Source organism: Geospiza fortis, unplaced genomic scaffold, assembly GCF_000277835.1.
Source record: "Geospiza fortis unplaced genomic scaffold, GeoFor_1.0 scaffold7, whole genome shotgun sequence".
Lineage (NCBI taxonomy): Eukaryota > Metazoa > Chordata > Aves > Passeriformes > Thraupidae > Geospiza > Geospiza fortis.
In genome coordinates this window covers 5,561,371-5,630,902 of record NW_005054344.1, presented here as the reverse complement: position 1 = coordinate 5,630,902, position 69,532 = coordinate 5,561,371, and the positions used below count along the sequence as shown (strand labels likewise).

General features: G+C 41.5%; 1 protein-coding gene across 1 annotated transcript; it reads right to left on the bottom strand.

The window, feature by feature from the left end:
- Positions 1–10,104: 10,104 nt before the first annotated feature.
- Positions 10,105–34,971, bottom strand: SDC2 (syndecan 2). Its single transcript, XM_005422929.2, has 5 exons — positions 34,885–34,971; positions 22,358–22,469; positions 14,536–14,669; positions 13,632–13,767; positions 10,105–12,349 (listed from the first exon to the last, which is right to left on the bottom strand). Exons 1-5 carry the CDS (start codon positions 34,969–34,971, stop codon positions 12,186–12,188), a joined length of 633 nt encoding a protein of 210 aa, XP_005422986.1. The 3' UTR covers positions 10,105–12,185.
- Positions 34,972–69,532: the final 34,561 nt, after the last annotated feature.

Below are 69,532 nucleotides of genomic sequence, written 5' to 3'. Positions count from 1 at the left end.
CAGCGGGACCCGGCCCGGCCTGGCCGCTACCGCCCGGCCCCGGGGGCCTGAAAAACATCATCCGTCACCAGCGGGCTTTGCAGGGGACTGAGACCTGCCGTGCGAGGGGCTGTGAGGGCGGTGAGGCGTTGGACGAAGCTGCCTCCCAAAGAAGTTGTGGATGCCCCATCCCTGGGAATATTCAGTGCCAGGTGGGATGGGGCTCTGGGCAACGTGATCTACTGGAAGGTGTCCTTACCCATGGCAAGAGATTGGAACGAGAGAGTTTTTAAGGTCTATTCCAACCCAAACTGTTGTGATGCTGTGATGATTCTATGATTGCGCTTTTATAGGGAATGCGTGATAGAGGTGCAAGGGCAAATGGAAAATGAATGAAGCATGAGGAGCCTTTCCTGCTGGCTGCACAGTGGCAGTATCCTTCTGAGTATTTGAGAGCATGGCAATTCTTGCTTGTGTAGTTCATTGATGTTTTCCAACTCTCTGAGAGCCTTTCCTGCTGCCTTCATGCTCCTGGGAACTGAGGCACGGCCACTGCTCCTCAAATGGTGGCCGCCTGCAGAAGTAACATTGCACTCATTTAAATAAAGGTGTGTTTATAAAACACTTAGGTAAATGAGTGCAATTTCTTCTGTAGATAAGATCTTAAAATACAAACATGGGTCTTAATCTGCAAGCACTTGAATTAAAGCTCTCATTTTATTCTGTTTAAGTCAATGGCACTACCCAGGTGCTTAGAGGTAAGGGTTTTTACGATCAAAGCCCTTGGTGCATTTCCAAAAAGCTGCTGTAGTAGGAAGACATTGAAGAATTTCCCTATAATATTCACCACTGTATTCCAATATTAATGAACTTTCTGCCTCAGTGAAATGACTGTTACACTAATGAGCTTCATGGGTGTGTACCTTGAGGAGGGGTTTGAAACACATTATTATAAGATAATGGCTGTTCCTGCCAACCTGACTCCACCTCTGTATTTGAGGAGACTCATTTGTATTTTTTCACTTGTATTTTTCAGTACAGCATCTGAACAGTATGTTTTTGCAGCTGGAACTTTGTCCTTTGCAATACAGATCAGGGAGCATGCTGGTGGGATGAAACAACAGATTTCTCAAACTGCCACAGTCCTTAAGAGTCCTGTTCCATTGAGGGTAACAAAACAGCTGCTTCCACAAAAATGTTACACAAGGAAAAGGCTGTCAGATATTTTCCTGTCTGGCTCCATCTTTGCTGCACATTTTGGATATTCTTTACATATAGTACCCTATAAGCTGTAAGCATCCATCTAGTACTGTACCTCTGGAATGAGATCATACAGTGATTAATGTGATAAATATGTCACTGAAAGTCATGCAAGAAAATACTCTATCCTCAAAGTTTGGCTGTTACACCCACAACACCTTGAACTTAACTGCCAATGTATAGCCTTCCTTTTCACTTTCAGCAAGAGAACATAGGGCATGTCTTCATGAACAAGCTCATGTAAAACTGTATTTGCAGTATATAAAGTATATAAATCGATTCATGAGAGTGATTTCTTTTCATTTGCTCCCCTAGCAATTAAATCACTTCACCCAACTAGTTTCCCATTATTTTTTCTTAATTAGCTTCCTTTGTTAATCCTTCTATACCAAGAAGTTGAGAGTCAGGCCATCTTTTTTCTCTCCTTCATCAAATAGTCAGAAGGATAGAGATATCTTGGCTGTCATTAATCCCAGGTCAGAGGGCAGAGAACTCACTGCTTTAGTCTTCTGCTGTCCTTGCCAGAGGAGTGACAAAAGCAAGTTAAGAGGCATAACAGCAAAACCTAGAGCTCCACCCCTCTTCAGCCAGCAACATGCACAAATCTGTTTACAGGTTTGAAACACATCAATACCCATTTAGCCTCAGGAAAGGTATTTCCCTTACACCCACCTCTTACGTGATTTTCTCTATTTTGCATTATTCACTAAATACATAGATTTGTTTACAACCTCAGGACTTTCAGATTGCTTGGTTTTCCCTACTTAGGGCTGTAATTGTAAATCTGGGAGTCTGGAGCTGAGGAGTCTTGTGATCAGTTTCACAAACTTTATAGGCTGCTATGCTGGGCAAAATCCCAGCCCCACCATCCAGAAATCATCTTTGTCATGCATCTTGCATACTCTTGAACTCATAAAGACTGTCAGGTGCTTGAAGGGTTCTGTGTGGATGCATCTTTACAAGACTGCTGTGATTATACTGGTAGAAACAGTGTCAGAGTCAAGGACTTCCTATTAAAGATAGGGATTGGATATATATGAATGTCAATAATAATCAGAATCTTCTGATTGTAACTTGGTGCTTCAAGGAATAAGCTGGTACCTAGCTCCTGGAAAGGGGAATTCAACCTAAAATGAGGACATATGACACTATTTACCTGTTGGATTTTCTCACCTTCTGTTATACAGCATATGAAGCAACTGGTGGAGTGTGCTGTTAGGCACAAAACAGTCACTGCCTGAGCAGCTCCTGAATCTCTTCTGATGGAAATTGCTTGGTACAAGGTTTCTCCCTGCAGAGAAGGGGGAGCGACATGATGCTATTTTGCTGTGCTTTAGTTTTCCACTCCACTTAGACTGCATGGCTTTTGGAGCAAGAACTGCTTTGGTTGTCCTCCAAACTTTATTGAAGTCTCTAAAATGTGACTGTATTAAAATAATAAGAAGAAATCACAAGCATATTCACATACTAATTATTATGCAAAGTAGGGAGAGGGAGGGAAAAAAGTATGAGATTCCTTTGAAAAGCTGCCAGCACAGGACCAAATACAAAAGGTGTTTGAAGTGGGAGCACACTGTACCAGACTGAAGAATTACCAATATACCAGTTACCTTTGTTTAGGGGTATGCTTTCAATTATCATTTTATGACATTTATTTACTTTAGCATAGCATTTTTTATTTTTTGACTCAGTCTCCCAGAAGTCTCCCGTAAGTCCACGATGGATTTTAGTATCACTACAAGATGTTTTCTTCATTTAAAGTTTTTCTCTGTTGCTTTGCACTGTAGGCAGGTAAAAATGAATTGCTAATTAATGCAAACTTCAGCTTTTATTTCCTCTTTTTTTTCAGTTAAAGGAGTTGAAAATAATTACTCGTAAGTTTCAAAGAATAATTTTTCTTCAGTTCTTTGTAGAAGGAAGTACTTAAGCTTGATCCTGACTTATATGTCTCCATTTATGCAGCCTAGTAGCAAATAAATACATCCTAGTAATGCACAGCGCAGGGGAAAAAGCAGGAACATTGTGAAACAAAAATAGTAAGCACCTCAAACATGTATTTTTGTACACAGGTCTGTTTGCTTTTCTGCTGCTGTGTCACAGACTTGCTTATTTCAGGTATCAAGATCAGATCATCAGGTGAGAACATCTGCCAGCAGTGGGTTGGTAGGGGGCCCTTGGGTCCTCACATCATAGCTGCAGCCTGGCCAGTGCAATCCAGGTTCCCAGTCAGAAGTCAGCCTTAGTTGCCTCAAGTTTCTCTGCATTGCTGATATAAGCCAACAAAAGTTGATACAAGCCAGCAAAATGAGCCTTCTCCTGGCAAAGTAAGTCTCCTCTCTGAATAACACCAGCCAAAATAGCCAGCAGCAAAATGCCACTGTATTCGTGCTCCTGGCAACTTCAAGTCCTTCTGCTGTTACAGCCTCTTGCAGCAAGGGCACACAGCATCTCCAAAAAGCCATGGTGAACACACATGCTCCAGGGACATAAAGATGTCTGCAACTCATGACCCCACAAAAGTTCTGGCAGCAAAACTTGCTACTAAAGACACAGTCTGGCAGGGTGATTTTTCATGCAGCCTACTACATGTTTTCTTACAGGGGCAATGGGTTTGCCATATCACAGACAGGATTTGGATAAAAATTGGTGGAACGTGTTCCCACTCAAATCTCCTCATAAACTGTGTGACTTGTGCTGCCATGGAGGGAAAATAGAGCACGAGCACCTGATATAAAACCAGACATGCAAGGAGCCCTGTTCATTCCTGTGGATTTTCAGTTTTCAGGTAGCAATGGGTCCAGGAATATACAAGGTATTTGAATGTCTGACATCAATTATCACATATTTCCATTAAAAATACATTACATACTGCCCTAAAGAGCTTTCCTTACAATGCAGCAATTAAATTATAGTTTCTCTCAAGAACTCTCTTCCCTAGAGCTAGGTACCTTCATTCTTCTCAGTATTTTAGTGAGGATAAAACCCAGGTCCAAATTACTCAAAATCCACCTTTGACTTATTCCACCCATATTTGTCCCAGACAAGTTTAAATCCATGGATAGTTTTAAAAATGCAGATAAAATACATGCTTTATTTCTGGACTTGGCCTGAACTGAACTGTATTGAACAGACTCCCATGCCCATCGCTGGAGGTGTTTAAGGCCAGGACGGGGCTATGAGAAACCTGGTCTAGTGTAAGGGGTCCCTGCCCAGGGCAGGGGGGTTGGAACTAGATAATCTTAAAGGTCCCTTCTAACCCAAACCATCCCATGATTCTATGAACACATTACATTAGTGTTCATATTAGTGTTCACACAGGATGTGTTCACATTAGTGTTCATACAGGATGTGAACATAAAACCTCCATCTAACAGGCAGATGGGAGGCTGAGTAGAAGTGTGATTTCTCTCAGTAAGCTTCAGCCAGCCATTTTATTGGGAAGGGAAATATTCTTGGAGTGGCAGATACTAGACAGAGGGACAGAAACTCAGTGCTAAAATAGCTTGTTATCATCTAAACAGGCCCAAAAGTGAGGGTGCTTTATTTTGTGATAGGTTTTGAGCAGAGACACAACTTAATGTGTGGATTCATGCCTTGAGACCTAACTTCACCAATATCTCACTCTAGGTTTAACTTCAAGACTCTGAACAGGCTGTTAAAGTCACACATTAATCATTTAAACTTAAAAAAAATGTGACTCTGCAAGAGAGTTAATGTGTTACTTCCGAGAATAACTAAAATTTTGGAGTCCTGATCCTCTGTGGTATATATTTAGAAGGTGGTGTGATTTCTATTCAAATTTGCAAAGTCTGTCTGATCATGGTTTGAAAGTTTTGATAAATGCTGAAAAGTGCAAATTTTATAAACTGAGAGATTGTCTAAAATAACATCTTGCTTCTTTAAGAACAGGTACAGCATTTCTTAGAAGAGCCAGAGGTGAACAAATCTATAGAATTTCAGAATCTGCATTAAAAGTCCCATTAGGAAAGGCTGAAGTAAAATTCTGCTTGGCTTTTAGTGGCTGAAAGTGTGTGATAAAAAGCACAGACTGGATGGGAAAAAGTTATGATTTCTATTGCTAGAGCTTTTACAAAAATCAAACCATGAACTGGGAGAAGTCACATGGCTGGGCACCTGTAACCGATTTTTGAGATGATAAAAGAAAACTTTAGACACTTTGACAGCTCTTCTGTGGGTATAATTTTTTTTCAGTTTGTTTTTTTTTTTTGTATAAAACCACTTAGAAGCTGAAAAAGAGGAAAGCTTCTACTTCTCCTACTTATGATAAAAAGAGAAGACTGAGAGTTGCTGGTTCTAAAGTATTAACAGACATTGTGATTGGAATTACTCAATTCAGTAACTAGCAGAAATGCTTCTGTGTAATAAATAAATTACAATAATTGCACAATTTTCTTTATAGTCAAAATAGTTTTGCTTATCTTTGTTCTGATTGGCCTAATGTATTTTATTTTATAAGAAGTGCTAATTTCATGCATTCATAATGAATTCTTAATTTACATTGAAAAGCAAGTTGAAACAAAAGCTATAAACTAAATTAGCTGATAAATAAATGTTTACTATTTTAACATAACAGAATGGAAAAACTAAAATGTAAAAAAATGGAAGTTAAGCTTTGTAATGGTGTAAGTATGAAAATAGTCTGTACTACTGCAGAGTAAAATTTAATCTAAAGCTTAAATAAACTGTGAGTTAACAAGCCATCTTGTTTACCAGCCAATAAAAATAAATTTTCTTTAGGAAAATGTCTGAGCAAATGCAAAACAGGGTGAAAGCTGATTATTTAAAGACAAGTTTCTAGTTGCTGCTTTGATTGTAGTCAATAATTTCAGCTTACAGTGATTCTCAGGGAAGGTTTTCCTGCAGGATGGAGCTCAGATCATGAAGACTCACTAGAACTGCTCCTGAAGTCTTGGCTCACCAGCACAGAAGTGGCAGAGCTGCCAGCCTGGCAGTGAGGCAATACAGCAAGGCAGGGTCCTTCATTCAGGCTTTTTGGTCTGAGCAGGAGTGAGCCATTCCCTCTGCCATCTGAGACTTTTCCCAAGTCAGCAGTAACTCATCTGGCACTGTGGGCTGCTCCAGAAGAAAGCACATGCTCTGCTTCTGTTCCTTTCATAAGAGACTCTTGTGTTTGCTCTGTGGTACTGAAAATTATAGGGATGAATGATGAAAACTGCACTTTGGGCTGTTTTACATTCTTTCAGTACCATTTAGTGTGATGGTTTTTGACTTCTCCCTGCTGCTATACTTAGAAAGGGGAGTAGGAAGGAGATGAGTGTTAGTATTATGGGTTGTGACAAAAACATCAAAAAGAAAGTCTGTTCTCATTTCTCTTTGGTATCCTTTGGGGACCTGCAGTGTTTAGAAAAAGCTCCTATTCCACCACAGGAACTTAGGAAAATGGGTACCAAACTTTGTTTACTCTCCAGGACTACATATGGCCATACAAGGTGGGTGGGTAACTAGGACACACAGCTTTTTCCTCCACTGAGCTTAGTTTCCCACCACTAGATAAACTTCAAGTAGGTTGCCTGGTGGAGTTATTGTTCCTTATACGTCAGTGCTTGGATTAAACATAGAAAAATATTAGAAGCTTCCTCTGCATTCATCAAATAAAAATCCATGGGAAAAAAACCTGCATAATGCCCCAGAAGAAATCTAAATTAATTAAAGTCACCCCCTACAGAGAACTTGGGCTCTGTTTATTTTCAACAAACTATTACAGGTTTTGCAATATTTTTCTGGAAGTTTTTCACAAACATTTCTACTTCCTCTCATTCCAGGCCAGGGCTGAACTGCCAGGATGGAGGAATTCTTTGGACCTGACCTTTAGTCATGAGAGACAGAGGCACTCAGCCTCAGGAAAACTACAGCATTTTACAGATCTATTACATCAACAGATTTAAAGCTGCAATGTGAGTTAAAGAGTTGTGCAAGCTATGCCACCAAAAGATGTATCACAAGAGCCCAATGTAGTGAAAGTATGACATCTTCCAAGCATGGGAAAGAAATGGAAAGTTGCTTCAATAGGCAACAGCATGCCTCGACTGCAAAGCCCCTGTTGCACATCTCATCCCTTTCTTCCCACCTCCCAGGGACAAGACAACCCAGAGCCTTCCTTCCATGTGCAGCACAGCACCCCAACCACAGCCTCCTGTCAGCCTCCCAGCACCTCTTGCAGGCAGCAGGATATGAGCAGGGTCAACCCTGCAGGTCCTTCACCTGCTTTGCTGTAGCCAGAATTCCAGGGTAGAGGCACCAGCAGAAGCTGTGATTGGCAACATCCCTGCTGTGCTGGGAAGCTGTGTGCATCCAGGAGTGTCTCTCGGGCTGTGACACCAGCACCTGCTCACTCTCCTGCCTACAGATTCTCTCTGTGAAGGACAATTTCAGTGCAATGGTAACAACTCAAGAAAACAAAATGCCTTATAACTTTCAGTGGAAAACAAGGGCTGTCAGGACAGTTTCTCTTCCTGCCTTCTTTTCCACTCACCCCCAATTAATGTCTGTTAAGGAGCCCTGCCCCCTCCCCCTCATTCCCACTATAAAGTAAACTCAGATACTGCAAGTACACAGAGGGATTTTCAGATTTCCACCCACGTAAGCAGCTACTTGGCACATCTGATGCACATGTGAAATTGGTTCACAGGGGCCAGAGCAGGCACCCACACCTCCATTTCCAGCTCTACTGAGTTTAAATTTTATCATTTACTTGATTTCAAAGCAAAAAATACACAACTTATTTACTTCACAGAGGAAGAAACCTCAGCAAAGCATCTTTTTTCACTTTACTTCACAGAGGAAGAAACCTCAGCAAAGCATCTTTTTTCGCCTGGCAGGGTTGGGTTACTGATCCCCCACTCCCACCCACACAGCTGAACCCAGTGCCTGGTCAGCCTGAGAGCTGTGAGGAAATCAAATGCACATGTCAGCATCCCCCTCTCCTGCTCCAGCCATGAACCATCCCAGAACCAGAAGACATGCCAAGGAGTGGTGTACTAGCTGTGTCTTTTCTCAGATGAACTGTACAGCAAAGTCGTGTTCACTCAGCCTGATGGAAGTTTTGGAAAGGCAATACTCTAAAGGTTCCCAGCACAGAGCTTTCACACCAAAGTTCAGAGCTCTGGGATACACAGACAAGAGCTTAAGTGTAACAAAATTAATATTAATGCTCATTAAAAGTGGACAACAAGTATTTCCTTAAAGGAAATTATGCCAATCTGATTTAGCAAGTGCTAATTAACAAATAAAACTGACTGAAAGTATAAAAAAATTTGCTACATTATTTCCACCTATAAGAATAATGGTTTCCACAGAGCTTTCTTCTTTGGATTCCTCCTCCCTTGCTTACTTAAGCAAAATACATAAATACCCAGCATAATACATAATCTGCCTCAGTCCAATAGCTTTTATTTAATATTTACCTGGGTACTTGTTTCCTTACAAAAGTTTCCTGTATTCCATATGTTGCTGAAGAATAGTATCTGTCATTTAAGACTGCACTTCACCATCATTTCCATACATTGCTTTAAGTAAAAAAAAAAAAAAAAAGGAACAGCTAGTCAAAGTTACAAATATGCTTCTCTCTTGTTAGGAGATGCAAGAGAACAATTTTTATTTTAATTTATCCTATTTCAGTGAAGTGCAATGCTCAAAGTGAAGAAAAAACTAGCTGTGCAGCTTGTAAACAAGAGCTACAATTCACTCATAAAGCTGGCAAGCAGAGGGACCATGTACCAACTTCTGAAGTTATTTTGCCATGAATAGAGCAGAGGCAAGAGCCTTCTTTCACGTAAGCTTTACACTAGTTCCATTTGGCTTCTTTTACTAAGAATCTAAGAGGAAGCAACAGTTTATAACCCAAGGTAAATCAAAGCAAAATGGCATTTTGATAAACACTAGAGCTTATCAATCACAAGGAGACACTGTATCAGATTGCTGAAGAATTCCAGAGCTGCTAGAGTGGCTCGAGCAGAGCCAAGGGTCTCTAGGAAAAGCCATTGCTAGCTGAGGGCAGGTGGCGCAGCACCACAGCCTGGCACCCAGACTGCCAGCTGCCCAGCAACATCCACCAGCAGCCAGAGTATTGCTAGAAACACATCCAGGAAGCAGAGAACAAAAGGGAAAGGAAACCAAAGACCAACTCGTGCTAGGAAGCCTCAGCATAAGAGACACACATTGGGTTGCCAATTTCTTCTGAACGGCATTGCTGGGAGTCCAGTGTCTGCATCAGACTGATGAAAACTGAAGTTATGTTTGTAACTAAGATGATAACTGTTAGAATTTTTCCCTAATAGTATGGTTTGGCACTGAAACCAGAAAAGCAAAGAGATCATGAGATGATAAATCCTATTAACACACCTACTGCACGTTCAGAAGTTTCAGGTTTTTGTTAGGGAGGGTGGGAAGACTGCAACATTTCACTTCCACATACACAGCTGAAGCATTAAACCTCTTCTGCATATAACAGAGTGGATAATGAATGTGCAGGAAAAAAAAGGCAAATGGTGAAATAAAGCTGAAAATTTACCTTTGCTTCTGTTTGTAAACAGATGCAGGAGGAACCAGACAAGCATAATATTTGGTAGTCTGCATAATTACAACAGATGTCTATGTTGGATAAAGTGGCCTGTACAGTATATATAGAGGCAGTCTAACATACATAAATAAAATTAAAACACTACTTATTATCAATTTGCTTATGAACAAGGAGAAGACAGCTTATCTGGTGTTTAATATTTATAGCTACACTTACAGCAATATTCATTGCACCCTTAAAAGAAATTCAGATCTACTACCTTAAGCAAAGTGGGCTTCAAAAAACTGGATGTCAGACTATACAAATAAAGTATTAGTTTAGGCATAGTAGACTTTATTTTGGCACTTTAACAAATGTTTTATTTTACAGCAGTGGCATAGCATTTGCCAGAAATTTTCTTTTCTTGGCACAGTTATTTCAAGCAGTTATTTTACTAATTGAAGTTCACTAAATATTGCACAAGATATACCTGTTAAATTCTTACCCTGTTTTTACTTGCTGAACTTGTATGGCTTTGAAAAACTTGCCAGTTAAGTATAAGTAAAAAGCAATATATTAAATATTTTAGCACAGGATAGCATTCATTGGTTCCTAAATGACCACTGAACTTGGGACAGCAACAAATAAAAGCTGCACAACTCTTATCTGAAGAGCTACCAGATCTTATTTACAATACATTGCCATTTCTGAAAAGCACTTCAGCTTGACATCCTGAACACCTGTATTTTGGGAATCTCAAAAATAAAAAACCAGGAGGCCAGCAGAGCAGAAGACGAAGCCATTTGTCTGTTACAAAGCATAATATAAGGAGGCAGACTATCATCCTCTCCCTGTGTCCCTCTATCCAGCACCTATCTAAGGTCTAAGCAACAGACACTTCTCTCTTCTACTCAGAATATTTCTTTCTTCTCTTATGAAGACATTCCACTTGTCTCAACTCTTCTGCTGGAGTCTGAGCAGAACAAACCAAAATTCTTCAAAGGGACAGGGAAAAAACAAACGTGAGCAACAAATCAAAAACAAATACACACAGTAAATGAACTGGGGTATTCCTTTGAAATTTACAGTAGGGAAACCAACATTTGCAGGAAGAACAGGCCTGTGTCAACACTGCCATTAAACATAATGCAAAAGTCAAATGTCTCACAGCTAATACACCAGATGCAAGACTTAAACATTCCCACTTCTCTCTGCCACCTTAGCAGTAAATCTGGTGTGAGGATCACCCTCATCAACAGCCTTTCTTTTTTGGTCTGGATTTTTAAGATCTACTAGATGTACTCTGTGACATTAAAACATAAGCAAACAGACATAAAATGAAAAACATACAAAAGTATATCACAATAGAATTTTCAGTATTAGGCCACATGATTTATTCAGTAGTGTTTATGTTCCCAAATTACAATTATGTCTATCCATGTAAGACTACAAAAGTTACCATTAGAATTGTCTGTGCTTATAAAATACCAACATTTTCTTTTACTGTTATATACTCATTAACACCAGTCTGCAACGAGTCACATATAATCATAGGCACTTCAAAGGCTTTAAAGACGTTTACAACTTAAATGCATTTTTAAAGAACAAAAATTTAAACCTCTACTTGTACCTTCAAATTGCAAATAATTAACAAATACAGTGGCCATAGAAATCTGCAGCAACTTCTCAAAATACTGTTAGAGTCTTTGGGTTTGCTTAGGTTCATCAGTAGCTTACTACAAATCTTCCTTACAGGAGATTTGTTTAGTAAGAATATGACTATACAGTTTGTAGTAATAATCCAATTTTACACATTAATTGCTGTTACAAATCTCACTGAAGCTACAGGTAAGCTGAGAAACAATGCAAAGTGTAAAATTGATATTCTGACACTTAAATTTATACAAAGTGGAGGTTGAAGTTTACATAGCTGAAAAATTACATTTACACTAGAAGTTACTGTTATCTGAATTATCTGAAGACAAATTGCACCATGACAACTACAAAAAGGCATTTTTTGGAAACAGATAAATTAATGAAATAAAAACTAACTTGTAAGATAAATCTGAGACATGCTGACCAAAATTAAACAACTTTCATTGAACCATAGGATAAAACAATAATTTTCATTATTTTATATTTATGCATAAAGTTTTAAAAATCATTCAGTGAACATCAATGGTTTTATAAAATAATGCTTTGCCACTGTTATTCACAGAACACTGCAAATGTTAAGTTTTAATTTTACATTTTTAAACGAATATGTGAAAAGTTTTAAATACAATGGGGTTTTATCATAAAGGTGCCATAACGGCTCTTTAATGAAAAAAAAACTTCATTATTCTATGCAAAAGCTTTATTTAAAAAAGTTCAGTGATCTCATAAATAGAGACACTAAATAGGAATTTTATGCATAAAACTCCTTAGTTGGTGCCTTTTGATAGGCAGCACAGGATGGTTTACGTTCACCAAGGTCGTAACTGCCTTCATCCTTCTTTCTCATGCGATACACCAGCAGCAGGATAAGGAAGATTGCAAAAAGAAAACCAATAACTCCGCCAGCAATAACAGCTGTAATCAAAGAAACAGAGATTCACAATATGCCAGTAAAACAAGCTTAGCACCATACTTCATCTCACACAGTAAGTTTGCTATTATTTTCAAATTGCAGGAAAGGGCTCCCATTATGCAACTGTCTTCATTATTAGTATCCTGAAATATACTGTCAGAAAGCTTGTTTGCATTCATGAAGGCAATCATTTAAAATTACATTCCGCTTACAAGTCAGAGATCCAACAACCCAGTTTTAAGAAAGCTATTAAAGTTTTTTAAAACCTCAACTAAGATCACCACTAGTACTGCCAGAGCATAAAGTTGTCTTTCAAACTCATTTTTCAACAGTTACATTTTTGACATTAAAAGATTTTGTTACCCTAGCTAAGAAATGGGCTTTTACTTTTCTCTGTCAGTTTTCACTCTGAGTATATGCTGAAATAAACTTCCTATTGATCAATAATAGGAGAGAACACTTCATGCATTTGTGGGTGTGTGAGAAGTATCAACTCACAACCAGACTTCAAGAGAAAACCCACGTGCTTCCACTGATGTGGATTTAAGGTTATTTCACATTTTGATTCTCATAGGAAGATGTGGTCCAAAACTATGTGATTTTCATGGCTCCCAACTCCCTTTCCAAATACATGGGGGGAAAGTACACCTGTAAACACTGTCCTTAGGCCAAAAAAAAATCTCACAGGTAATGAAAACATTAGTGACCTGCTTGTGCCTCCCTGGGTTATGCACAGACTCTAAATAGAGTCTATATTAGACTATATAGACTCCATTATAGAGTCTATAAATAGAGTCTATAGAAATAGACTCTATTTATCTGAAGGGATTTCTGTACCCTAATGGATTGTGCCTATCCATCCCCTTCCATCCACCTATGCCTGCCATGAGCCCCTCCCAAGCAGTGTTCATCTGCACCACATCGACCAGACAGCAATGTGCTCTTGGGAGGTGAGAAATACATTTCTTCATTACAAGCATGAATCAAATTCCAGCTCCTTTTCTGACCTGTGAAAGCTCCAGATACTCAGCTGGCAGTGTTCAACTTGTGGGCATCATATCAATTAGCGACAGACTTCACTATTAAGTATTTCCCCAAGATGCCCAATTTATTCTCATCAAATCAACCACTGGCTACCCACTAGGAATGTGCTTAGTACTAATGTGTTTAATGGTATGAATCTGCCAAGAAAACTCAAATGTTGAGCTTGCATTATTTGATACAGATCCTCTCTGTTTTCCATTTTATTTCTGGTGAGATAGACCTTGGCAAACACTGCCTCACCTGCCAGAACTTCTGTTCTCTGGAAGAGGTTTTCTGAGTGCTTCTGAGTGAGCACGTCCGTGTCATCCCCTGGCTCATCGCTCTTTTTCTTGCCATCCACCTCAGGCCTTTCCTCTTTATCAATTTCTTCAGGTGACTGTGGCACAAAAAAGAAAACTGAGCATTGCTTACAGAGAGGGCAGACCACAAGTTGGTACAGTCACTGCCTGCTGCGGGCAGTCATGTAGCTGTGGCTTCATGCACATACTGCACAATACCAACACATAGGAAGCTTATAGAGCACAGAAAGCTGGTCTAGACATTGTAATTGGATCTATTTGTCGTCATCATGTCAGAATGAAAAACACTGCCCGTAAGTTTAAAACCTCCAAAAGTACATTTAGCAAACAGCTCTTAATATTGCCTGTGTTTATCAGAATAACAGCCTCTGAAAGAAATAACAACTATGAAATTAACAAATCAGATATGTTATATGCAGAACACCTTTGAGAGTAACTTAGACAGTATCATCTATGGTGGTAGAAGGAAATACTAAAATACTTAATGGAACCTGCAGAGTGTTCAAACTACAGCCAAACCATACAGCATTCTCTTTTGAGAAGGAAAGTTTCACAAAGAATTTTTGAATAACTCTTTGAGAAATATAAAAAAAATTACAGCTCTGACTCAAAAAGTATCATGATACATTATTTTGCATCTCTTTTCTTTCATGTGAAATCCAGATGTTGCCATACAGACTTTTTAGTAGGAATGAAAACAAACAGCTCTGTAGTCATTTAGCAGGCTGTGGTAGTAAGTGAAGTTTAGGGGTGCTTTTTAATCCATATAAATAGAAGACTTAACATCAAACCATCAAAAATGTACAGTGGAATAATTTTAAATGGTCTTGCTCTCCACCACGCACCTTTGTTTGTGCAGGCACCTTGGTCTGCATTTTCACTGTGGTGGTCTCAGCCCTGGATGCATCACTAGTTGTCGGTAACTTTGGAACTGTTCTGGATGTTGTTATCACTGCGCTATCCTCATCTTCCTCAGCACCTGGGGACAAAATGTAACACTTCATTGACCTGTGAAATTCTTTCAGACCAATTACATTTTTTGTTATGACAACACCAAGGTAGAGATGGCTGCACAGCCCACCATAGGCAAGGGCCTAGATGACAATGCCTACTAAGATAAAGATGTGTGTGCAAACAGTCCACCCAAACTGCCAGGGGGATACTTGCCCCAAGTGATCCCCTGGAAAAGGGAGTGCGTCAGCTGCTATAAGTAGCAACCAGGAAATTACCATGACACTCTTCAAACAGAAGAACCCTTCCTGAAAAGAGGTATGAAAAACCTTTAACACTTGCAATAGGGGCAGAAAGTCTGGAGTGAAAGCAGCAGCCATCAGGCCTGTGCGACATGGACAGACCCCAGTGCCAGGGGTTCTGATGAGGTCCCACAGCATCAGGGGCTCTGCTGGAGCTGGGCTGTCCCACCCCCCCACCCTGTGGTTACCCTCAGCAGCTACCTCCAGCTTCCCCAGAGCCACCATGGGCACCCCCAGAACCCACACCCTGGGGTGCACAGTCTCCTCCTGGGCGTGGCAGGAGGTGTTGGTGGGGCCCCAGGCCCATATGGGGGTACCCAAGTCTCCAACAACAAGGATGTGTGGACAGAGGGTCCTGTACTCTCAGACAAGAGGAGCTTCCACACCCATGGCCTGTGAGAAGGGTGGCTGTGTGCACGTGACAGTTACAGAAAGTGATTTAGAAATTTATAGTTGCTTGTTACCATTTGATAAATGGTAGGTATTGTGGTTGTCTGTTGTACTGTTGATATTAAGCCTAAAAGTACAGTTCAGCGATTGCTAGTTAATTACATACCATAAATAAATCAATACACTTATTTATCCTTACTTAAACAATATGAACTGAACTGTTTTTGCCTGTCACATACTGCTTCAACAGAATTTCTCTTCTACAGCACATCTGTTGAATTCTAAAAAACTAAGTAGTTTCTACCTACAGGAAGAGTACTACTACTTTATGTTTCAGTCACTAGGAATTCACATAGTTTTAAACTCCACATAATTCAGAAGCCCTTTTCTTTTGAACTGAGTAAGAGGACAAAAAACTCCCTAAAGATTACCTTAAATTTAATTTCCTCCACATTCAAAGCCGTGCTGGAGTATGAAGGCTCCTTTAGAATAAGGTAATGGACATGTCTAATAAATATCCTTTAGTGATAGTGAAAGGAAGAAGACACAGGAAAGAGACTAAATTATTAGCAAAGCCTGAAAGAGGAAAAAACAATTGGCCCATTCTTGGACCACTCCTTAGGAATCTCAATGTGTTCTGCTCGTTACAGGCACCGGTTGCCCAAGTAACCCCTGGGTAATAAATCTAGCAAATGTGCATAAGAATAGTTCCTAACAAATAAAACGCTCCTACAACAGAATAGTATGACTCACTCATTCCAAACTGATTTTTTAATTTGTTTTTTAAAGAAAGAAGACAGGCTGAAAATATGAGCACAATAATGATGTTTTGAAGTCATGATCAAGAATTACATACATCTGGTATTTAAAGGAGAGGCATTAACAAGACAACACCTAAAACAATCTCTGAAGGAGAGGCATTAACAAGACAACACCTAAAACAATCTCTGTATGGTAGAAAAGAAAATTTAGAATCATTAAAAAAAAGATACTGGCACAGAACAGTACTGGGAAAAAAACTTTTAGAGATACCAAAATTACAACTTCTAGAATGAAGACCTCACAACAAGAATCAGGTATTTTCCTGAAATGCAACTCAAAGATCAAAAAATCAACATCCTGCTTCAAAACAGAGGTGTGGAAAGGCATCCAACAGGAAAAATTTTCTGGCTCTGATTCAAGAGTTTTCTTTGAGAAATAATGGCTCACTGGATAGCTCAACCTACTTTATCTTCTGAAGTTCCTCTATATTACACAAAGCTTTCACAGGCAAGGAAATTAAAACTGATTATCAGATTAGAGATCTGATAAAACACATCTTCAGAGTACTGAAATGTATTTTATTCTTTTTATGAAATGAAAAGTCCCACTTAATCACAACCACTCCTCCAAATCCTTAAATGCCACCTTTGCTTCAGGCAATGGTTGTGTCTGCCAGACATAATGGAGAGCATTACAGCCTGAACGTCTTTGGCTAAGGAGGGTGCAGATCCACGTTCGCTCAACAAATGGGCAACTAATCTCATCCCTGGACTAGTCACTAGATTTGCACCACAGGTACCCAGTTCTTCTACCATACAGCCTCAGGGGAATTCTGACAATCCCCAAAAAGTTGAAGCAACTATCATTTAGGCTTGATTTGGGGACCGGCGAAGACACATCCCCCATGGTTCCTGCTTTCTAGTTAGCTTTATCTAAACAGGTCTCTGCCTGGCACGGAATAGATCTAAACAAGGAAGACACTTCGCTTGCTGAACTGACAGTAGTATTTTTAGAATTACCTGTAAATAGGACTGAGAGACCAAAAAAAACCACTCACTAGTCCTCTCCAGAACACAGCAACAGCATTTCACACAGTATCATGTTCCTTAAAAAGCACAAAAAAGAGCATCACTAAATCCAAGTAAGATGGGAAAGAAAAAGCCTACAGTGTCATGAGTGTGACTTCCAAGTAGGTTGTCAAGAGGAATTCTGTGAAATGGTTGGAGTATAAGAACTTACTTCTTCCTCTGGAAAATATCACTGTTACTAAAGCTGGTTTCTGGATTTGGTCAGCTCAGATTTTGGTGCTGGCTATTCACTGCCTCGAGTCCCTCTTATTGAGGGCACCACAAAAACCCTGCAGTAATTAAACCCATAACCATCTTTGTGGTAGAGCTGAAAGCTCTCCACCATCACACACCCTCTTTTATCCACTCTAACTTCTTCAGGACATCCAACTGCTGTCTTCAGTGTAGTCAAAATAGCTCTAAACTGTGCTGTAGTATAGGAAATCCCTAATCTAACCCTCAGTGACATGTCTATTAGCCACCCTTGGATGACAGGAATGTGAATACTTTTTAACACTCTTAGTGCTTGAGGAAACTTGTCAGGAAATCAAGATTGTGCCACCTTCAATTACTGCACAGAAAGTAGAAATTACTGTATAGGTAGTAGTATTTTTTGTAGAAAAAAGAACGCAGTAGTTAGCGCTCTTGACGTGCAAAGTAGGCAGTGATTAACACCTCCTATCAAAAAAAATCAAATCATTTCACCCTGTCTTTTGGCATCCTCTTTGTCTGCTGCTGCACATCACACTCTGGGAGTACCACCACCACAAGCAAATTTGTGATAAGGTGGGCACACACATAACCACCATCTCTTTCACACCTTCCATCTCTATCAGCAACGTGACACTCACTAAAACTACATATTTTCAGCTGACTTATCTCACCTCCACCCACTGAACAGTCCCCAAAGCAACCCTTAATCAACATGGTGTTAGGCACCCGGAGATGACACTGTGAACATAACTCTATGCCCTGCTAGGGAACTGCAGCTGAAATAAATTGAGACAATGCAAGGATGTAACATCTCTGGTAGCTCTCACACAAAGAAAAAACCAAGAAATCAACAAAACTTGGAGGATTAAAAGGAATAGTCCTAACTATACTTTAGTATAAGATTCTGTCCAGCACATCAAAAATACACTTTCAAACAGTATCACAGTGGATTTCTATGTCCGAAGACCTGGAGAGCCAGGCAGTCAATGTCACGAAGCATGCTTGGGGCTGGCTTAGCAGGTGGACAGAAGAAGTTCTTGCTCCAAGACAATCTGAAAGGCACTTACAAGCGGGACTGAAGCAAATGGATGATGAATTCTTGCTGTGTTGCCTGCACCATGGCAGGGGAAGCACACCAGGAGAGGTGTGCCTGCTGAGCATGCTGCCATAGGGCGCCCAGGGCCAGCCCTGGACCCATGCTGGCACCCGGGAGAGCGCCTGTGCCCCGCAGCTTCCCCAGCATCATGACCATGACATGCAGTCCCCCAGCCACCCCCAGCCACATCACCCCTGTCCCCAGGCCCCACACCCTGCTCCCACAGGACTCCCAAACTGCCTGCTGGCCTTGGAGTGCAGCGTCAGCTTCCCTCTCGGTCAAGAGCCAAAGCAGATCTGCTCTTGTGTTTCTTGAAAAAGCTCCACCCCACCACAACTCTTCTCCCAGAAGAGTCCCCAGTCACAATGTCAGAATACACACAGTTCATCCTGAGCCAATGTTCTCAACTCAAGCTGCTACTGACTGAGAAATGTTAGGTTGGGGAAGAGAAGAAGGGGAAGGAGAAGTTAGCTTGATTTTCTGATATATATTACCATGAGTAATTTTAGAGAAGACACAAGAACAAGACAGAAGGTTTTTCAAAGAACTTGCAGATAAATCTGACAGAGGTGGTACCTTTCCTTCACGTAATGGGTAGTCATGCTGCTTAGCAGCTACTTTCATTTATCTCCAAGACCAAGGCTCTATTAAAATCTTTTATGCCAGATGGAAAAGTAGCAGTAGTTATAAAAGCATTTCAAGTTGTAGATAGGCTGGAAAACTATTTCTACTTTTTATTATTATGTTACTTAAAACACCAATGCAAAAAAGAGTGATGTTAGACCGAAACATCTCCTCAGAAACTGAGACTACAAGAAGGAAACAACAGACTAATTAAATCACTATGGATATTCTACTGTTGATGTAGGACAATAAGAAGGCAGGCATGGCTTCTCTGGAAACTGCTGACCCATGGATTCAGGTTCAACACTTGGGCAAATGCACAACAGCAGCTGAATGTACACAAAGAAAAAAAAAAGAAAAAAGAAAAAAGAAAAGGCTATGGGAAGGGAAAGAAAAGAAAAATCAGAACACCATCACCTTTGATACTCCTTACAAAAAGCCCTCAGCCAATTTCTGGTTTGAAATGTGTCATGCCTGAAGTGACATTTGTCCATGTTAATGCTGTTTGAAGACCTTCAAGGGCATTAATGGTGGTGCTGACAATTCCTGTTTATTTCCATAGGCCTGGTTGGCAGCTAACAATTTTCACAGCAAAGAAAGGAGTCAGCAATGTTGTCATCTTGGATCTGTTTGCTTGGACTATGCTTGCTACATAGCAAGAAAACCACTCTTGAGTGGGAAGGCTCTTCCTGCTAGGAACATTACATTACACCACTGAGTATCAAGTAAAAGAGAGACTGAACATAAAATGAGAAACATCGATCAATGGTACATCTGCAGGACACTTCCCACAGAAAACAGAGAGCAGTAAGTATAGCTGGAGTAGGGTGCAAAGGCTGCTACTTTGCTTCCCTGATCTAAAGACTTTTTGCTTGGTTCAAAAATATTAAATCTGGGTATACTGTCACATGAGCTCTTTGCAGGGGCATCCAGCTTGTCTCAGTCTTTCCTGTTTTTTGGTAGGAAAGAAACAGAGCCTGCCAGAGACAGCCGCAGTGCACTCCAACTTCCACCCATGGCTGAAAGCTGAGCACAGGAAAAGAAAGAAGAAAGACAAGGTGTTACTGTTGGTGAAGTCTAGAGGTAGTTTCTGTGGTTTTGGCTTCACTTTTACCAAAGAATTGTTAGGCTTGGAATGGATCTCAGGAGATCATCCAGTCCAACCCCTCTGCCAAGGCAGGGTGACCTATAGCAAACTACAAAGGAATGTGTCCGTGTGGGATTTGAATGTCTCCAAGGAGGCACTCTACAACCTCCCTAGGCAGCTTGTGCCAGTGCTCTGCTCCCTTCAGTGTCAAGAAGTTCTTCCTCCTGTTGAGGTGTTCTAGTTTATGGCCATTGCTCCTTGTCCTGTCACTGGGCACCACTGAAAAGAGTCTGGCACTGTCATCTTGGCATCTGCCTTTGAGGTATGAGAAAGGATCTCACCAACACCTATAGTTGATGAGATCCCTTCTCAGGCCCAGCTCCCCCAGTCTCTCCCCAGATGCTCCAGACCCCTCATCATCTTTGTGCCCCTCTGCTGACCCTCTCCAGTAGCTCCTTGTCTTTCCTGTACCAAGGAGCCCAGAACTGGACAGAGCTCTCCAGATGTGGCCTCACTAGGGCTGAGCAGAGGGACAGGATCACCTCCCTCGACCTACTGGCCACACTTTTCCTGATGCACCCCAGGAAAGCATTGGCACTCCTGGCCACAGGGGCACTGCTGGCTCATGGTCAGCTTGTCACCCACCAAAACTCTCTGGTCCTTCTCCGCAGAGCTGGGACAACGCCCAGCCTGTGCTGGTACTTGGAGTTATTATTCCTCCCCAGGTGCAGGATTCAACACCTCCTTTGTTGAATACTGGGTTAGTAAGATCTGAAGCCAGTCCTTGTATAGTCTTTTTCACTTCAGAAGCAGGTCTGAATTTTGAATCTTTCATATTAGAAACAGCCAGACACCACAGAGGGATGGAAAAAAACAACGCTAGACCATTCCTCATACAACTATTTATTGTCAACCTATTTCCTTTTTGAAGCTTACAAAGTCACCAGCATCTGAAGACACGACAGAATGGGATGCTGACTGAAAGCACATTTTTCTGGAGATCAGAATAGCCCTCAGACAGTCCTGGGAACTGAATGAAATCACTGATTCACTAATATATTCTTTTCAAATTAAATATTAGATTTCTCCTCAAACAGGTCTACATCAAGGAGGTCCAATTAAGCCTCTGATCAACCTGGCATATCAAATTACCCCAACAGAAGACTCCCAAAACACAGGTCATCATCCAGGTATGAATGATGATGGGCCTGGATTTGCCTGGCAACACAATCAGATGTCTGCAGAAAACAACCCCAAAAATCCATCTGAAAAATCTCAGGTGTGCCTTACAGGTAACATAGACAAGATACCAGAAGAAGGGCTCATCCTTTGAAAGTACACAAATTATACATAAGCATCAAGACATAGTTTAAAAAAAGTAGAGTAACAAACACGTAGGTAACACACTGGAAAAATAAATGGGATTTCCACAACAGCTCAGCAAATACAACAATAAGGAAATGTCTTTTCCAGAACTACCATAAAATCCTGCATTTAGCTTTTAACATTTGGAGTCTCCAAGCAAGTCTAGAAGATACTCCTCAAAGACTTTTAAAGAGAAATTATTAAGGAGGTTTCACTGACACTTTTTTTGAAAAATTTTGAGCTAGCTGCATGTCCCTAATGAGTGTTTAAGTCTGAGAACTCAGGATGTTGTATTTAAGAAATTCTTTATTCATTATATGGATGTAATTTCCTCAGAGAAAACTCACAGTTTTGGCAGTATCTAGATTTCTAAATGTAAAAGAAAACAACAAAAGGAATGGACACCATGTTTACATGAACCTGATTGCATATAAGAGAAAACAACGCTGCTGCTATGTTTTCTTACAGAGTGCTAAATTAGTACTATGTCATGGGAGAACTAAGCCTTCTCTAATCCTTATTTCTAAACTCCAGGGAGATCTACACAGAAATCAGAGGGAATGGAGAGAACCAGCAGAGAGAAAATAAGGCAGTGAAATGATGCAACTCGGGAGTAAGAGAAAAAAGCAGAAAGTTAATACTTAAAACCCAGCCCACAGGGGTGCCCAGTGCTCTATAAATAGCAAAGCACTCACAATATTCACTGCAAGTATCATCTCCAGCTTAAAAAGCAAAACTGCACAGATTTCCCTCAAATAATTGCATTACTTCTTACGCTTTTAAAAATCAATTTGTGACATGTTGTCTCACCTGAGCCTGACCCAGAAGAATAATCATCATCATCAATTGGATAGACGCCTGATGCTTCTTCAACAGAGCTGTTGTCAAGGTATAAATCTTTATCAGAGGTCAAATCTGCTCTCTGGAAAACAGATAAGAGGGAATGGTTAGAAAGATAACAGTTCTCCAGTGCAGCAGTCTCTTCATCTTCAGTTCTATTTTCTAAGTTGATGGTGGCACACTGAAGTTTGTACTTTCAGTTTATGCCACACATTCATCTAAGTTGTTAAAGAAATTTGTAAAAATTACAGCAGTGCAAAAAAAAAAAATCCAAGGCTGCACAATGAAAACCACACTTCATTTCATTAAATGCATGAATGAATAAATAGGATTTGCAAATATACTCTGCAGAGCTTCTGTAACAAGAAGCAAATCCCAGGACTGAAGCCTTCTTTCTGGATCTCAAATATACAAATCTACAGTCTGTCACATGAAGTCTGTTCATTTGATCTCAGATGAGAAGGAACAAAAGCATGTATGAAAAACTATCTCAGAGTTTAATCAAGCCAAACCTCACTAAACTCTCTAGTAGTAGTTAGAATGAATGACTACAAATGTTTCTAAGACAGTGCTATTGATTAAGGATTATGACATTTCCAGCCAGATCAAACAGCATCATGCTCCAATTCCTAAATGAACGCATCTCTCCTAAAATTTAACTGCATCTTCAACAGGCTAAAAATCAGGTTTCTTTGACTATCACCACATTTCTACACCTGCAGATATTTCCCCACTAAAGACAGATTCTGTTAAAAGGAGCTCAAAATAGAGCAAGGTATCAGCCACCTTTTAAATTGACAATTCAGGCTTAGAAAGGCTAAGAATTGTCTGCTTCCACCTCAGTCTGTGCTTTCTTAACAGAGAATAAACTTTCTTGGGAGAGCCAGTTATCCTGGATGGCTGAGAAGGTACCTGCCACTATTACTCCGATTACTTTAACCAGCACTTCTGTCAACGCCTGTTTGTCATGAATTTTGAAGAAAATATGACAGTTATAAATGGAATTTCAAGTAAAAAAAACCTAAATAACAAAATACTATACCAAAATTCATATATTCAGTATCTCATATAAGCACTCAATTCTGCTGCTCCGAGTCCCAAAGTTTTCCAATTTACTTATTACTGCATGGCATTGACTGCCCCTTTTATTCTACCCACATTCACTCTAACTTTCCTAAAGGAGTACCAAACTGTGAATAGGGTAACTCCTGTACACAAAGATTCATATCTGACTTTACAAGGTAACTTCTTCCTCAGAGGTCTTCCCCAGCGGTCTAAAATTATTGTTAAAGACATCTGTGATTTCTTTTTTATGATTTTTTTCTGGCAACAGATTCCTGTTTAAAGCTTCTTCACGGCAGAACACTGCTCTTCAGTTTGATCTACAATAAAAAATTATTCTTTATGAAAAGCAGAAAGGCCATGCTGATTATTAGTGTATTTCAGAGTAAAAGATCTTTGCATGGGGGATACTTAACACTTCTCTGAACAGCTCTGAACTAAAACAGTATTACCCCTGTTGATCTCCTCTACAGAGGAAACGAAAACCCACTTGATTCTTGGTCAAAGTCTATTCCTCCTATGGCCACTCTTGGGGGGGGATATATAGGAGGGGGGAAAAGTGGCCTGTTATTAAGATAAGCTTACAAAACCTGCTCTGATTCTGCTGCTGTTAGTTCACATGGTCTGCCTGGAACTGGCTGCAGTCCAAAGCAGAAATTCAAGATGATGTCTGGTCACTGTCAAACAATTTAATTCCTTTAAAAGATGTCTCCAAGAGAAGTCATGAAGTACCTTAGTAGGTGTATAGGTGGTATTGTAATTAAGACACAGCTGAGGCTGCTTCCGTATAGGAAAACAACTCCCTGTCATAGGATAAATATCCTGCTCTCGATCCAGCTGCCACAATGGACCCAGCCACTTCACCCTATTTTGCTTTCAGACACAATTATGGTACAAAACACACCACTCCTCGATATCAGGCAGGAAAAAACAAAACTTTTTTAAAAGGACATGCAGGTGGTTGGCTGCGAGTATAGAAAAGGCATACAATATTCAAAAGGTATCAGAGGCAGTGAATGTTACCCAATGCTACATTGCAGGAAGAAAAAGAGTATCTAAATGTAGGAATTTCCCAACAATGGAAGTTGCTTTTGGTAAAAGGTGAGAAACAGCGTGAGTTTACAAAAGTAAGGTAGCCTTCATGAGAACAGAAGCATCACACAACCATGCCCAGAATTTTTAGTGTTCAGTAAAAATATGAATTTATCAATAAATTTATTCTCTAGACCATTTCCAACTTCTGTCTGTACTAGAAGCAAACTGTATTAGGAGGATTCAAAAAACAAACACCAACTTCTCCTTCCCCACTCAAAACAACCAACCTGCTTTTCTTTTTCTTTCCAGCCTCAGAGAACCCAGAAAAGACAGAAATGACTCGTGACAGCTCTTCTAACAACTCAGTTTCTCTAAGACAGATGAGCAGCTAACCCAACCCAGCCCAAGCTGCAAGTGCCTGGTCAGCCAGGCTCCTCACCATCATATTCACTCCCTTTCTTTCAATGAATTATGTCTCTTTGGCTGCCAAAAGCTTTCATTTCTCACTATGCTGAGATGTTCTCAGGATTTAAACCAGCTGAACACAGAGGAACAGAAATGGAAGAGAACTGAGCAGCTTTCGGCAGGAATTTGAGTATCTGTTGTATCTTACTCTGAGGATACAAAGAATGCAATGTGAAACATTATTTAATATCTAGTACTGTGGATGGCACAACTCCATCAGAATGAGCAAACTACTGCCCATAGTCTTATAGAACCAGTACAATATTTACTACAGGGAGAAATACATGGTACAGTGAATTGCAAATGCATTCACATCAGCCATCAAGCTCCACTTGAGGAAGATGCTTTGCAGCCTCTCTGACCAGAGCCCCTTGCCTCAGTTCAGCCTGTTTCAGTACAAATTATTCTTGTCTGGTGGAACTCGGGCAGGATGCAAGCATACTCTCAAATCAAAGGCAAAGGAAGCATATTCTAGCTTAAAAATCTACAAGCATCTGCACAGATAAATGCATTCACTGCACTGTCTTCGCAAGCTGGCTAGTAGACTTGGGGTAGAAGCACCCCCTCTACACCCACAGCTTGCACCTTTTATCCCAGTTGCTCAGAAACACACAGATGCCTTAGGCCACTTGGAATGAAAACTGCCTTAAGGTTCAGAATAAAAAGAAAAGCCTGACAGTTAACAAAAAAACCCACAGCCATTAAAAGAATTCAGTGAAGATTAAGCACAGAAAAATGAGAGAAAAACAGTGAAAATAAAAGAATACCTCATGGTGTTTAAGTCAGTACCAAGCACTGAAGCTATGCTTTACAATTTGACGTTAAGATATGTTAAAATAAACTTGATTTAGTATTTGCTCTAGAAATGTTTTCTCACTTGTCAGCTGGGAATCCATGGGGGTCCATGGACTACTTCCAGGATGTTCACAAAAGACAAGTTGGAAAAACAAATCTGTTGTCAGTAGGCTTGGACACAGAAAGGTCTGTACTAGCATTTCAATATATTTGGGAGGAAAATTTTTAAAAGTTAGCAAATTCTTGTTCCATAAAACTATTTTAAGGTATTATGAAGACCAGATATTTCAGTGACTATTTCCTGTGGCTAACAATTGAAATGAGAGCGCTCATGTCACTTTTATGTAACAGCCTTATTTTCAGACCTATTAAAACGGCAGAACACCAGGCAAGGATGTCTCTGCTATCAGCCCTTTAATCTGGCCCTGAAGCCACAAAACTGCTCGTTACCTTTTGACAGAGATTGCATTCTCGTCTATCATTGTTATCCCACTTACATTTTTATTCTAAGAATATAATGCTGCAAAATCCTGTGACCTGAATACTTCACATGCTACATGCCAATGATCACGGATTCCTGCCTGGTTATTGGCTACATTGGCATAAATCTAAATCTCATGGAAGTAGTGTAAATTAGCACCCATTTAGTACTAGATAAAATATATTTCCATACCAATAATATGTTGAATTTTAAATCTCAATGTCTTTATTTTACTGTATTTTACATTTACAGTAATTTTTGATTTAATAAACTTGGATCATGCAGGACATATTTAAAAACAAACAAACAAACAAACTCCAAACCCCTCAGTTTGACACTGAGAGAGGAAACAAAGCAAAAAACCCTTTTTCCTGTCTCATCATCCCATAAAAGATGTAAATCATCCATCAAAATTACAATGACAAAAAATGGAAAACAATCATCAGACAACAGGAGGTTTGGGAATGGATAGCATATTTTGTTTGATAAATTTACAAAGTGCCCTGTCATAGCCATTCCCTTTTCCAGTGCTGCTGTTACTGTCAGTCCTCCCATTCCATGGGGGTGGTTTAGGAGTAAGACATTAAAGACTTTTATGCCATATGGATGAAGCCAAGAAAGCTGGTGTGAGCAGCAGTGAAGGAGTAATGTCTACCGTGGCTGTCGTGGCTGTTCAAACTCAGACACTGGAGCAATGAGTAGCTGACACGTGGAAGGAAATACTTTATTATTTACAGATGAACTCAAATTTTTGTTCTCTGTCTTTGGGTATATGCATGGGACAGAGAATTTGAGGTTTGCAGCTGTGTTACTAATGATACTTTGCCTCCCTTCTTCCCCAGATGGAATTCTTTTAGATGTAACCCATTTAGTACACAGAGAACCAGAGACTAATATTTTAAAAGTGATGTTGTATTACAAATTTCTAAGCCAGAAGTCTCTGAAAACTTGCAAGCATTACAGCTGTTGATTAGGCAGAGTTCCTCCATGTAAGAAAGAGAAAGAAAACAGATTTTCTCTTGTATTAACACACAGTGCAGTTTCATATATGCCTGTATGAAAGCATGCTCAGCTGGTGAGTCTGAGTTCACTAAAGTGCTGTACACTACATGTTTGGAAAGCTAACTATATGAATGCATTCATCTAAAGCCTGAGAGTCATTGCAGAGGTTCCCACTGAAGGCTGGAGAAAAGGCAGTTGTGTGAAGAACTCTATTTCCCTCTAGGCATCCTGCAAAAGGAACTATCATCTGCCATGCAACAGGATTTAGTCCTAACAGATCTCAGCACTGCTGACCTTGCAGCTGGCAGGTGTATTCCCATCACTATCTGCCAATTCTTTGCTTTCCTTCATCATACTAGGAAAGGTGAAACTGTCCCATTAAGATTTGTTAACCTTGTCCAGGAATGAGAGGCATGATTTATTAAAAAAAAACAAAAAAACAAAAAAACAAAAAAAAACCACACAAAACTTCAAAATCAGATTTCCACCTCAAAACATCATGTTTTTCCAGAGAAGCATGCCAACCAGACCAGCATCCACTTTCCACTTCTCATTGTGTTACTGGTTCTCAGAGATGAGCCTCTCCTGGCTCCCTCAGTCTGCAATTTCCTATGCTGTCCACATGTAGCCAGCTACGAACATGTAATTTTGATGAAGGATTTTATGTTACAAGGTACATTTACCACTAATTGTCTTCGTACAGATGTCTGCCTTCCCTTTCACTGATATGCCCTATGGTTGGCCACAGTAGAAAAGGAGAGAAGTAAACCCCATTACTTCCTTCCAAGGGGACACTGCCCACTTTTAAGGACTCACAGGACAAAATCTTCCCAGCAAACCCTACCTGAGGTGCACTGTGCCAACCACAGTGGAGCCTTCAGTGGAACTGCTGGTGGGATGTATGGTTGTGGGATTTTTTGGGAAGATACTAATAACTGGTGATATCCTTTAAGCACAACACTCTAAGGACTCCCAACTTTCTTCCTTGGAGGAACCATCCTGATTGCACAATGCTGATATTAATGGAACAGCTACTGGCTGCAGGAGACCTGCCCTGCACCACAGTCTGGGTAATTGTGATCACAGCCAAAATATTCTTTCCATAATGAGAGGCCCCAGACTGAATTTACCAAGTTTGAGAGCAAGGATTTTATACAAAAGACATATCTGTATTGCTTATTTCCCCCAAATCATTCTGACAGTCACCATCTCCCAATTTTACCTCGAAATGGCTTTAAATCCTTGACAATCCTTGTGCCTATCTGCATGCCCAGTGTGAAACCCTGCAATGGCAACTGCCTGGATTTACAAAAGCCAGCCCCTCCTCCACTGCTGCCTTTGGCCAGTTAAATAACAAGCCTTGACCACCCCGACTCATTCTGGAGAGCTCGTTTCACAGGTATTTTTAAAATCTTAGAGGACATTTGCTGTCCCTCCTCCAGTAAGAGTGGAAGAGTAGACTGGCTTTGTATGGGTGTCCCTGCCAGGGTAGCGTTTGCCTCTGGTGATGATGTTGGTGCCTGCAGTGGCGCTGTCATCCTGCACGGTACGCAGCAGAGCCACTGCTATGGCTGGAGCACCTGCCAGAAAGATTATTCACGCTCCTTGTACCTCATGTATAACTTCCTGCACAAAACTATAGCCTTAGGCCTCCAATCTCTCATGACAGATAAAGAAAGGGTTTGACTGTTCGTGGCTGTTGAGGAAAGGCAGAAAGCCCAAAATAAACACAAGTACTGCAAACTGCTTCTACTACTGCTCGTGCTCAACAATACAGAAGTCTACCAGAAGAGATGATTTACAGAGATTGCCTCATGTCAGAGCCAAGAGTCTAAATATGCTGGCTTTTAGGATGCACACAATCTGTTACACCAGACTAATTACCAAAACAGAGGCGTGTTTGACAGGGATGGCATTAATAAAACAACTCTTGCTGGTGTCAGGAATTTCAGCAGCCTATATCATGGCTCACGCTGAAAAAAACCACATCCAAGGAGACACCAACAGGCCACCACCACGTCAGCTACTGTTCACTTACGGCCACGCACTGAAGAAATTACAGTGCTGCAGTTGATAGGTTTGAGTTCACACTCTTCAGGAAGCCACAGAAACTCATGTGCCTGTTTTCTAACAGTCATCTGTGCCTTCAGAAATATTCCCTAATGTGCAATTACATGCCGTATGGTACACTGTGTGGTACCGGAACTTAAAATGGCAACAGGAAATTTTGTTTAACCTTAAATGTTTTTCTTCCCATTATATAGACTCACCAATCTGTGCAGTGCGTCTTTGGCCTGCTTACAGATTTGGAGCTGAAGCCTATCCTATCTTGAGGAGAAAGATAAATATCCTCTGAAGCTCTGGACTGTTTGTGATGAATTCCAAAGGAAAAAGCCTCTCTTTCAATTTATTTTCACAGCATCTTATTTCCAGCTGTGTATCATTTATCTACTAGATGCACAATGAGACCAAACTTTAGTCCTTACCCAGAAATCGTCTTGCCCATGGTGGGACAGAGGTTGCTGTATGAAGATGCAGGAGGGAGACGAGCAAGAATAGTAGCAAGAGCTTTCTGTCCTTACTGGAGTACCAGGAGCATGATCTGTGATAAAGAACACATCAAACTTCCTCTACGGTCTACGCATTAGTTGCCTTACAGCCTGCCCAGGCTGTAAATTAGGCTCAAGCTCATGAGTAGTGTTAAAGGACTCCTAGCCGAATGAGACCATAGTTACACCACTCCAAAGATGTATTCATCATCTACCCTGAGAAAGCTACCTGTATTTTCATTCAGTTATAATAACTTTCTGCAAAAACCAGCCTTCACATCTGTGGATCTTTGCCCCCTCTACAGTACACTGAAGAGCAGTTCTGCACAGGTTACAGGTTAGGACCAAGAGACCTTCCTAATTCCATGACCACATGAAAGTTACTCAAACTTCAAAACAGTTACTTAGAAATTACAGAGGGGCCCACCAAATCTGATGTCAACTGAGTCAAACAGTACTGCTGTGCTGTTTATGTGAACTCCCCAGCTTGATATTCTCTAACTTCACACCATATGGTCTTTTCTTGTATGTGAAACCCAGAAATGAACACTGCAATTGTCTCCTTCACCTTGAAAACCTCAAGACTGCTTAACAGTCAAATACAGTACATATGAATTCTGTTTCCCATGTAGAAGAAGAAGTTTAGTATCAAAGTTTCTCTGGGTATCCCCAAATTACAAGACTCAAAGCCCTTCCAGGCTTTCATGCCAAGCCATCAATGGGTGCAAAGAAAAGTTTATTCTGCAACTCTGCCTCTGACGTAGACACAATACAACAGGGAAGCTATTTTAAAGGGGCTACAGCTGGATCAGCTTCCAAAGTGCTACTCCAGACTGAAATTTTAAAGGACAATATACAGGCGAAACAGCATCAGAAGCCAGCAATGTGCATCACAGATTGATTAATCTCAATTAGCACAGCAATTTCCTGCACATTTTCCAAGAAGCATCCATCGGTTTCCCTAAAAATAGGATCAAAATCACCATGCAAATTGTTGTCACAGCTCAAAATGCTAATCAGTTTTTTAAGGACATGTCAGCCCATGTGCAGACAGGTTAAATTTAAGGCACAGCTATGACTGAGAAGCTAAATGCACTCCTTTGAAAATGGTGAATGTAGAGGTCAGCCTGTCTTTGAATCACCAGTCACAAGTCTGACAGTAACAGCAGAAGCAGGTAGCTTTTGGTGTAGAGGTCAAAACTGCAAGTACCTGCCCCAGTCAGTGCTTTTAAGTCTAATGCATACTGGCTCTTCCACACACACCTCCTCTCTCCTTTCATGCTTTACTGATCCTTTTTGCTAATCAATCAGAAGAACTAACACTTACATTTTCCTCCCTCCTCTTGAGAGTGTGGATGAATGATTAAAGCTGCCAGGGTAACCTCTTTGGCATGCATGCCAATAACTCCCCACCTAATAGCCTTTCCTCTGCCTCACTGCCCTGGCCCACTGGTGATTACTGCAATCCCTTGAAGTGGTCAAATTGCAGGGCAGACCCCATGGAAACCTATTTGGAGTTGTTCTAGTTCATACCAAAGAATAATGTTTTTAATACAGATTGTTCTTTTTAAAGGTCTACAAAAGCAGCTGTAATCAATCGTAGTGGGAGCACTGCAAACCTCCACCAGGTTTCAGAAGCCCCATATCAATTCCTTTCCAGTCCACAGACTTCAGCAAAATAACCCCACATGAGGAACTGAGAGTCAACTAGCATGTAATCACTTAAATTAAGATCTCTTTGCCATTGGTAGCAAGAATTAGCAATAAACTGTCTCAATCAGTTACATTCCTTCTGCATAAATAGGACAGTTACATATAAAACAACTATATTATTATAGTTACATTAATCAGCAATTAAATACTGCTAGCAAGTGTTTTGCACAGCAACTGAAGTTTGTCTGAGATAAGGAAGAATCAGACTTCACAGTTCAAGGAGTGAGCATTTCCAGTTCTGTAATGCATAATCTGTTATTCAACAGGGACTTACTCATTGAGTAAGTTCTGTGACTACCTCAGTGGACACTCCTGTTTGTCACCTGCAGCCACCAGCACTTCTGGTGACATCCCACCAAAGCTGCCCACAAGCAGAAAAATTACTACTGGTAGATCTACAATCTGCTTGATCTTTCTGAAATTGTGTGCAGTTGTAGCAATTAGCTGCAGAACTTCCCTCCCTCCCACAAACACATGCAACCTATTTCAGAAGGTTAACTCCACTAAATTAAGAGAAATCCTGGATTCTCTAGAACAGAGAAGAATGCTGGTGGTAGCACATTTATATCCCAGGCTCACCAGATTCTTAGTTAAGGAAACTAGAGCTCAAATAAGCTGTAAGTGTGCTTACATGAACACCTTTGTACCAGGTCTCTCAGTTTCACTGCAACAGAATATGTAGACTGGGCACACAACACAAGAACAATTAATCACTCTTTAAACAAATATACAAAAACCACCCAAATCATCATCTTGATATAACTTCAGGTGCTAGTAGAGAAGATAATCTGCTCAAAAGTGGTACTGTATAATGATGCAAAATGCAAATTGAACTGCAGATCAATGTAAATTTTGCATTAGCCAGAACATGCTGGATATGCTGACTTCTTTCTCCAGTCCAGGAAAACAATCACTTTATTTATTCAGGTAACTACTTCCAGATTGTTTGATGGTGTCTGGAAGCACAGAGGTAGGGGATTAGCTTGTCCTAGGTCAAAAGCACTGGTAAATTCAAAACCTGGTTAAATTAGGCCACAGTCTCTGCTGCCAGATGGATAAATGGTATCAATGCTACCCTTTCCACTGGTATAGGCTTCCCAGACACCAACAGTAAACACAGACAGCGTTGAGACACCAGGTACATCCATGTGAAATGTCTCTTTGTATTCCAGATCCCCAAACAGAAAGACAACAAAGATGATTTGATTGCTATTTCCTGGTGTCAATGCATCTTGCTGGTTTCTAAGATTAAATTGTTGGATTCAGCACTCTGATCCCATCTTACTTAACTGAATTTTTGCTACAAAGGCTTGGTTTTCATATCCTCTTTGATGCCTACAAAGATAAGAAATGAGTTTACTTCACATGGGATAAAACATCATTCTAATAACTTCCACTATAAAAGCATTTGAGTGAAATCAGAGATGGGGTGGCTTGTACAAGCTATGTGGCTTCAGAAGCAGTCTTCTGTCTGGTATGGTGCCCTTCAGGCATGATTCCCCTCCTTCCACCACCAGGGAGAAGGAACTGGTGCAGCACTGACACAAGCCCACCTGGCTCCCCAGCCAAAGACAGCAGACAGGTTGTGCTGGGGGGGACACAGCATCCTGCCAGCAAGGCCAGACAAATTCCTAGCCAGCTGGGGCTGAGGCAAGAAGGAAGGATTGTCTCTCCTACCCTCCCTCCGTCTCTGATTTCCTGGCCGGCTCCCTGGGGCCTGCAGTGCAGCATCAGACTGGACAAAGGAACCAGAGGGACAGTTTCTTCTGAAGACATACACAGCCCAGAGCTGTGTTCAGAAACTAGATGGATATAGTGAGCAGAACCATTAAAAAAGAATTTCAACTGTATAGTTAGGAATGTCTCCCCACACGGTTGCCCATACCACCTGCACAGCAAGACAAAGCAAGGCAGAGCCTTGGTGAGGCAGTCTGCTGGGAGCCTCCATACTGCACTTCCACACTGGAACAATTAACAAGCATTCTTAGTCCTGAGAAGAACCAGCAAACGTGTCTGCTCCTAAAAACCCCCACAAATGAATAAGGACATGGAGAGCATCAGGCTGAAACTGCACTGTAAAAGGTACGCTAAAATAAAAGGGCTACTCCACAAGCAGTGGAAGGGCTGACACCAGATTTCCAACAGGTTCCCCTTTCCTCTTTCTTTCCCTTGTGCTACTGCCTCCCTATGAATTGTGCACACAGCAGAACATGGACTAAAAAACTCTGAAGATATAGGAATTTCTCAAAACTAAATATTCAACTGGAATTACATAAGGAATCATTGCAAACAGCACATAATGGTTTTGGTTTAAAGCATGGTTAAGAAAGATGTTGATTTAATTGAAGTTTTATTGATAACAATCTCTCAGAGTTCTCATAAGCAACTACTTTTAATAGAATTGAAATAAGCTTCATATTGATTACCTTCAGCTGATGTTTTAAAAATAATGCTATATAAAATGAGCACCAAAAGAATTAATACATTCATAATGAAGGTATAGATAAATTACACTGCATTTGACAAATCTACTTCCCTTGATCCAATGGAAAGCAAGCCAAGTAAGTTGTCTGACAGGATTTTAAACAGTCACAGGTCTGACTGAAGAGTAAAATACAACAAAGACTTTAACGGTATTAAGTATCTTCTAACAAAGAAGAATTCTTTCTTTCTAGCATTCATACTTTAAATCAGAGTTCTGCTGGAGGGAACAAAGATTCCTGTATTGCTATAGCCCAATCTCAAATCTTCATATATCTGTCCCAGCACCATCAATACAAGGTTAGCACCACTCTACAATCTTTACTGCCTTATCAACAGTCTACAGCTTTTAAAAATCTATATGCCTACAAAACCTCCGGGAGCTGTTACACATTGAGGATTTCACAGCATTATTGACCTGGGCAGCCTCTTTATCCTCAAAGTTATTTTAAGCAACTTTCTGCCAGCAAGCAAGTCTCTTTGTTAGGCTTTGTCTGTACGATTGCTAAAGCACTGCTTACAATACAGCACAAAACAGGGAGCAACTAAGCAGAAACCAGAATGAGATCTGTCAAATTCTCTTTTCATTTCTTTTTTTCCTCCACTTTCCTGTTATGCTTCTAATACCCTACAGATCACTGCCCTGCTGCCAGGAATTCTTCCATGCACCTGAGCCACATCCTAAAGGGGGCAATGTGAATGCACAACAGACAAGACAGACTGAATCTATGTGGTTTTGGGACCACGCTCTCTAGCTTGCACACTTTCTTTTGCCTTGTTTGTATATATATATATATACATATACAGTGGAGAAACAGAACCTGGCAAGTGTATTTACCTCCCGAGTAAGAAAATACATCACCTGCCTGGTGGGGTGAGGAAGACAACAATAAAGAGAGGTCAATTCCTCATACTTGGAACTCAAACTCTGAACACTGCTCAATTCTTAAATCCCTTATCAGATAAAGGTCTCCAGCCTGAGGATCAGATTTCTTCGGCATGGTAGGAAAAGCAAATCTCAACCTGATACAGATCAGCATACATCAAAAAGCTATCTCACGGTCTTCTGCATGCTCGTGCCTGGTGGTATCCACAGAGAAGGCCAGTGCTAGCACAGCAGTCTTCCTTGGATGTAACTTATGAACAGCCACAGCTGAGCAGTCACATCCATGCTGCTTCTACTTCTACCGCCAAAATATTTACAAGGCGATCCTGTTTGAGGGAGCAGCTCTTGCTTGTACTTCTACTCTGAAGCTTTGTATCTTGAAAGCTTGTGTGCCCAGTGACCCATACTATCCCTTGGTGTGATCAGAACTACTAGGACCTAGGTTGTTTTAATCCAAGGGCACATCATAAAATCTAAACTGACAGCCAACACAGGCACAGAGAAGATTTAGATTTGATACCAATTTCTGTATCACACTTGATAACTAGACTCCCAGCTGAGGACCAAGATACACAGTGGAAGCTGCCCAGGGAGAAGGTAAAAGAAAGAGATTTAAACTTTAATCCACAGAGTCTTTGCTAGTGGTTTTTTGTTCCTGGGTATTAGATCAACTTTCCTATTTCCTTGTTAAACCTGTACCTTGTGGAGGGAATGGAAAGAATGGATGTTTTATAAGTTATAAATTCTATAATGCCTGCAAGTCCCATAAAACAGCTTTTAACCAATGTCCTATGGAAGTAACTAATTCAGCACTGACATCTTTCTGCTACTTAACATGGTTAAAGGTTGGCAAAAATAGCAGACAAAATGAGTAAGTAACCTGTCGATCTTGTGTTAGTCTAGATAAAGTGCAGATATATTCCAATTATCTGCACCTTATTTCTAACAGTTCTGCTTCAAAAATACAGCACATAATCTGCTCCATATAGCTGTCAATCAAATGGACAAATTCCCTTCAGTTTTCATTGCAGATATGTCTAAAGCAATTGCACTTTGCAAGGATATCCCAAGATTAATAACAAAACTTTAATTCAAATCACACATTTTTCTCTGCAAGCAATAAAAAAGGTAGCTACACTGATGGCATTAGAAAGCTTCTTAGCTCCTGTTTCTGTTTGCTTCAGGAAAAGGGTCACTCGGTAATTAGAAATGGAACAAAGGAAAAGGGGTTTCATCAGTCTAAGTGTTATGGATGTCAGCTGCTTAACAGACCTGACCTTGCACAAACCTGCTCACCTCCCTGGATCCTATGAGCTTAAAAAAAAAATCCAAGGACAAAGAGGGAAGGTGTAAAAACTCTGCTTAGGGAGACCATACAGCAAGACATTCACACCACTCCAAGACAATGCAGAATACTTTTGCAACATTACTAGTGCAAACTTGCATATGTACATCTAAGGAAACAGAGGTCAAGAACTGCATTGCAAATGACAGCAATCAACACGAAGCAACCTTTAAACAGAAGCATCTATACAGCTAGAAGTATAGAATGCTCATGTAATGTTATTTTAGTAGAAAACGTACAGGACTGATAAAGAGTAAACCTCTCTTCAAAGGGCAGGGCAAGAAGTGTGTAAATCAGGTTTCCTCATAAACATACATGAGCAAATTAGATCAAGAAGTTATCGATAAATACAATTCTTCAAACAACACAAATGGAAGCAGCTTTTTATGGTAAGTCGAGAAAGAACATAAGGAGGCAATTGCAACATGTTGCATCATGGAAGGCAGCATTTGATTATTTGCTTTGACAAGACAGAAAAGATCAGAAAAACACTTCCCTATGTCTTTCTTATGGACAACAACTGAAGAAGGGCAGATGAAGACCACAGCATTTGAGAACTGAGAAGGTGAAGATCATTTCTGCTGAAAATTAAAGTCATGTCACTTCATTCTACTTCATAATGACATTATAAACAAGGACCACTAAGCAGAGGAACAGAATACCTACTGTCATTTGATGAAGGAGAGCCATCAACCCATTTCATTTAAGAAACATGAGTCTGTACTGGACACATCCCACATAAAGTAATGATACTTGTCCAGTGAAATATGTAATTGCACTTTGCTTGCAGAAAAAATTGTCTTATCAAGATATGCTGACAGCTCCAGAGTTTGCTGTCCTGAAACTGCTCACTTCACAGCCTGACAGAGCATGGCCCCCTCTGGAGACCAAAGCCCCAGCCCAGCTCCTGACAGGGACTGTCCTTCCTCCACTAATTACATGTGCACACACACAGGCCCACGCAGCAATCCCCTGGGAAGCCTCTAATGGGCTGGGAGAGCCGATTAGTACTGGCTTACAGCTCAGATGTGTGCAACTGAAAGGCTTACCAAGCCTCCATTTCATTCTTTTTAAGTTAGTTTGAAGGGGGGGAAATGAATGGTTATGAAGAACATCACCAAAAAAAGTGACATAAAACACAGCGCAAAGCAGTGGGGTAATGCCTCAGGTATCACTTTCTAGAATGAGGTCCATGTCAGAAGCATTGATGCCTCCCAGAAGAGAAAGGCAGAACTTTCTCTTTTTCTCCCCAAACACCATGTCCTTCATGAGGTGGTTTACAATTTTTAAAAGAAAGACTAAGCCATGTTCTGCAGGTCTAATATTATCAAAATGTGCTTTGGAGGTCACTCCCTTTTCTATGGCAGACCATGGGGCAGAAAGGAGAGGAAAAGGTCCATCCCACCTGAACCCTGCCCACAGTGCCAGCAGCTACTGGCCACACCATAGTAACACCACTGCCTCTCACAGTCACCATCTCAGCAGCCACCGGATTGAGGCAGGCAGCAAACAGCACCAGGAGCCAAAGGCATCCCTTTGGGCAAGCTGCAGCCTGCTTTTACAGAAAATTTCAGCAGCATTTTCTTCATTACTTTCCCAGCAGGGCTAGTTTAGAGTGGCACGACATTTGCATTCAGAGAGAAAAAAAACCTCATTTTGTCATCAGAAAGCTGTGGAGACATTTCCAGCAAGCTATCTTCAGATAGACATTTCCAGCAAGTTATCTCCCACTGCACACTAATTGCTTTGTGGCAGCTCCAACACAAGCCCAGCAAGGCTCTGGCCAGCCACTGGGATTTGCTTTTTTGAAACCCCATTTTGTGAGGATGGGAGAGGGCTGTGTTGTTTCCCTCTCTGTCTTCATTACTCTCTGTGTCACATTTCAGAGGTAACACAAAATGGAAAGCAGTTGGGTTGGGAGCAGCCAAAAGCAGTCCTTTGGCACTTGCTGAAAAAAAGGATATAAGTGGCACTTAAAGATCCAACCACAAAACCTCAATATGTACAGACCACATACAGTGGGAGGGCTGCAACAGTACTGCTTTTTTTTTTTTTGTCTGTTCTCTTTTAAAATCAAAACATGAGATTTAAATAAAGGTATAATTTAGAATACCTCACCCCATTGCTCTATCTTACAATGTCTTAGGAAACTAACTTAATATCCACTATTGATGTATAAACAAGATATATAGTATCCTATATATCTTGGGATATGCCATTATCAATTTATAATCAGCCCTATCATCTATAAATTAAAGTTCATGTCACTGAAAGAGTTGCTAAAAGGAGCGAGCTTCTCCCTGACTTTCAAGCCTCCTCCACTGAATCACACAGCTGAAGGTTCCATTTTGTTGGAGAAGGCTGTCATTCATGACATTATGCAGCACTGAAGGAGCCAAACAGATTAAATGGACATCTGCATTTCCAATCTGCTATAAAAGTGGTTTAATACCAAGCAGTGTTTAAACTGTAAAACTGTCTGCAATTTCTGCTCTATAATCTGTGAGTAATCAATCTCTCAATGCTGAGCTTCCATTACTGCTTCTCTGCAAGTAGATGGAAAAATTTCCAGGGCACATACTTCTTATTTATACCCCAACACTAAAGAGGAATTAAACACAGATTCAGTCTGCATTCACAGTGATCCTGGCACACGTCAAGTCTCAGGCTTGTATTTTCAAAGCAAAGCACAGAAAGTACTGTGAAACATCCAGTTATGGCAGCTATTTGGCATTTTACTTCCCCTCTGAATGCACCATTGCAATAAATACCCTGAGGACTTGCCAAAACAAAACAGAGTAACCCATCAGAGCCCTCATCCTCCTACTCTGTGAAACCTCACTACCTCAGAAGAGAGGTGCTCAGAGAAAGGACAGGATGCAGCTGTGGTCCCATGACACCAATGGAGTCTGGCTGCTTCCAGCTTGGGAAGCCATCCCAAGCAACAGCATCAAACTCAACATCTTTCTCAGACTTGTTGCTTGATGTTGTAGTGACTGTGGGATTAAGACTGTGCTGCTGGGGATTCAAAGGCTTGCTTCTTTTAACAATGCAATCTGTGTTGACAAATTTTGCTTATCATGTAAGTGTCCCTTGCTCTAGGGAGCTACACAGACACTATGCAGAAAAGCTATGCAGATCAGCAGCTGACCTCCCTGCTCAAGAAAACTGGAGGTGTTTCCATTTAAGCAGGGGAAAGCCAAGAAGGAGACATGGGCACTCTGACCCAGGTTGGAGCGAGGCCAGAGCTAAAGACAGGTAGTTCCCAGAGGATCAGTGTACCTTGTGACAGGGTCACACCTGGATTACACTGCTGCCTCAGCTGGACATGAGCAGGCCCAGGCCAGCCCTCTTATGCAAGAGATGGCTTCCAGAGTGGATTAATGCTCAGCCTTTCCACCTTCCTTAATTCTGTTGTGCACAGGCTGTTGCAGAGTTCTCTCTGACATGGTATGAAGCATGACTAGCATCACCACCTGTTCACCCCTTTGATACCAAAACACTGACACCTTCACCCTGCCCCAATGCCAGGCTTCATGTGACAGAGACCCTTGCTTTTACTGAAGTGGTCAAAGAGGTTGTTCCACAAACACACTAGGTTACATCGCCCAGCTCAGTGTAGCAAAAGTGAAACAGCTCTCCCCAACAGGGATATCAGTGGTTGAATTCACGTGTCACAGCTGACAGCTACTTAAAAGCACTCCCTGCCCTATGTATTTATTCATCAATAAATTCTGGGTATTTAGCAAGTGCCCAGCACGGTGGGCTGGACCAGGAGCTCAGAAGATGGGCACTGCTCCTCACTCAGCTCTGCTGTTGCCTGCAGTTACCAAACCTCAATGGTGTCTCCTACATGGGATGGGGGTTTCAGCCAGCCTCACGGGAAGCTCCACAGCCTGAAACATAACATAAGCCTTGGATGAAACCTGAAGTATTTTTCCAGTGTTATCTGCATCTACTCCTACTCACTGTGTCCCTCTGCTTAGCACAGGGAGACAAAGGATCAAAGCAAGTCCTTGAAGAGTCACATACACACGCCTTTCCCTCTCAACACCTATGTACAATTAGGTTTAATCACTACAGATAGAGTTCACTTGAAGTTTTGAATCCACTGGCCTTGTGCTGGTTTATCCAGTTCAGAGCTTTGGCACTCTCAGATGAGACTGAGGAGGGGGAGAGACAAAGTCACTCTGTATTTCAAGCACCTAATTTTACATCTATGCAGAGCAGCTAAATTTAGGACCAAAAGGTCCTTCTACACATCAATGGAGAGACGCATACTCCAGCAGGGTGCTCACAGTCCTGATTTTATGTTTGAATTCAGACTCCTCAGCTAACAGTTGAACAGTCCTTCCAAAACATGGTAAGCAAGGGAGTCAAACTCTGACTGAAACAGCATGTATGACATCAGGCTGCAGTAGGTCTCACTGAGTTTTGGAATAATGGTAGAGAGGCACATTACAAAACCAGCATATTATCTGCATCTTCCAAGGGAACAATTACTGTGACAGCAGCACATTTACAAGACTCTGAAACAAACCTCAGTATCTCAGAGCTGCCATGAGATGTGCTGAAGAAAAACCCAAACCCCATGACTTGGGGCTCCAGACACATACTTGTGCAGCTGATGGTTTCAATAAGAGACCTCTGTTCATCTGCAATGACACAGTATAACCCAACCAAGTAGGCGACTTGTCCCTGGGCTGGAACAGCAAGTACTCATTTCTCTGGACAGTTTATAGGGAAGGGGAAAAATAGCAACCACAGCATAATTCCTGACTGCAGAGCTCTTTCAGCTAGAAGAAGCTGTACTTCTCTGGCCATGTACAACAGCAGCTATTCCAGCTATATAAGCACCTGGATGTCACTGTCATGAAACTAAATGTGCAGACTTGGCTGTATAGAAAACCAATTCTGCTGGATAGCTAGCACAGCATTATGTGCCAAAAAAACTTCTTCCAGGTAAACTTTCTACCTTTCCCACTGCTTCTTATAGTCACTTGTTGACGGATGTGAAAATTATGTTGTTCCACACTTGGAGAACTATAACTCTCCTCCAGTTCTTAATTTTACCCTGTACAGTCATGAAATCAATAGTAACACAAATCCCTTCTAAATGCCATCCAGCACATAGAGGAGAATGCACGCTGAAAATAATGCTCTAGAAACAAGATTTTTCATGTGCCACTTGGAGGAAAGGAAACCAAAGGAGTAGCTGCTTTGTGATACAGTCACTGAAATCCTCAAGACACACAACTATTCAGACTTGTGCTATCCCAGAAGGATGCAATGGTTTGTAAAACCTGCAGACTGTGTATTTTACTGTACTGTCTCATGCACAATGAGAATGAAGTATAATCTACTAAGGTTTTAAATTAAACATCCTGTATCTATCATGCCATGGGACAGAAACCAGTCAAACCAGTTCAAAAGTCACAGTTCTCTTCTATGTAAAAGAGCCTTGTATACCTATCAGTTACAGCATAGCAGGAAAATTGACCTAAAGCCAACCTCTAAAAGGGAGTTGTGACTGTGTTAAAAAGTGCTTGAAGTTTCTTGTAATTATGCACACCTATTCTACCTGCAGACAATAAGAACTTACTCCCCCAGTGTAAGTCAGCACTCCAGTTCCTATTCCTGTGCCACCTTCTTCACTTTCGACCCAGGCTATTGATAAATGCCCATGCACTACGAAAACCCCCTAAGGATACCTGCATATAATGCATTTACAAACAATGGTGTCCTGGTCAGCACAGATGAAATTACCTTACAGCAGCTGAGAAAACCTTCCAAAAGGGACAAACTGTCCTAATGTAATAGGAGGCTGTGGGAACAAACAAGGCGAGAACAAAACAAGACAATTATACAAAAGCAACTTCCCAACAAAGGTCTGGGAGGCAATTACAGGATACTGGTGTGCTTCCTGGCCCCAAGGTGAAGGACCATTGCTGTTCATCAGCAACAGGGAAAAAGGAAAAGAGAAAAAGCACAAGCAAGCATGGAGAATTTAAAATCCATTCCTGGAGAGCCCAAACTGCCCACAGGGTCAGGCTTGGAGCATTCAGCTTCAGAATTTTAGGCAGGTATTTGTATTGAGCTCCATGCCCAAAATCCTATTTTAATCACTGGAAATTTTGTAGATCTGGCCAGGGGAGTCCTGTTGAGCTCCCTAAACACAAGCACCTAGCACAGCTTGAGATGCCTCAGGCACACTGCCCTGTTCCCAGTTCCTGCTTCAGATGGACAAGTGCCTCCTGCAGTTCCCATCACACCTTCCAGGACTAGACCATGCAAACCTCCCAGTGCCAGAAGCTATCTCAAGTGTCACAAAAAAGTTATTTGTCTTCTGTGTCCCATGCTGGGAGGGCTAGGTTAGCAGGCAGGAGGCCGTCTCTGAACTGGGGACTGGTCTGTGGCATACGAGACAGAAGACCCTGAGTGAAGTTGTGCAGATGTCTGAAACACTACTGGAATGCTCAGCTTTGCAACATAAACAAAGGTCAGCTTATCACCGTTCAGGGGCAGGACCCCTGCACTGCAAGGCAAGCTTTGGAGAGCCAAATCCCCACCTGCTCCTCACAGCAGCAGACATCAGCCTAAACTTCTGCATCCCATGTACGCAAGTTGATTACACAGGATACAAGACCTATGCTCAGATTTTTTTTTCCCCTATCATGGTGGTTTTTTAACTAAAAATGCCAGGCACAGAAAGTTTCCAAACCTTCAAAGCTAATTTAAGTAACTTTTTGTTTCAAGAAGTGAAAAGAACACTAATGTCTTTTTAACACAAATCTATTAGACAATTTCTTTAACAAGTGGAAAACCAAGAAACCAAATCTTCTCCTTCCTCCCCACAACTTTGATTTGCTTAAACTGGTTATCCTTGCTTCTGTGAGAATCTGCAAGAGAACCCTGAGAATCTGCAAAAGAACCCTGAGAATCTGCAATAGCTCCTGCACCAGTGAAGGACATGTCTGAGCTCTCCCAATATACCTTTTCTAGAGACTACTAAGGTCCCTTCATCTCCTGCTGCCTCCAACACATCCATGTCAGAGGCTGTGGGAGTGCAGGCTGCTGCATCAGCCACAGCTTCTTGCAGAAGGAACAATACTCCTCCCCTCTGCCATAACGAAAAATATGTTAGGAAGGACTTGAAGGCTGCAATCCCAAACTGGATCTTACATAAAATGAGCAGCTGAAGACAGCACAGTGAACCATTACCAGTTGCTCTATTAAAACACAGGTAGATCTCCTACTTCCAGAGTTTCCCATTGTACAGATCATCAGCCATACTTACACGGACATCAGCAAAAAATCTTGGTGAACATTTCATTCTTTCTTCAGGGCCAGAAAGACAGGTCCAGGCAGAATTTGCCCAGACTGTTACTGATGTTTCTGTCTTGGCTGGGTTAAGCCAGAAACTGGCCAGACAGGGGAGTCGATAGTAGCTCTCCCTTCCTCATCAAGGTGGTGATGAAAGCTCCAAATAAGGCTTCCAAAATAAATCCTACTGTGACATTTTTAGGGCGTAGGCACACCCCAAAACCACAGAAACCAACAAGAGGGCTTTTGTTCTCTTGACTGAAGTCGAAGCATTTCAGAGCACTCCACTAAAGACCAACCAGAAAGGCTACCTATTTCCTTCCTTCCCAGGCTCTCAGAAACACTAGCAATGGTATTTTTCTTCAACCATAAATCAGGCTGTCTACTAACATACTGCAGCATGGTATGTAGAATTTCATTTGTACAGGCAGTCAAAAAAAAAAAAGAAAAGAAAAAATACTGTATACCATACCTCATTCACTTCTATTAAAAAACAGGCATTTTACTTTATTGCAATAATTCCAAGGGGGATAAAAAGACAATTTTAGATTAAAAAAAATAAAAACCAAAAAACCTGTATACACATATACACACAAAAAAAACCCCACATTCAAAACCCCATTCACAAAGTCCAGTCATCACCAGAAAAGGACAAGTCTCAGATTTTAATTCCTTTATAAGCTTGAATTCTGTGATCAAATTAAACATATGAGCAATTAACTTTTGCGCAAGTATCATATAAGCTTTACTGCATATACAATTAGGAAGCCTGGACAGCTTCCTACAGAACAGCCATTCCCACAGGGGCTTTTAATTTCTTTTCAATACAAGTACTTCTTGTGATGAACAAAAAACAATACACAAACTCCTCACAACAGCCTGAGGATCACAGCACAGGCTGAGGCACAGGGGAAGGAACAGAGCAATTTTTTTAATCTTTATTTAGAAATTTAGAAAACTTACTATACTCATACATTTCTTTGATTTTCCCATAAAGTGTGGTTGCTGCAATAACAGTCCCAGGTATGTAAGCAAGCTGCTTGCTCTATGTTCTGTCCTTTATAGGCAGAAAACACATTCCAAGTTTAAACTTGCTCAATGAACTCTATCACCTGGGCCTAAATTTTTTCCTGTGTAAAGCAAGACATCATCTAAATGTTTCTACTGTTTTCAAATACACGGGCAAGATTTGCTGGTTGTGTCTTCCTGATATTGCCTTGAACCAGCAACATTAAATCAAATGTCTCTTGCTTAAGGGAAGGAATAAGCATTATTTTCAAAATTGATCCAGCATAAGTACTGCATGTAAATTTAGACTTAGTTATTTGGGGTAACTTTCTTAAACACCAAACTCTTAAGACTGCTTCTGGTAACAGGAAAAAAAACATCTTCATTTTATTGGAGCTACTGAGTGAGAGATGTCCCCTCTTCAGTGCCTGTAATGAAACTCTCTGTGCCGGTTTTGGCTGGGATAGAACTTGTTTTTTTCATATTGGTTAGTACAGGACTGTGTTTTGAGCTCGTGCTGAACACAGGCTGACAATACAGCTATAAAGTTTTAACAATCTCATTTCTGTTATTGCTGAGCAGGGCTTAAACACAGAGCCAAGGCCTTTTCTGCTTCTTGTACTGCCACAGTGGCAGGGGCCTGGGGCTATATGGGAGGGGACACAGCCAGGACAGGGGACCCAAACTGACCAAAGAGCTATTCCACAACATGACATCAGGCTCAGTAAATGAAGTGGGGAGAAGGAGGAAAAGGGAAATGTTTGGAAGGATGGCATTTGTCTTCCCAAGTCACCGTCACACCTGATGGGGCCCTGCTCTCCTGAGGATGGCTGCCCATGGGAAGCAGTGAATTAATTCCCTGTTTAGCTTTGCTTGTGTGCACAGCTTTTGCTTTCCCTATTAAACTGTCTTCATTCCAAGGCATTCCAGCTTCATTCCAGCTTTTACCCTTCAGCTTCTCTTCTCTCCCTGATGTCACTTGGTGGTTAGTTGCTGGATGGGGTCAAACCATGACACCCTACCTTGTGTGTGCTGAATCCAAAGCACAGATAATATTACTGCCCTTGGAGAGGCAGCCTTAAATTATGGGAACTTGTTCCTGACAACCACTGACAACAGAAAAGAAAGGAAAGGAAAGTTCAGGCATATGCTTCTAAGATTATAGGTTGTGGAAACACTGAAGCCAAAGCTGAGGAATTTTTTTTTCCTTCAGAAATAATTAAATCACATTAGAAAAAAGAATAGAGCAGAGGTAGCATACAAACCTATCTTTTATATCAGACACTAATGGAAAAAGATACAAAACCAAATAAGTTTAGGAAAACATTAACCTTAATTATACTGTGAAAATCCATAGCTGGCAAAACAACCATCCACATCTAATACCTACTTATTATGTGCCTTAAGTAAAACTGAGTACCTAACTCAAGAGAACCCCTGCTTAAAAATTAAACATAAATAAACAGAAGTACAGTAAACCTCCACATTTTAAAGGCAGTGCTCTTAGGAACAGTCATGAAACAACAGTTGTACTACAGCATCTCATTTAAGATTATGTTTAGAAAGAGATGCCATTAGAGGAAGAAATTTATTAGAAGAGAATGCAGCAATTCCTGCCAAGCTGTTTGATAGAAACCAGGCACCTATATAACCTAATCTGAACAACTTCCCATTACCAATACCACTTCCTAAAAGGAAGGCATTAAGGTTGAAGGGCTCTCACAGCAGCTACCACAATTCACTACACAAAGCAAAGCAATCTAGCAGAATTCCTTTTCTAAAAAGTAAAATGGTCATCCTGAGATGTCTTTCCAAATCAGAATTATTTAATGCTTCTTAACAGAGAAGGACTTGTAGCATACTATAGAATTTGCAAGTAATTTAGTTGTTTACATTTTACAGACACTCAAATGGGACTTGTTATCCAGCCCTCCTCCTTCTACCTTAGCTCTTGGTCATGCTGAAGGCAACAGTGCTGTCACTTATGGTTTAGATAAAGAGACCTCAGTGCTCACTCAGTGCTGTGGCGAGAAATACTCTTGACACAGCGTGGATCTGTATTTTTATCTCTTTGCAATCTCACTGAAGACTACAGCTTTCTTTTACACAGCTGAAGTATCAAGTTCTAGCAAGGAGGCTGTAACACTGAGCTCTCAGTACTCACCTCTCTTGAAACTCAGATTACCAGGGAAAAAATGCTCCCCTCTTATTAGCCTTTTACAATGAAATAGCTATTCATAGATTCCTGAAATACCTGCAATTCTTTTCATTCATTAGGAAGAAACTCATATAAAGCTTAATGGATTGCAGAAACATTATACACTAACAAAGGCAAGATGCTTCAAGAAACAGGAGGAATGCTCATTCAGCATTGCACAACACCAAAAAATTATAGAAAGAAGCAATGTTAAAAAAGGTATATTTTATAAAAAGTTCCCACAAAATATATGTGGGGGAAATACAAACAGAAAACTGATTTATAAGTGATTTATGTATACACTTTCTAAAACTGAGTAGTTTGAATTATTGGAAGAGAATTAAAAATAGTAGACAGTGGTAAAATATTGTTGTCTCCATATGAACCATAATAAACCATAATAAACCATAAATTATACCTTCCTTGTGAAGTTCTTTTAAAGGCCAGTAAAAGCAGAGTGAGGTGACATGCTAACAGAAATCCCACACTACAGATTACACTGTGCTCTCAAACTCACACAACACTTTTTTTTTGAGATGTATTCCCATGGCATAATTGAGAGGAGAGAGGTCCAAAGCTGAAGCTTCACCTGGAAAAGGCGAGGTGGAAAAACTTCCTCTGCCTATTTTGCTTTTCTCAGCATTATTCCAGCAGGTGTCACAAACTTTGAAGGACAAATAGAGGTCATATCATCAGTGGGCACTAGCTAAGTCTCCACACCAATACAATTTGGAAACCTGCTTACCCAAGAGTCACACCAGAAGCATGGCTACTGGAATTCCTCAATAAAGCAGATTTGCCAAAACCAAAAATCATTTTGCCACGCAGCCTACAGCAGTTACTCCCACCTCACAGATACCAACCTCCCTATATTGCTGGTGAAGCAGCCTCAGGAGCAGCCCAGCCCTCCACTGCCAAGGACAGACCCACCCACAGGAGCAGCAGGCATGGCAGTGAGGAAAACAGAGAGACAAGAAGGAAGGAAAAGGATATACTAGGGCAGGTGAAATAAAGGGGTAATTCACCAGTATAGCTTCTCTTCAATAGAGTACCTCAAATTTTACAGTAGCAAAAGCAACCCAGTAGCAAAGATGAATGATAAAAAGGTTGAGCGACTGCAAAAACAAAATATGATGAATCAGTGACTGCAGAAAGGCAGCATTTCATCGCTAATACACCCCAAGAGGATAAATCATGGTGAAAGTCCTATTACATGAAAATTCAGCCACCTGGGAATTCAAACAGTTAGCAGCCAGATCTTTTTTTAATCACATTCATCTGTCATCAGGCCTAACAGCAGAGAGGGAAGGATTTGACAAAGCCAAATCCTCTGAAACTAAGCAGAACTGACTGCTTCAGTTCAGAACTGAGGCTTCAGAGGTACAACCTTACTGCAATCACTATGTGTGTGTATGTATGTGCCTACAAATCCTGCCAGCTCCCCAGGCCAGGGGCAAAACATCCAGCTCCAGAGGAACATGTGTGTGAGCACAGCTTCAGGCAAACCCTTGACTTCAATAAACCAGAACTCATCTGTGCCTGATCTACATGGGACAAGGCACCAAAGCTCCTCTGGTAGGAAACAGTAGAACCAGAAACATGAACAACTTACAGGGACAGTGAGTATATAAAAGCAGAATTAGGGTCTCAGTTGCTGTGTCATATGTGACACAGATTTGGAGGACCCACTCTGCAATGCTGCTGAGGTTCACATGCACCAGTACCTACAGCTGGTGTGAGCTGGCCAGCTCAGTGCCAGACCAAAGTCTTCAGCTGTAGATTCCCAGATGCCACAGAGAGACTCCAGCCCTCGCAAAAATGCACTGATCCTGCCCTGAAGAGTATTCTTAAGCAAGAGCAAGGCAGTGGCCACCCAAAAGCCTGGGCTTCAGCCAGGCCTGTGCAGCAGTACCAGAGACAGGGGAGACCCCATGGGTTTATGACCCCCTACGCTGCTCAGTAATTTGAGTTTGGGGCAGGAGTGAGGATCTGCAAAGAGAGAACAGCAGAGAATTGCCAGTTACCAAGTAAGAAAAGCATTACTTCTTTACAAATACTTAGCTAGAAGAGCTTGGAATGGAAAGCATTACTTAACTGAAATGGGAATATGACACATGTTTTAATTCAGTCACACATAGGAATGGCGAGTTGACAGAGTTACACAGGCAATCACAACCACTGGTTTGCTTCATGTGAAGCACAGAAGAAACATCCTTTCTTCCAATGAAGATCTGTTAAGACTCACAAACTTCTGTAATTTTGATTTCCCCTTCAAGAGCTGACCAAAGTAAATGAGCCACTTGTACAGCACTTTCTTCTGGAGTTACTCATCTTTTCCACTGAGATAATTCCATGTTTGTCTGCAGCGATCTGCATCCCCCATCTCAGTTGCATTCTTAACTTTTATTGCCAAACACAGCACATAAACCGCCTTCAGTATACAAAATTTACTTTTGATAGGAAGCAACAGTTCCTAGGACAAACTTGCAAGCAGCCAGCTGCCTGTTCTCTGCATTTTTCAGCTCCTCCTGCTCAGCCTGCTCCTCTCAACGCAACACTTTGTGACTTCGCCTTACTTCCATCTTTTCACTGACACAACACTGAATAAAGCAACTAGCGCAGTGTTAGTCTAAGTGTTCACACCATTCCATATTTATACTGAATTTTGTATCATTTTCTCTTCCCTCCAGAACACTAAAATTGCTTGTATTATTTTTCAAGTTCATAAATAAACTAGGCAGCAGACAACAGCACGCTCTGGCCTGTCTTAGATCAATCCAAAACTGTGAAAACACTTTGTGGAGAAATAGAGCCAACAAAACCTCCAAGGAACATATCTGGTCAGTTTTCGCCCTGTACCTTGCTATCGCTTATGGATTTTGCACCTGCGACTCTGAACTTGGACCTTTATCAGATGCCTGCACGCATGTCTCACTTTATGCACAACAAGGAGTCCCACCAGGGACTCCATCTGGGCTTGCTCAATGGGCTTAACTTAGAGCATGTGCTTAAGTCATGGATTGCATCTGATTTTCTTAAATTTTTCATTCATGCTGAAATAAACCACTCTGAAAATACAAGTTCTCTCTTTTTTTTTTTTTTTTTTTTTTATTTACAACTCCAGAATACTTTAGGACACCATACAAGTAAGTGCTTGCACTTTAAGCCCCTAAGATCTTTTTATTTAGCATCATCAACACTTGATCAGTCCTAAAAATGAGATACATGCAAGAGAAATGAAAGAATAACATCTGGGATCCACCTAACCTGAACATCATCACCAGCCTCTCCAGACAGTACCTACTGCATACATCCAACATGAGGCCCAGCAGGAGCCCACCTATCACAACATGAATGCCATCACAGTTACACAAAGTTTTATTTAAAGGTCAACAATCATCAGAAGCTGAAGAGATACAAGTGAGGTGATGGATCAACCATATTTAGTGTTACGCAACCAAGAGACTTTTTTCCAGTAGTATCTAGTCATAAGCAGAGACTGGGATTTTCCTAAATCCCAGCAAAATAAAGAACATCATCCAGCAGAACAAAGCTTGTGCGCTAACAGATGTAGAGTCCTGCACAAGGAATCACTGTCATTTCAGCTTCTCTCCCTTGATGACTGAAATCCTCAAGCATCTTTATCTTGGCTTCTGTTACTGATGCCCCATGGCCAAGCCACAGCCCATGGGCCCACAGGCAGCACTTATCCCACATGGCCATCACATGCCAATGGCAGGGCCCAGACCCCCTGGAGCGGAATGAGGAAGAGTTCAGGGACCATGGGGCACTGGGGGGCTCCCAGCCACATGCCCAGCTCACCTGCTCCCCTGCAGGAACACAGCTGGCAGCAGAACCATGAGCCTCCAAGCCACCCCAGCCCTCCTCTGCCTCTGCAGAGGTGACAGGGGGGCTTGGGGTATGATCCCCAGGGGAAGCTGGTGGCAGGGCTCAGGCAAGAGAGCTGTCCACCCCACCCCACTGTGGGCACTAAGGATGTACTTGGGAAATTAGGATGGTCACAATTCTCTGAATGCCCCTTTTGCCAGTTCAAGCATCAACTTAATTTGGGGGTTAATTTCATTAAGCTGTAACCATGAAACAGTCAATACTTGTTTGCATCTATCAAAGTTATCAGTGGGTATCAAGCATGACCAAAGCACCTTCCTTTCACATATATATGAAGTTCTGCTAAATCTACATCCTGTGTGCACACAGAGATGTAGCTACAGAAAATGGCTTGGAAGAAAAGTGAAGAGAGCTGTGAGCATGTAAGGAACTTTTTTTTAAGAATCACTTTGGTGAAGTCTATTTAAAATAAATCTCTTTTGAAAGGCGTTGTAATGAAGATCTGCGTGCTTGTCACCATGCACTTTTACAGGACATACTTCAAAGCATTTCCTTTCTTTGCTGAGACGCCACCTAAACTTCTATCTTTTTCTGTCACGCCATATTTATTTTTGTTGCTCAATGTTTATTCCTCTATAAATCAAAGTAGTAAAGAAATAGATGTGCATGTATTTATTATCAAAACAAGTAACAGGTCAGCTATCTTTGTCATGATTTCACTCTAAGGAAAAACAACACCGTTCCATACGCTGCTTCCTACCTGAGGTTATTCCATCCTTCAGCATCTCTAAGAAAAAAAAGCTCTAGTTTTTTTTTCTTTTTCCCCTCTAGAATAAGATTTCCAATTCCTACAACACAAACTTCACTGAAGTCAATGGCATTTGCTCAGGCACAACCAACAGTAAAAGCAATACTAAGTATCCCAATGGAAATTAGTAAACGCTCCAGTAAATTTTGCTCAGAAGCAGACAAGGTGAAAGATGCTATTAACATGAGCTACTTTATGCTGCACTGCTCTAATATTCAACACTGAGCACCATCCCAATTCTTCAGTAATTAGACTGATACTGATGTGGTGGAGGGGGAGAAACAAATACTGGTTTGTGGGAAAAAGGGAAGGAAAGAAAAAAGTCATCACATAGCAGTGTATATATATATATAGCTTACAAAACTGCTTTTTCCTATACAGATTCAGAACATAATCATGTTTTACAAAGCCCGAACCAATACATTTTCATCCAGAGGATACCAGAAAGTTGAGTTTATTTATTTCTACAACTCTTCGCTCTGCATTCAACCAAGACGTCATCAGGTTAGGTTTCCATAACTTAACTGTCTGCAAGGCCTATAATTCCCCAAAAGCAGAGTCCCTGACTGCCCAGGTGACCATGCCAGGCTGCCCATTTCATCCTTAGGGCACCTTTCTCACTATGCACAAGACAGAAGAGTCTGGGAACAGGCACCCAACCACAGGTACCACAGCCCCAGTGCTGCTGTGCACCCACAGCATGCTCAAGAAGGAGCCACTGAGTTTGCTGCATTGCATGAATGCCTGCAAGCTACCAGATGAATTATGCATTTCGGATAGCACCGGTTTCTATTTTTGTGGTGCTGAGATGGCCATGTGCAGCTGAAGGTCTGGACTCTATTTTTTTTCTGAGCAGAAGACTTAAAATACTTCAAGTTTGCTGCCTGAGGGTGGGAAAGCAGCTTATGCTATAAAACAAGAACCTTCTCACATTGTTATGAGAGGTTCTAATTTAATGTAACTGGGGTACAATTTTAAGCGGGTGGTTTGGTTTAAATATTAACTCTGGTGGTACATAAGGCTTTATTCAAAGGGCAAGTTCAGCTGCAAAGTGACATTCACAGTTTACAAACCAAGTGTAACACAGCAGAGAACTGCCTTGTAATTAGATGTGGTTATTGAGTAAGAAATTATATAGATTTATTAGAAGGTTGATTGGTATAATAATATGTTTTATATTTAGAATTAGGCCCTTGAAAGTTACTTTTAATCCTCAAAGTTTCATATGCTGTGGTTTCTTTAAAAAAAATAAAACCTCACACAGAACACACTGACTGAAAAGGAAATTAATAAAATAAGAAGCATTGACTTTTTAATATGGTAAAAGTATATAACTGAATTCATCTCCATAATCCAGGCAGACCATGCTGATGCGTGGAAATCTCTGAACTGCTGGGCAACAGGAACTGTACATTTGAAAAAGTAAAGTCTCTACCTTGTTTTGACTCCTCAAGGCAAGTCTGCAACAAACTGCCACTTAATGCATAAGCAAAATACCACTTACCAATCATTTCTTTTCAAAAGATCCAGCAACACATCCCAAGCTGTTTTTTGATGCTAGATTGCTTGGCCTTTACTGATTATGGTAAAATCAGTTCAAATTTTAGGGCTGCTTCGTTTGTACCAAGTCTGTTGTTTTTTTAAGAAACAAGCCAATACAATTCTGGGCAATTCCTTTTGGTTCCCCTTTGTTCTGCCTTATAAATGGAGTTTTGCCTTTGTCATCAAACAACCATAATGCATACATATGAATTATTGTTTTCCTGCCCTGAAGAAAATCCTGCCTGCTCCAGCCTGAACCCTACATGCATTCACACATTCCGGATGTTCTGGAAAATGGTATCTGTAGAACACCCAGACATCCTCTAACACTAAAGCTGAACAGCAATCCCAAATAGACTAATGCTTCACTTCAGTACTGCTTTCCTACTTCCCTCTCCACAAAGACTCTCTGGTCCTAAAAAGACACCTATCAATTCTGGATGCTTAAGCTTCAGAGGTGGATCTACTGACATTCAAAAACAGATTTAAAAAAAAAAAAAGGTGTTCAGAAACTCAGCTGTGTGACATGCATAACAGTCACCTAAATTCATCAGTAAAAACCAAAGCATTGCTTGAGTAGATGATCCATTTCAATCCTCCCTGAGAAACAAACAAATTAATATCTCTAAAAGGATTTGTCTGGGAGAACTAGCCCCTTTCTGAGTGCTGGAAGTGCCAGATACCCACATCTCCATCTGGACCCACTGACAAGCACTGAAAAGGGACATTCCAAAGCAAGCAAAAAGCAGCAGGTGGGGAAATACATTGCCTCATGGAGATCTGGGCAGGGAGGGCAGGAAGAGAGATGCCTTCCCAGCTGAAGCTGCCTCCTGGAGAACCTCATTCATCAGGTATGAGTGACTGATATTTAGCAGCTAATAAATACTTATTAGATAAGAGCTAAGTAAGTTTTAATATCTCATTTAAAATATTAGCTAATTTTCACCATGTAAGTAAGAATTTATAACCATATGCACTGTAACACATGGACTTCAACTTGGTTAATTCATATGTTGAAAGCCCTGAATAACATAGATTTTCAAAGATAAAACTGATGAGATACAGGTAGTGTACTTCCTGCATGAGCATAACAAAGTAATAACTGATTTGCTGATGCTGAAGAAAGAGCTAGAAGTTCCTTAGATTATGCTTAAGTATTGCCATGACAGCCTATCAGTTCAGATGTTAAATACCACAATGGGTACTTGTGGTTTTTTTCCACCCAAGCAGTCAGCTCCAACTTGCCAGTCTGTCCCACTTCATCTCCTAGTGAAGGTGGTCCTCTGTTTTCACAAGAGCTACACAAGAACATCCCCACTTCCCTGGGTCATCCTCTGGAGTCCCACAAACAATTCCACCATCACCATCTCTCTCATCTCTCACATAACTTGCAACACCATCGTGATTCCCTGATGAAGGAAGGGTTTGGAGGAGGTGAGCAGCTCAGGGACTGGTGAGAAGTCAGCTCTTTCACCTTCTGGCACATGTAGTGGGAATGACAATGCCATGTACCCACTCACTTTCCATCAGGGCTTCTTCACTTGGCTCCAGGACAGAGCAGAGTGAGGAAATGACTGCAGTCACATCCTCCATGCAACAAACACAAACAAACAAGCAAACAAAAAAAAAACCACAACAAAAACAAAAGTAGAAGGAATCAAAAGTTACAGGACATGGATTGTCTTCAAGGTTTTCCCTTCTTTTCAGGGAAAGCTGCCTCTCTCCTATCTACTGTTGCAGCCACTTTCAAAACATGCATAATCCTCTGGAATGGCATTAATTAGCAGTTGTGAGCAGTCACAGAACGGTTTTCAGCATGTAAAGTCACACCATGGCTCTTCTTTCCTTGTGTCTCTCCACCTGACTTTCTCAGTGCCCTCTGCACACACAAGAGCTTGGCAGCAGTAACACAGCATTACACCATCTCCTCTACAGAATCTTCAGCAGAGTCTGACACTTTTTATTAGTTGAGGGAAGATCTCTCCACATTGGAAATAGAGACACCCAAAGCAGCTCTGTTAGCAGGAGTCATCTGAGAGGTAAAAGTGAATAGAAGTTGATTACCTTTTTCTCACAGAAGTGCTGAGACACCATCACTGGAGTTCCATGCTACTTCACCCCTAACTTATTCTAATTTTACTAGAAATCCAGTGTATTTACTTACTGTGCATCAATCCAGCCATAATCATCGAATTAAAAAGTAATTTGAAATTAATGAAATATGGAGAAAATATACTTGGATTTGATATCTGTGGTATTTCCAAGACTGCCTGGAACTGCAATCACAGTGAGGAGGGTATGACATAGTAACTACATATTTACTTGTTTGACCATGCCGCTGCCAAGAGACACACTGTCCTTTTGGAAAATGTCATCCATTTCACAACTTTCCCAAAAATACCCTTACTTATGCTTTTTTGAACACCCTAGCATACAAACACAAGCATCAAAAATACAAGAAAACTAAGAGTCACATACTGCCAAGTTTCTTAATCACAGGCTTCTTCTCCCAGCATTAGAAAAAAATTAATCCTGCTCTGCTTGGCATGCCAGTGTATTATCTTAAATAAGTAGAAGGGCTGAAAGAAAGTCTCCCTTCATTTCCCAAACCCCAAGAGAAAACGGAGGAGTTATTTCCAGAGCATGTACTCAATGACCAGTGAAGCCTATTCATTTTGGTCAGTCAGGATCCTGCACCACACCTAAGGAACACATTTGCCTTCTTCTGTTGCATCTTACATTGCTTGGAGAGGATTAAAAATAATGGTGGAAAAGGAAAAAAAAAAAAACCAGCCTTAAAAACCTTATTAAAACAACTCTAATTTGCTTGGTTTGTTCCTCCTCCACTGGAAGATGTCTCCTCATGCAGTAAGTCAGCCTTACAGTTTCAGATTCTGCTTGGATTTTAAAGCAAAAAAATCTCAATAATTTGGACAATAGGGACATATGGGGGTCTCTGCTGCACAAGCAGGGACTTGGTACACCCCAGCCATCTTCCTGCAAAGGTTAAATAGCTCCCCAGGAAAGCCTGGATGCATCTTCCAGTCTTCTGCTGATGGGGAATTTGCTGTTGGGGTGCCTTGTGCTCCAGATCTTCTGTAAGCAAAAACTATGAGGCACCAAACTTGTTTGTCAGATCTTCATGCTCTCTCACTACTGAGCAGTTTCTCTACTTCAAAATGACTGTCTTCCAAGAGTCTCTGCAGAGAATAGGCTTTGTTCAAGTTAGGTGTGACTGAGAAAAGATAAAAGGAAAAACTAGGTGCTTTGAAACATCCGAGGAGCTGAAACCCAGAAAACATTAAGTTCATGCTCTGCCAATAACTTTAATCTCATCCCTTTTCTTTGCCCTGACAGGAGTATCAGCACTGCTCAGTGCATACTCTAAACTCTGGGAACATTTCATGTAATTGACCACAAGTGAAGTAACACAGATGTGCTTTTCCCTAAGCTGGAGGCTCTTTGGCCAGGGGAAGGTGGGTTTTCAGTCACATTGGCAGTGCAGAGGACCAGGAGGACTGCATGGAGGGAGCAAGGAAGGAGTCTCCTGCAAACTCTGCAGCTGGAGGCTGCCCAGCTTCCCTCCTGTTACAGCCAGCTACTAAAATATACTCAGTGAAACTCCTAGTGCACTTTTTCAGACCTGTGTGAGTCAAGTTTGACTCAGATGATTTTCTCAGAGTTCTTTACTCCTTCTTCTTGCCTTTCCTAACCTGAGAGAGGATGTGGCAGTTGGATGTTACAGCTAAAGCTATGTTTTCTGTACAGTGCAGCTCACCAATTATAAGATTATTCTTAGCTTTACCCCCTGCAATTTTTAAGTCTCTTACTCCTGCTGTCTCTACAGATTCAGGCTTCCCACTTCAAACCCCCTTCTTCTCATGCAGACCCTTCCTCAGATGCCAGAGAAAGGGTCCCTCTGCCTCAAAGGAAACCTCAGCTTACAGCCCTCTGACTGCTCTCCGAATAAACCTCTGGCAGGCCAAACACCAATTCTTTCTCAAGGGGTAAATATTAAGAAAAGGCTTTTTACCAGATGATTATTCCCAAAACTTTACTCAAAGTCCCACAATAAAGCCCAGGACCAGCATAATCTAATAGTCTTATTTATCCCATTCTTTCACACAAACTTCTTCCCTATACAGGCCTGCCCTTCATTACTGGAAATAAACTGCACCCAAACCTCAGCAAGGTATTTTTGCGTTTTTTTTTTTTCTGTGGCTAAGACACCCACATGAGTTTTTCTTTAAAATAAAACAAACTGATATTATTCAAAGGGAGGTAAAAAAAGAGCTCAGAGAGGACTCTCATAGCCTGCTCCTCAAACAAGGCTTCTCCTGTACAGCACATCAAGGCTATTTCAAGAAGCACCTCCCATTTTTCACCCCTGAGTACGTCAAAGTATGTCAGCTTAGGAAGCCAAAGAAAGAAATGGTTACTTAAGGGCAAGTGCAAATACCTTGAAGGGGTGGGAGGGAGACAGGGTTGGGTTAACAGGTTGCTCACTGCAGGGTATGGAGAGGTGTGCATCCACACAGCAGCTGCTGAGCCACGGATAATCCCAGCCCTCCCTGTGCCAGGCTCAGCATCTCCAGAGGGAGCACAAGCACTCGGGGAGAAACCACTTCCCTCCCTGCACTGCAGGCCTTCAGTATGGTCATTAGCTCACGCACACGTCTGCACTCTGGGGGTAGCAACACTCAACATTTTCCCCTCTGGTATCCATGGAGAGAGATTAGCACTCCTGTATTTCATTAGCCAGGAGTGCTAAGTAATCCACCAACTTGTGGAAAGAGTAAAAACACTGAGGTTAATGTATTTGGTGAGTCTCTGTTGAACGGTTGGGGTATTTTGTTTCAGTACAGCATAAGGAAAGCAGCTGTCACCTTGATTACAGTGCCCTCAGTAATCTGACACTTCAACTAGTCCCAACTTCAGACAGCTCCCCCTCCATCTGAGTGAACACACTTACTGATCACTTAAACAGACAAATGGTCATTTGAACAAAATAAGTTTTGAAGTGAGGCTGTAGATCAGAGGAGGAGCAATTTGCACTCATCATTCCCATCCTTCCACAGTCAGAAGGGAGAACACGGAAGTCTTCCAAGAAAATCCAAGGAACAGAGAAAAATGCCAAGCTGCAACATTTGGCTCCACACACTCACTTTCCAAAAAGCAAAGGGGGTGAGGGATGCAGCGCTCAAATGATCCATGTCTGCTTAAACGCTTGGTTTGCGTGCTCCAGGGCTGTCGAACAGACACAGCTGATGAGTCAAAGATGGAATTAGCATCCCTGATACAGCAACTCTTTTCCAGCCCAAACCAGTCACCTCCAGGCTTCTCCTTTAATTAAGGTCTGGCCAAGACATGTCAGCAGTCCAGCATCCCCTTCCTGCCAACAGCTCTGCCAATACTTTGGTCACTCACAACTCCGCCTCACTCCCTGTTTTCCATTGCTGTGAGCTGGGTGAGCAGAAGGATTCCTGAGAGTGGGCAAAGGCCCAGAGCCAGCCCAGATTTTCATCTACCTTTTCTTCTGCTCTTGGATCTGTACTTGCAACATGAGACTGAAGAGCAGTGCCAATGCTAACAGTTACCTTTTGTGCCTGATAGCACAAAAGCAGCAGGAGGGAAAGAAAAAAATCAGTCTAATGAGGTTGGAAGCAAGAGATTGCAAAGAAAAAGATCAAATAAATAACTTAAGGCATAAATTACAATTAAGTGCACTACAGTTACCATGTACTGTGCAGTATTGTTCAGAAATATCACCAGCACAAGTTAAAACATCCCACACTGAACAAAAAGCAATACTTCTTGGTAGTCTTACACCACCACCGTGCTGATAATAGCATGAGAAATTGTACAAGCGACAGGTCAGACAGAATTTAAAAGCCTTCAGTTTGTGTTGCTCTGTTAGTTTTTATCTTCTCATAGAAACAGTCTACACCAATACAGACAATAACACAGAGCACTGCCCGCCCCTGCAGTACACTATTTTGCCACTGTTGAAAAATAAATTTGTTTTCTCCCCATTTTCTTTTGAAGACAAAAGTCCATTAAGACATGTCTTCCATCTGCTTTGATTTACTCAGAGGAAAGTCAAAGTACTTATGCTTTATGCTTTAACTGATAAATTTACATAGCTACATGGACAATGCCTTATAATTTCATTATTTATTTCCCTTGAAAATAAAGCAAACTTTTATTTATAAGCTGCTTTACATTTTAGAGGTTTTCACTAAAATAGAAGTTCAGCATAATACAAAACCTTTACTCACAGGTACAGAGCCAGCACTGAACTTCAATTAATCACAAAAAATAAAAAATTAATCCAGAAAATAAAAAGAAGTCTTAAGGAAGGGTAACTGACAACTGCAAAACACAGGAGGACGTGTCTCTGATAAACTGAAAGTCTTTTCTGTTAAGCTGAGCACTGTATTTACCACCTGGCCTGCAAGGGCTGCTTTTATTCAAAAGCTCTGCAGTAAAATATATGCACGTGTAGAGGATGAAGACTTTATCACTGAAACCTTCTGCAAGAAATTAGGGGAATGAGAAAGACTCACACACTTCTGCAGCAAAATTAGGTCAGGACGCCTTTGAACGGCTCCATTTGAAGGCTGTGCCAGACTTCAGATCAAATACTTTTTAGTGCATTAGGCCCAACGGCTTAAGAGATGAACTTCTATACTGCTGATAATTATTACTGGTATTATGCATTGCTGCTTCCCTCTCCACCTGTGGATAATTATAAATAGCCTAGATTTTCCAGTCCCTGACATATGCCACTTGGTTTATAGCACTTCCAAAACCTATCCTTTATAACCACAGGTCACACATTCCAACTATGACAACCACGTAACTCCACAGAGATTGCTAAATCATGACTTGCCCCACACATGCTCTTATCTAAATGCTTCCTGAATATAGAGAGATGGCTAAATGGCATTAGCATCACAGTAATTAATGATGTGAAGCTGGAAAGTGCCAAGCTGGTGATTCAAATGCAAACCTGCCTCTGCCCTCCTGCGCCTAGGTACAGCCCTGGACAGTGCAACCACGGAACATCACTGCCAATGGCTCCATCACCTCCTGATGGGGCTGGTGCTCTCCTCCATGCCAGCTCTTGCTCCTGATGGCCTTCAGGGCTATCTGCAAATAAAACACAGTCCAGTAGCCAAGCTGGGAGGGAAAAGGCCACGGAAATGTCCCCATATATATAAAGCAGTTAATCATACACCTCTTCCCTGCTCAGCTTCACTGTTCACACTCTGAGGAATAGGCAGTAGAGCCCACCAGACCCATACTCAGTCATGTTTGTGGAAATTTTAATTTAAAAAATCAATCTATAAATAACCTGCAACAATGCCTAGGCATTAAAACTACTTCATCGCATCATTCAGAATTTTAAGTCTTTGAAAATTCAGACTTTTCCTCAGTTTTTTTAAGCTCTTAAAATTCACAGCTGAATTCACTCTAGCAAGCTTGGTCCTTGGGAGGGTTGTTAAGATACACCAAAACATCCTACTCGAGTTTCCTACTGCTCCTTGTTTTGCTCTCCTGTTAGGTGACACTACTAATTGTACAGCTGCTACAGCTAGCTGCCAGAGACTGCTCTAAGGAGGTTTTCCAATTAGATTAGCTGAATTGAATAATGAGAGAGAGAGAGAGAGATTAGCTTTTTCTGTGCATCTCTAGGAAGCCATAGAGAAATCCCCAAAAACACTCTTGCTAATCCTCCCTTAGGACCCTCCATCTCTGATCACAAATACAGAAATGCCATGTGAGCAACTTTACTATGTGGGAACTGTGCCAGCTCTGACTGTCTGTACAGCAACAACCTTCATGACAAGGGATCCTACCTACTTTTTTTAAGAATGACAGTGTCTGCCAGAAGTTCTCCTCAGTCCTCATCAGTTTCCTCAAGTCAAATACATTTACCCATGTAAACCAGAGGAGGCAAGCCTCAGATGTTCGGTGAAACAACAAGAAATGGCAAAAAAGAATCACAGCAACTCTTACCTGTACATTAGAGAACCACCACATTTCTTTCTCTAAAGGAAGGGGATTTTTTGTCATAACCTAAAGCTCCCAAATTCTTTCAGTGCAGATAGAGAAGGTCAGAGAAAAAACTCAAAAATTAAATACTGACTGGCACATGAAGTCAGTAGCATCATAAAATATTCAGAAACACAGAAGACTTCTTTAACCCACAGACAACATTAATGGTTCTCAAAAAAAGTATAAGAAAATCTACATTACTATTAAGTTTATGTCACCAGGCAGAAGACCAATTCAAGGTGTCCACCAGAAGAGACCAACATCAAAACGCCAAGTCACCAGCTTTTGGTTAAATAGGAGAGAGATGGTCAAGCAACAGTAGTGTACGCACAAAACCCAAACCAGCCAAGGGCAGAATAAGCTGCGAACAAAAACAAAAGCAAATAAAGGTATTTCCCCTTTCCTAATGCCCTACAGTTGTGAAGCACACAAGAAGTGGCATTTCCATGGCAGCAATACTATTAAGAGTACTGTCTCAAACCTTTTTGAATCAAATGCTCTGTGTTACCAGGAGCTCAGAAGTTCCCTCCATCAGGGAGAGCCAATGTCATGGGCACACGACTGCCTCTCCACCACAGCAGAAAGGCTGTTTATTACTGAGCCTGAGCCCCACTGAAGGCAGAGACCCCCCTTGCAGACACAGCCTGGCTCCTCAACAGAGCATGGCTGGCTGGGCTAAACAGCACCAGAGAAAAACACCTGCAATAGGCAGTATGACTGGAGACAACAAGCCAACTCAGCTTCAAGGCCCTGGCTCCCCTGGCACCTGCAGACTTAAAAGAGGTTAAGTCTGTTTTTACCAGGTGGCCAGGGAACCTTCTTTCCTCTCCCTCAAACACTGCACAGTGACCATCAAGCAATATTGAGATGTCAAAACATTATCCAAACACGAATCATGAGTCTTCATTAAGGCTGTGAAATAATATATCTCTTCACAGTCAGTTATCAGACTTGTTCCTTCTTCCAACACCTTCATAGCATTCCTCTCCTCCGCAAACCCACTGATGCTCTGTGCTGCAGGAAGGGCCACAGCTCCTACCAGAAGAGCAAAAACCATCTCATGGTTTGCCAGAGGGCTTGATCACTGCCAAACTCTCAGGAAATTCCTGGAGACATCTGTCATGCTTCCATGCCGCAGACAGACATGTCCACTGAAATATTTTGGTCAAAAGCCATAAAAAGGCAAATTCAATTGCAACACAGACAATTTCTGCTGAGCCAGGAGTCCATTCAGGTCACAGCAGCTCTGGTGGGACCTCTCAGCCTGGTCAGGTCAGGTACAGACCTATGCTAACCGCTATTCCTGGTTTTTCTTCTTAGACCCAAATTTTTCCAATTCATTCACATTTTGCAGCGATGACCATGCCTGTCCTCTTACCAGGGCTTTGAGGGCAGAGAAAAGGCTGTGCTGGAGAATCAAACCAAAAGCACCAATGGGAGTTACTGAGGATCAAATCATACACATGGGGGAAAATTTATGAAACTGTTGTATTAAATTACAAGCGAAGAAACAAGAAAAAAAAAAGAAAAGAACACCTTTTGTTTAAGGCTTTTCTTCCTGGTAAGTAAAGGCAGAGAGGCTGTCCCTTCCACACTAATTCAGGCCAAGAAAATTATTAACACAGTTTTGAGAGAAATTTTGTTCTGTTTATTTAACTGGGAAGCACGTTCTCTGGGGCATTTCTTGTCCTGACACTTGAAAGACACACACATACACAACAGAATAAAAAAAAATAAAATGCATGTAAAATAGAGCTCCATATAGAATAAAGTTCTATATAAAACGCATAAACACACAAAGTGTCAAAGACCTTTCAAGCTAGAACTGCAACAGCTGGAGAGAGGTCAGTGCTGAATGCTCTGTGGAAGACAGTCTCTGTGAACACATAATTTCAAAAGTACCCCAAGAGGTTTCACTTCATGACATCTTAGATATCACATTAAAAAAAAAATCAGCCTTCATGGATGAGAAATAATCAAAGAGCACATGTCTGAAAAATCATAAACAGCTTCACCAAAGACAAGAATTTAGAATATACACATGGCACTTTAATAACTTTTTCTGTCTATCTCCAGGACTAGCCATTTTTGTTGTTATACCATGGAGAAGGAGATTTGTGAGTTGCAGATCCTACATATGCTTAAGCTACCAATTATTCTAAAGCATTAATCCTCTAACTTTGGATGCTGCCTCAGCAGTTCCTGAGAACTTTACACCTTTTCTCAATGACATTTACACAAGCCCGTAACTAACACAACCAAATTCCACACACTCTGCTCACGGATGCTCCTTGCTGGACAAACACTCTCCTTTGTGCTTGCACTGCCACCACCGGCAAGTACCAAGTACCTCTGAGCTCCCAAATGGGAGAAGATTCAGTCCCCAGACAGGACAGAACCTAAAGGTTTTGCAATCTGCCTTCCACAAAAATCATCAGAATCTTGCTTCTCAGCAGCATTCTCTTATGCACATCCTTGCTGTACGAATTATACATTATTATTATTATTATTTAAAGGGCTAAGATGTATCTATTTTTATTTATGCAACGTCACAAATTTATATTTAATGGAAGCTCAGTTTCTGGCTGTCCCAAAGATGGTGTGTTTCCATTACTGTGAACTACCTTCACCTTTCCGCTCTGCTTCCCTTGCAGGCTTTCATTTTGAATTATAAGAACAGCAATGTCACACCTCAGTGCCTACGTGTTAGAACATGGAACCACACTTGAAAAGGATTTGAATGGAAAGGCTTTGTGGATGCTTTCACCTGGTAATCAGTTTAAGTGACCTCCTGATTCTGGAATCTCCAGAGTGAGCACAAATAAACAACCTGGAAAAGGAAGAATCTGTCTCCTGGACATCACTCATCTCCGCAGCCTGCAACACACACCACGTATTCAAACCCATTTCTAGCCTTCCCCTGCAGACCCCAGTCCAAAAAGCAAACAGGACTCAGCTCTTAAAGACAAAAGATATCAAGTGGGTGGGGTTTGGCTGTGCCCTTCAGGTACTGTGTCCAGCCAGCTACTCCTGCAGATACTGAAGAATCCACACAGCTGGAATTAATACAGCTCAGCCCAGAGAATGAGGAAAGCTTGCTTCTACTTGTATAATTAATGGAAAGACATACGAGAAGAGATCCCGTTGAAGGTGGGAGAGGGAAGACCTGGCTAGGTTATTCATTCTTGTGGCAGCAAGTATGATACACTTTTTTTGTTTTCTATTGAAGCATCCTTAGTCTTGAGGCTACACTGGTCATGCACCCAACTGCTCCCTGAGAAGTACTTCATCTCCCAGGCTATATTACTTTAGCAGCACTCTGTCCTACAGCTCTGTGAGAATCAGTCCTCTCAGCCCACATAGACAGTCACACTTCTGAAATACACTTCAAATAACAGGGATGGGTCACCTCACACCAATCTCAAAGGTGACAAGTGACTTCCATTAGTGTGGAAGCACCTCTAGAGAAAATTATGCATTAATCAAATGGGAACAAAAGATGTCTGACAACATAATATTTAAATACAGACAATATATTCTGGTTGTTAATCACAATGCTAGCTTCTGAACATTTTGATTCTGTGCCTGTGTATACCACAGGCTATTTGACCTTCTGTAAGTCCCTTTGTCTCCTTACTATTAATAAAAGTACAATGTATTTATCTTCACCCTCACAACTCAAACACAGCCAAACAGGTTTTTATTTGAACTTCCTCAAATCAATTCACCTTGGGAACAAAACAATTTAGCTTAGAAGGGAGATTTCTGAAGAAGTTGTTTATATATAAACTAAAAATAGTGATTTAAGATGTAGCAGACTAGCTCAGGCTTTAGTTAAACACAGCTTCTATATACTACACTCTAATAGCCTATCTATGGACAAGGCCAATTTCTGCAGATTCATCACCACCCTATTAGTCATTATTTCACTTTAAATGAAACACCTGCTTGAGACATCAACAAAAATAATTTGCTCAGCGCAAATGCACTTGTTGCAAATGGCTGTTAAATGCTGCATATTTTCTCCCACTGCAATCAGTATTCCAGTACTTCTGAGGATTACACATACCCTGTTTTTCTGCCTAAATATCTAGTATGCTTTTGAAAGCATCCCCCAGGGCTGAGCTAATCAAGAAAACAACATACATACAGAGAACTGTCATTAATAGAGGGTCAAACACCAATGCAGTCTGTACTCCAGAGCTTGGAAATTATACTTCAATGCGAGCAGGAGAAATAATGTTCCCAAATCACTGAATAGTGTCATGTAACCTATGAATAAATTACTAGTCCTGAAAAGATTATAGATAGCAATTTATTACCACCTTGTAAGCTTGAAGTGAAGATAACCAAACAACAAGCTGTTCACAGAACAGCCTCCAGTAATTCTCTCATGCTTCCTACAACACCAACTGCAAAGTGACTTGAATGTGGACCAAATCACTTGCTTATGACTTGTGCATCCTCTCTCAAATGCAGCAGCACAGAGGGCATCTTTATCATTCAGATTCAAACAGGGTCTTATATGAGGCTTCAAATAAGCTTGCCAATCTCAAATATAACATTTATGTTAAAAATCATAGTCTGTCAAATCTATTCAGAAGACAAAAGAGCACTTCTCCATAACTAGACAAGAGCTCTTTGTTCAGCCACTGAGCCTTACTAAAGCCTGCAATTCTTTGCCATAAGCAAGATGGTTAAATTGCTCAATGGCAAAAGTCAATTTGGTGAGAAAATGCAATTAATAAATGCCATCCATATGCCTCTGCTTGACATTTTATAAAGACAACTCGACACAAAGAGCAGTGCAAATGGAGAACTCTGCACATGACTGGCTCCTCTGCAGGCTCTTCTCCAAGCTCAGGAAGCCCTGCCAAAATGCCACGTTCCCCACCAAGGACGGCAGGCAGCTCCCCACCACCCACCCCACCCTCCCAGAGGCATTAGATCATGGCTGTGTTTGACATGCAACTTCTCATGCCTTGCACCTCTAATAGTCAAGAAATTAGGGCTTTATCTTGTCATCCTGAGATTACACTCAATTTAGGACTACAGAAATTTAGATCCACCAAATCTCCAAGCAAAATCCAGACTTACTCCACACTCTCCAAAGTCCACCATCTTCATTCCATTAGCTGCAGTAACTGTCTCAAACCTACCACCAAGGTGTTATCTGCCCAAGAACCACAATCCCAGCACCCAACTTCAAACCCTAAGATATTTGTCCTGACTTGTTCCTGAAGATGATGCTCTCATCTACTTCTTTGATAAGGATCTAGGAAAAAATGCAGAGAAAACATCTCTGTACCTCAGGCCTCAATACTAAGTCAGTTCCAATGCAGACCCCAGGGCTAAGATACAAAAAAGAGGAACTTCAGTGTTTGATCTGGGGTCAAGATTCATCTGTTCTTTAATTTTTAAATGATAATCTAACCTGAGAGAGAAACCCATTTCCAGAAAGTGACTCCTGAGAACATCCATCTAAGGGGTGGCTGTAACACCCAAGACTGGTGGCAAACCCCAGAATTTCCAGTGCATGTGGTGCAGGCAGCTGTTGGATGGCAGAACCCAGAAGTTCAGTCAGAGCAAGGGAAGCAAACAAGGCAGATTCCAGGTGTTGCCAAACCACAAAAAGCAATGGATGAACATTTATTAATTCTATAATGAGAAGAAAAGGTACATGTGAATTGGAGGTGGGTAGAAATAAATGAAGACAGAAAAGACTTCCTCTCTTCTTTGGAACTTATTTGACAAAGCAAATTTAATGCACAGCAGAGACACACACTGCATATAAATCTAAATACCAGCTATCTCTTCAGCCCTTCTTTTCCTCTAATTACTATTTCTGAAGTCTAACTACCTTTTTCAAAAAAACATCCCTCCTCTCCAGCACACTATCAATTTTCCAAATTCCAAAACCAAAGTAACCATTAGAAACAAATGTAGGGAGATTACAGCATCCTAGTTCTCAAATACTAAATACTTCTGACAAAATATACCAAATATCACCCTTGGGTCATTGTTCAATGATTATATTTATGCTAACAACTCAGCAGTCAGATGCTTACACAAGAAACCGACAGATCACTCAGGTGACGCCCCAATGCTCTGTTTCACTGACAGTCCCAAACCCAGCCTCACAGGCATGTATTGATGATGGGAAGCAGTCCCCAGACTCCAGAAGCTTCCTGGGGAGAGATGGACTCAACCTGCTGTGAGGAGAGCAACACCATAACACTGCAGTATGCAGCACAACCTGCTAACCAGCAAAGTTTCTCAGTGTGCACTTGGGCATGCAGACAGGATGCGACTGTCACACAAGCTCTGGAAAAGCATTCGTCCCACTGCTGCAAACCAGAACGAAACGGAAAGGTTTATCAGCCTCTTGTGAATGGGAGCTGACAACTACAGCTGGATACTTGGCACTGCTCTCTGGTGCTATTAAAATCAGCAAAAGCTGGCTCCCAGCAACATCAGGCTCAGGGACTCAACCTTTTAAAAGGTGCATCAGGCCTCTCACTCACAGAGCTTTCCTTTTCTTTCCAACAGTTTCAGGTCGCTATCTTTCCCTCTCTTATAAGCAAACCAAGAAACTTTCAAAGTAGCTAGAAAGCACATTCTTTGCCATTCAGCCAAGCCTGGGTGAATCCCCCATGTCCTTCCAGACTCACACAGGTTACCAGAACCCACTGTAACCTGATGTCTCACCGCACACTGCGCTGATGGCAGAGAAGCACTCTGCAAGCCCCAGCTGCAATCCACCAGCTTTGGTGTGGCTAACACTTGCCACCAGGCAAGTGTGCAGGCTGGCACTAACAGGGCTTCTCTCTCCCTCTCCATCACAGCTCTGTCCCGAAGCAGCTGCTCCCCCGGGGGAGCTGGCATGGCACAGCACGGCACAGCACAGCTGCGGTGTGACAGCCCACAGCACGGCACACAAAGCACGCACCCAGCGCCCGCAAACCACTCCCGGCATCGTTCCGTGGCAGGTCTCACTTCCAGGGCATTCTTAACACAGTGCTAACATCTCCTTGGCCCACCCCAGTAAAAGTGTTGGGTGGTTATGCGTATCAACACAGGGAACTCATTGCTTTAAGAAACAAAATCTGCTGCAGCTTCCCGCTCCTCTGCTCAGAATTATTGTGGATAATTTACTTCATCAGAAACAAGATTTTTACAGTACGGTTTTGCCTAGATAATGATAAATAGTAGAATCTAAAAACATGAAGAAATTTAGAGCTAAATCCATTTGACAGTGGTATGGAGAGCTGGGAGGGTTTTTTAAGCATCCATATAGAATTCTTCTTATGACGAGGACAGACTTCTGCAGAGAACACAGATTTGGCATCTATCTTTCCCAGAGACTGGTCTACAAAATCCTATCTTAAGGGACCGTGAAGCTGCTGCCAGGCACAGTTAAAGGAAAAAGAAGGGAGGTGAAAGAAAAGGAGAAAGACCAACCTCCTTTTACTTTTTCAGCCCCTCCACGACTTTCTGGCAGCAGTAAGGGCGCTGCAGCAGAGCCAGGCAGTCTCCCCCCCTGCCCCCTGAACTGCACGGGATATGCCCCAACAACCACCTCACACTGCCACAGTGCGTTCATCCTAAGGCAAAAACCCATCAAACTTAATACTCTGCTAATTACTGTGGCAGTTTAATAGCTACTCCACCATCAGAGAACTTCGTACTAACAGCATTTCTATAAAATTAAAGGATATTGTAGCTCATTAGCCAAGGGTGTTTCTGCAGCACAGTTATACTTAGCGGAAACAAAGGTCAGTGTTCTACCCAACCCTTTTTTAATCAGTCTTTAAGAAAATGTTTTGCAATTGTACCCTTAGAAATCCCTAACGATGAGGCAGATTTTATGAAGGCTGTGACTTGGCTAATTTATACAACAGCTAGAGAACTTCAAAAGTTAACCCAAGCTAGTGACGTTATTTAGTTCAGTGAAGCGGCTCGTTTTAATTGGATTAAATTGTCATGGGTTTTTAATTTCATATTGAAACCTCAATTTATCATTTCCTAATATTTGCCCAAACACTGCATCAGTGTCATTTGCATACCCCTTCCCTCAAGACAATCTCAAATCCACAGAAAAGACGGAAACCGGCGGAAAAGACCAAAACCCTCTAGCCGGTCCTCACCGGCTCCTGCCACGAAAGGGTGGGAGGTTCGCCGGAGAGAGGCTTTCCCAGAGGTACAAATCCCGGCAACAGAGCTAATTGCATTAAGCAGAGGGCCCGGTTAGCGAATACACTCGTGGCACGGAAAAAGTGTAAACAGCAGCATTATCCCGAGCACCTCGCGGCGAGCCCCTGGGGAAAGGCCGGCCGGGTGCGCAGCACGCTCGGGCTCCGCGGAGCCCGGACCGGGGCTGGCCGAGAGGCGCGCAAGGCGTTCTGTCTGAGGGCTCTGGGAGCTCCTGAGCCGCGCAGCCAGGGGTACTTGCTGCCTTTTTTCTCTTTTTAGCCACGGGCCGTGAGGAGTGGATTTTGCAAGGGACGGTCCCACCTCACCGCCCGCGAAGCCGGGGGAGGCGG

Coding starts and splice junctions, on each gene's coding strand:
- SDC2 (XM_005422929.2), bottom strand. CDS start 34,971: ATGCCGAAGAAATCTGATCCTCAGGCTGGAGACCTTTATCTGATAAGG. Junction 14,670..22,357: donor TTCTTCTGGGTCAGGCTCAG/GTGAGACAACAT, acceptor TTTTGTCCCCAG/GTGCTGAGGAAGATGAGGAT. Junction 13,768..14,535: donor AGGTGCCTGCACAAACAAAG/GTGCGTGGTGGA, acceptor TTTGTGCCACAG/TCACCTGAAGAAATTGATAA.